Consider the following 72,089-nt stretch of genomic DNA (forward strand, 5'->3'; position numbering starts at 1 on the left):
AACGAAAACAATGACAATGCAGTGACATCACAACATCGCAAGTTTGATGAGAAAATTCACCCTCTACATGATGTTGATTCTTCCGAAGGTAAATTTTGACGTTTTATTACTTGATCTAGTCAAAGTCAATACAGCTTACATTCAATTGAAATCAAATATAAGTTTAAGCAATTTCATAGATCTTTCAGTTATAAGATAAACACAGGAGAAACAATTAATGGTTATACGCAATATCACAGTTGTAATTGCAATATCTTACAGCAATGAACAACAACGACTCGGTCAACGAAAACAATGACAATGCAGTGTCATCACAACATCGCAAGTTTGATGAGAAAATTCACCCTGCACAGGATGTTGATTCTTCCGAAGGTAAATTTTGATGTTTTATTACTTGATCTAGTCAAAGTCAATACAGCTTACATTCAATTGAAATCAAATATTAGTTGAAGCAATTTCATAGATCTTTCAGTTATAAGATAACACAGGTGAAACAAGTAATGGTTTTACTTAATATGACAGTTGTCATTGCAATATCTTACAGCAACGAACAGCAAAGACTCGGAAAACGAAAACAATGACAATGCAGTGTCATCACAACATCGCAAGTTTGATGAGAAAATTCACCCTCTACAGGATGTTGATTCTTCCGAAGGTAAATTTTGACGTCTTATTACTTGATCCAGTCAAAGTCAATACAGCTTACATTCAATTGAAATCAAATATAAGTTGAAGCAACATCATAGATCTTTCAGTTATAAGATAAACATGCGTGAAACAAGTAATGGTTTTACTTAATATGACCGTTGTCATTGCAATATCTTACAGCAATAAACAGCGACGACTCGGAAAACGAAAACAATGACAATGCAGTGTCATCACAACATCGCAAGTTTGATGAGAAAATTCACCCTCCACATTATGTTGATGCCTCCGAAGGTAAATGTTGACATTTTATTTCTTGATCCAGTCAAAGTCAATACAGCTTACATTCAATTGAAATCAAATAAAAATTCAAGCAATTTCATAGATTTGTCAGTTATAAGATAAAAACAGGTGAAACAAGTATTAGTTTACGTAATATGACAGTTGTCATTGCAATATCTTACAGCAATAAACAGCGAAGACTCGGAAAACGAAAGCAATGACAATGCAGGGTCATCACAACATCGTAGGTTTGATGAGCAAATTCATACTTCAAAGGACGTGGAGGCTTACGAACTTCAAGGTAAATCATTGCTGTTATTTCCTATTAAACTCAAACACAATCAATATTATTTGCAGTTGGAATAATATATACAGATGATCAATTTTATAGCTTCCTGATAGCAAAGACAATTCATTGTTGAAAAACGTAATGTTAATTTGTTTAAATGATATTTAATATTGAAATAAAAAAACAATTCCTGAATTAAATTTGCTCTGGGGCATTTTAAAGATCTGGAATTAGTGTGAGTTTTGCTTTATTTTGTACTTCTACTTTGTAATTACTAAAAAGACGCAATCTTTGGATGTTGAATCAAAGAATATATTATATTTTATACTTTCATATATGATACTTTTATTTAGAGTTTTGTAAGAAATGAGGATGAGGTTATGAAAAAGACGTAATCTTTGTTTGTTGAACCAAACAATGTTGAGACTTCCGAGGGTAAATCATTGACGTTATGACTTGTTCAAGGAATGAACAGCGACGACTTGGAAACCGAAATCAATGATACTGTAGGGTCATAACAACATAAGACATTTGATTTCATTCTTGACTAAAATTACAAATATACAGAACGTAAAATCATCTTAGTCATAACATTAAAGATATAAAAACAATTGTATAAGTGTATTGTTAACAGAGTGGGTTTTCTTTAATGACGGTTGTTTGCTATGAACAAATAATATCTGAAATTGATACATCAAACATGTAAAATGCAACATTTGATTGTCTATCTTAGAACTTACATCTGAGAGCAGCAATAACTTGCAAAACGACACGATGAATACGACAAAACACACCCAAGATGACAAATCTGATTTCCAAAGCCCACCAATAAGCCAGAGTGAGCTTAATAAAGTTAAATATTTCAGTATTGTGCTTCTGTTGATGTCACTAAATAAAACTTTCAATGGAGATATCGGGAAACAACGTAATTTATCAATGATTAAATATAGATCCTCGTTACTTAAAATTTCTCGTCAAGTCATGTTATGGAAGTTAACAAAACTTCACTTGACGTTCACAACCTGCAAAGTAGTTTTTTATGGAACGGTGCTTATTTGTTATAAACAAAAATATGTTAAGGTTTTAATAAGCAAATGAATTTTCATTATGAAAACCTTAAGGCGACAGTGGATTCTCATCTTATTTCAAGTTAAGTACAAAACGACAAAGTCAACATATTGTGTTATTTATTTACAGCCTGATGTTTCTATTTTTGTTTATATTAAATGTACAGCCTTTACATTACGTAGTTTAATTGTATTTATCCATTATTTGACTAAATGCTTCAGCAAAGAGAACAGACGCAGATGATAATGACAACTCTGATGCAAAAAGATGTCCAACAGGTCAAAGTGAGATCAAGAAAGGTAAATCAGATATATGTTTTTGTCCATTTTTTCTGAACTTAATAATCATATTCAAATTAGAAATCAAGACAATTAAATGATAATATAAAGTGTCACGTGGATTATAAACACTCGCTTACCAAGAACATAATAACAAGTAACACTTGTATATGAATATTTGATTCGGATAAAATACATGAAATAAGATGCCCCGTTTTGAAATGAAAGATGATCTGAAAAACAATATATATGCCTATCTGGTTATGTTTTGGCAGTCCTTTTGACAATGTTCATATAATGTCAATGCTGTTTTGAAATGATGGACACAGCTGTTGCATATATGGATTTCATTGTATGTGTCCAACATTTTTACTGAAGTTTCCTCTATTTTAATATTACTCATGTCATTGACAAGCTACTGACCGAAATAACTGAACACGTAATAAACTGTTGAATTAAAAATGATTACTTTCGTAGCACCGATAACGTGCTACGTGCAAATCGGGACTAATGCAAATGCTTTTAACAACGAAAAACTGACTTGGAAATAAGAAAGAAAGAAAGATAAAAAATTGACAAAGAAAACATTGTCTAGAATGGAATTTCAAACCGAGTTAACAGTATTACAAGTTTTGGTTAACCAAGTGAGTTATCTTATTCGTATTTGGATTGGATAACCCATATTGCCCCCTACTTTACCGCAATGTCACGCAAACATTGTTATAAGTGGGATTTCTGTGCAATATGCACGAACTGAAATTTTACTCGATTTTCCAGTCTTCAATTCTTAATTTTTGTTTTCATGTCTACACGCAAGTGGTTTGATCATTTCATTTTGATGAATGCTAACCTACTTTCTAGTCAAGATTTCAGATATACTTATGAAGGTCGCCCAGCCAGTCTTATTCTGTCTAACTATGTTATAATTTGGTATTGCTTTCATTAAAATATTAGCGTTCCTTGTCGGTAACATGCTTATTAAACATTTAATTATACATAAATATATATATATATATATATAAATATATATATATATATAGAGTAGGTCGGCGTCTATCTTGGCGCAGAGTGCTCTATGTCCATTGGACAGAGCGTAATATATGTTGATACTAGATGAGACTAGTGGAACACTAGTAGTTGTTACTCGGAGTTTCACGCGTTATAGCGATCTTCAGAGCGATCTTCAGCGATCTTCAGAGTTGTCTGAAGATCGCTATAACGCGTGAAACTCCGAGTAACAACTACTAGTGTTCCACTAGTCTCATCTAGTATCAACATATATATATATATATATATATAGTTTGTTTTAAATTTTAATTCTTATTTATATGGATAGACACAAATCGTATCGAGTGGGACGGGCATTTTTGGAACCTTAGTATCTCAGCAACAGCATTTTACAGATGTGAAGACGGTAAATATACTAATTTATTGTAATTTATATTCAAAGGTAGTTTCAAATTAACGTTAAAAAACAAAAGAAATATATTACGACGATTAAGGAAACAAAAGCATTACTCATAAATGTTAATAATGCTCGTTTGAATTTGGAATAGAATAATCTTTAGAATAGCTTCTTCTACAATGCTTACATTGGTTAGTTATATAATAAACAATGATTGGATCGTATAAGACTTTAAATAATTCACGGGGTCATGCTATATTTAGGCAATTACGATATGCATGTTTTAGCAAAATACTTTCAACACGGTTTTGTTGTCGCAGCGTTGACAAAGACGCGTTCCTTTGTTAATATAACCCATAATTGGAAGTTTTCAGCGGTATTCGTTCCTTCAGTTAATCGTGAAACTACATTTGCTAAGCACTGACATTATCAACTGATCTTCAGTATGGGATAAATTTACAGATTATACAAAACACACAGTGGAATCGATACAATGTAACACGAGGTAGTTGTCTACGACAGAGCGCCAAATTATATAAATGGTGATTCTCCTTACCGATACTAAAAGCCATTTAATTCTCCAAAATATCGGCCGCTACATGTGGTATCACAATCATCTTCAGTGCACGCATTACTTACCTTGCATATATCACATAGCAAACTATAAACGACCCTGATTTGCTGTAAAGATCAATAAACAGTGTGTACTTAGACTTGCAGTGTGAACACAGTTCGACCAGTTCAAGCACGAGTACGAGTATGAGGACATTATCTATTTTTGTAAGGAAGGGATGAACTCGCAAGTACCCGTACGTTTTCTACACCAAATATTGGGGTCAACCGTCGGGGTAACCAATTTAGCACTATTCGCCTACAACAGTTAATACACTATAAATAATATCCCTATGTACAGAACATATATATGGATGAGATAAAAATAAACTATATATACACAACTGATGTTAAGGTTATTATGTATATGATAAACTACAAAAAAGCGGAACGATTCATACAAGCTAGAGAAGAAATAAATTATGTTTAGAATCAAATGTGTGGATCACTGTTGAAAGGATTTGAGTAAACGTTAGGTCAAATTAATTAAAAACAAACAATATCGCCATCAAAACATTTATTGCTAAACCTCGCAAACAATACCATTGCTATGATTTTGTTTTGTTAACCAGAGGTTCACCCTGATGAGCAACCTGGATTCTCACGCTATCCGAAGTTGTGCTGTTTACGCGTTGCTGACACCAGTGAGAAAGTAAAGTGGCATAAAAACAACATCAACGTTGAAAGCGGTGACCATGTTGCTTGGCTCAACACCCTCGGCGGGTACTGGCATCATGCAATTGTAAAGGAGGTTTTAACTGGAGCCGAACCAAAAATAACTGTAATTGAGTGGTCTCGAAATGGTAGCACTTTTAAAATAAAAGAAGGGACTTTCAGTGAAGGTGACTGGCTTTCTCTTCGACGACCGATGTACAAAATTTTGTACCCAAGGACAGTTCTGAATGAAAATCCAAGTACCATTGTTTTGAGAAGGGCAGTATCTTGCATGTCAAAACAAGATAGTTATAACCTAGTGACCAATAATTGTGAACACTTTGCAAGGTACTGTAAGACTGGGACGGGCTACAGCCACCAGGTGTTGCAAGGCTATGGCACATTAACTGTTTGGGCCATCCGAATTTTCCTAGATTTATTGAAATTAATTGCATTTGTATTTTTCTCTGAAGTAGTAGAATCTTACACCAGTTGGTCATTTGAACAAGTTAGTATATTGATAATATTCGCTTTTGAATTTATTTACCTAATAGTGGCCGTGCATGTTATTGTTTTCAGAGATGAAAAATTGTCAACTTTACCGAAGGGTCAATACTGCTTTCCTATCGGTTGTGCAATTGGTAGATTAGCGGCCCGATCGGCAATTATATGGTTTTTCGCTAGCTTGTTTATGATTTATATTCCCCCATTGTTTGGTGAAATAGCAGATTGGGAGGAAATATTGGTGAGTACAGCTTTTGGTTTTTTAGGTGGTATAATAGGTGTTCTGGTATCTTACATTGCATTTTATTTAACACCATGTTGTATGTGTTATCATGAAAGAGGTATAATTCAGAAAAAAGATGAAATAAGTGTATAATTTCCGTAAAAGTAAAAATGGTTTTGATGTCACATGAACCGGATTCACGTAACTATTGTTGTAAGAAGTGCATGTTGCACGCCATAGGAAGTTTCAGCAAAAGGTTCTCTTCACATCTGTAATGGGATAAGTTTAACCTTGAAGCTCCATTAAAACAGTAATTGTTTAGTAATGGAAAATATAAAAATGCCGCAAATCCTGTAATCATACAATTGCATTTCACCCTTCAGTATATGACTCATAAAGGGCTTCTTGTCAGAAGGCGAGCGGTTTCTGATAAAAATGCATATTCCTCAAAGAAGTTACAGGTTTTGTATTCACCGCTTTAGAGATATTTATTCTAACGTGGTTAATAACTATAACTTTAACAAGCTTTGATTGCTTGAAGTTTTAATTTTACAACCTTAGAACTATAGACTAACGTTGTGCGTTCGTAGTTCTTTCTAAAGTAGGATCAGTTTACACATAACAATTTTCATAGCTCTGACCTTAGTTTTGAGATTACTTTATATAAAAATTCGTTTTATTGTCAAGTTGTGACTGGAAGCCTAGGATGATTAAAAATCCAACTAGTCATGTTGTTATGGTAACCACTTTGAACAGTCTCAGTTTTTTTCCAGTTGCACTAATTTTCCATTGAACTTAATAACAGACACCGTGTTATCAATAAACCATATTTGTCACAACAATTATAAACATCAACGTATTAGAATGAATTATTGTTCATTTTCTACCGTTTTCACATTTTTTTTCAAAGAGATAACATGTATCGTTCAAAACTTGTTAGCAACGTCATAAGTTCTAGTCTCAATTGAAGCTAACTCAAATGCCTTTTTGGATAAATACATAACAATGATATGAATAGCACTTGCATTTGATATTCTACATTTTCATTTTCTAAGTTTTGTCACTATCTCTTGTGAACCGATTAATTTGATGCCCAAGAAACAATTCCGTTAGCTCGTCTGCAGGATCTATCGCCCATACGCGGCGTCGCAACTCTAAATCTAAATGGTTTTGCAATAGAAATCGCCTAACATTTCTCAACGAGATGAACGTAACCGGTTGTGATTTATAATTCTTTGCTTTATAATCGTTTAATAATTAATTCAAATTATCCTTATACTTTTTTAACTGTTATACATCTAGTACTGTTCAAATTGGTACGTAAAGATGATTTTCGATGATTGTAAGAATAATTAGCCTTCATACTGGTTGTTGCTTTTCAAGGCAACGATCAAAATTTCCAGAAAACGCAACCCCTTGAAGGATGAAGAGGACCGTAGGGATGTCTATATGTTGGTATATACTAACAAAAATAAAGTTAACAAGAGTGTCAAATTGTATTTATCGAATTAAAAATTATGATAAAAATTTCGCCTTTTTGCTTAAAAAATGTTTAGAGTTATTGCTCTTATATTAAGAAGTAGAGAACACAGTTTACTGGTAAGTTAAGATCAGCTATATAATCAACAAAAATGTTTCTAGTTCTTTGCAGATGTTTCTAATGTTGATTTTAGCATGCAGACGCAGCTGATCTGTTTATTGAATTGTCTAAAAGATGTAATTGTCATTTTATCTAGTTAATATTTGTCAGTTTTTGGTAAAAATATGTATTTCTATTATCATTCCTTCTGTGTTCAAATATATTTCAATAAATTTGATGGTCTTGTAACGTTATTTGCCGCTAACGTGAAAGCACTTTATTTTACTTTGTATTCTCTTTGTATTCAAATCATTAACTTTAGAAGTACATTAATACAACTTTGTTTCGTATAGACGGACAGGACCTTCTTTCCTAACACCCCCCCCCCCCTAAACTCCTCAGTATCAAAATGTAGAAGGATACAGAATGTCATGCAATACACATTACACATTAATTTTGTGTTAATCCAAACATTAGGCTCAAAAAATATATCCCGCTTAACTTTTGACAAGCACCTATATAGGGCAAGAGAAGGGGAGGAAAGGGGGGGGTGTTGGAGTGGAGAGATCCAGGGGAGACATTTCCATTAATAGACATTTCCAACAGTAATATCAAATGTATTAAACTAGATATTTTTAGCATTCCTTTTTCGTACAATAAACACTTATAATTGAATACAGATGTAAGAGATTGTATAACAGTAATTTTAAGTCCTGTGTCGTTTACAGTCGTAATATAGGCCACAACCTCGTTTCCATTGTCTCTCATCCACTGCTATATACCACATCTAAACCATCGAAGCCGTGGTACCGATGTTCAAGTTGGAAATGTTGAGTATCAGAAATCTGGAATAGAAATAAGTTAACCACGCCACCAACACTGGTGTTCAAGGCGGTTTCGTCCCACGACCTGGTAAACGCATACAGGAATGTTATGGGAGATTGACATTTTGCGCAAGTCTAACACGTCAGGTCCTTTGAAAAAGACAAGTGAACGTCGATCGCCTCCTTCGTCATTATGCTAATAACTGAGTAAGCTAAGGGAGAGGCACAAATTAAACAGATTCCATGAACCAGGAAAACATTCAAGGGTATAAATAAAGTCATCGTCGTATTTATGCCGTAGAAAAAGAAAGCCAAAGGGGTTTTCGACACTGATTCACCGTTTTAAGAAGCTACCAATTTCACAATATCGGAAAATACCCACCGTTAGAATTTGTCCGCTGAATTTCATTTTTAAAGAGAGAACATAATGCTTAGTTTAATTTTCAAGGAGGCGAAAGTTCCCTTTCCTTGCAGCCACCCGCTCCCCTCATGTTCGCACAGAAGTACAACAGTATTCGCACATGGCAGCCAACAATGTACACATTATAACGTAGGGATACTGTAAAATATCGATGCCTACATACATACATACATCTCGTGAGAAATTATGCCCGGATGGAAGACATAACACTGCTTTGCCTGAATTCCGTCCTAATTCTAGACGCATTGCCTCCCTATTGGTGCACTGTATTGTTGTCTCGTTAAGTGATTTTTGTCTCCCATTTAGACCGCCACTTTGTGTTTAACAAAACAGTTTTAGCACACTTCGTGTAATTCTCACATTCCTATGTATGAAAGTATTTCGTATATTTAAATCATCAACTTAAAAAAAAAAGAATGCACATGCAGCAATTCAATAAAGAAGACGCATGGCAGAAATCATGTCGTGTATGGTCAATAAATATGATTAGATAGATAAGTCACTGTGGTACACCAAATGATATAACATGCTACTTTTCCACGGACAACAACACCATAACAATAACCTTTGTGACCCAGTGCCTTGTTGACTTTCGAATTACTTTGACAGTTCGTGACACACATCGATAGATTAATTAATTATACTATTATTATAAATAATAAAGTGATAAAATGGTTTATATCTACAAAGATAAAGCTGTGTTGTATATAGACAATCAGATTACCTGTTAATTGTAATAGGTCTTTTGCATATGTACTAGCCTTATTAATCTTCTATAGCCAACATCGCATCGACATAAGCATATTTTCAGCAAGTAATAAAGACAATATTTCAATTCAATTCATTTATTCATTCTATTAATGTATAAAGCTATTACACACCAAAGTCGTAAAGTTCTTGCTGCTTCGTCATAATATGAGTAGGAAAATATTTATAAACAAATGCAAACAGATGTAAGAACATTAAAAACAAATATTCATATAAAAAATGTCGAAAAAGGCTGGAGGCTGGAAGTTTTTTCACTTTTCTGGATTTTCCAACAAATCCAATTTTCCAACTAAACCTTACAATGACATATTCATTTGCCTTTGTCGTTATTTCCATTTCATTTAACATAGTCTGATCGAAGTATCTCTTTCGAGATCCGGCTTTAGGAATCACAAATGCTTTCTGAGTTGGCTAGCATCATGTTTGATCTATAGATTAACAAAACTAGCATTGTTCGATACAGGTGGTAGATGCCTTCAGTGTAATTACGTTCTTCCCTGCCGGTTTCCAACCTGTGGACTAACAATCAGTGTCCATAGCCTAGTGGTTGGGTGGTCCTATTATAACGCGTGAGGCCCGGGTACGAATCCCGGTGGAGGCTGGACGTTTGTTTACTATTCTGGATTTTCCACCTCAAAACCATTTCAATTTGTTATATAAATAAAATGTTATGAAGATTACAATACCGTTACAATAGCGTTTGCAGCTCTGTGACTTTTAAATGACTTTGACAGATGAAGGTATACATCATTGAATATATTATTACTAAAGTTAATCATTGTCTTACCATACAAGAATTGCACCTCTAATATCTCGTTAGCAGAATATTTCACTCACTGTTACCTTATCGTCATTCGTTTATCAGAATCTTTACTTAGTTATCGCGTGATTAACAGGGTCCGAATTGGGTACTTGAGAAGGACTTCAGTGACTTGTCAAACAATGGTTCTTAAATTTAACCTGTCCACCAAAAGCGGTGTTTTATAATAATAGGTATAGGTATACGCACTTTTATAGAAACATAGTTCTGTGGAGCATGTCGCCAACCTTGAGGAGTATTATATATATATATATATATATATATATATATATATATGTGTGTGTGTGTGGGTGTACGTGTGTGTATGTGTGTGTATGAAATGAATGAGTAGCAAGTGGTATGACATATAGTAAATAAATAAAGAATAACACACCAGAAAAAAATCCACTTCACGACCGGTTTCGTCCTTTTGGGACTCATTAAGCGAATGTAGGAATCGAACCCCGGATCTTGTGTCACGAACCGAAGTCCGTACCAATCGACCAAAGTGATTCTACTGGTGTGAATGGGTATACATTGGCTTTGAATAGCTGCTATTGAGGGCGTATCGCCTAAGTGTTATGATTGTACAAAGTGCACCCCTGGGTTTTGAAGCTGACAATTTTACACAGAACAATCACTCTTTATAGGCAAGCCAAGCCGTAAATAAGAAATGAATGTGTAGCACGTGGTATGACAGATATACAGTTAATAAATAAAGAATAACACACCAGAAAAATTCCACTTCACGACCGGTTTCGTCCTTTGGGACTCATCAGGCGAATGTAGGAATCGAACCCCGATCTTTTGTCACGAACCGAAGTCCGTACCGCTCGACCACAGTGATTCTACTGGTATGTGAATGCGTATACATTTGCTTTGAATAACTGTCATTAAGTGCGTATTGCCACGAAACCGGTCGTGAAGTGGAATTTTGTCTGGTGTGTTATTCTTTATTTCTTTACTATATATCTGTCATATCAACTGCTACAAATTCATTCCTTAGGTCCACCTTTGTCAAAAAGTTCTTTTTTTTCAGTGCAATTGTGCTTAGGAAGATATTCTCAATATTTCTAATGCGTTTGATAGTAGCAGATGCTTTACAGACATTTCCTTTTACAGTCCACTTGAAAAGTTTGGTAACCAAATCATCTTGAATAATTCCTTTATTGGAGAAGATAATGCGATCGTTATGTATAATCACTTGATTAATAAAAATGTAATATATGCCAGCGACTTGTTTGATCAGTATGGTAATCCAATTGCGTATGATAGGCTCAGGCGCCGATTTCAGATTAATATATATCAATTTTCTTTATGCTGTAGTTAAATTGACATTTGATTCCCCTGGATTGGAGAAGAGCTGGCCTGTATAAAACCTGATTCTATTTATAACAACTGTGATTGGTTTAACAAGGGCATTAATGCTATTTCAATTTCCTAATTTCTCGTATTACCAAGAAACCGACACCATAAATAAAGAGGAATAATGCGTTTAATGTATTTATCGGAACAGGACTAGCAAGGATTATTTTGTAAATGCCGAGTTATACTGTTTCAGATGTAAAACTGCGGGTATTTTCAATTCCGTTTGGATGTCATAAATTTATTGCGACTAATACACTTTTTTTAGTAAGGGGAAAACCAAGCCAATGTTCCTTCTATACATCACAGGTTGAAAGTCTGGAGCACTTGTTTTAGGAATGTCAGTTCACGTCAAACCTTACAAGTGGAACATGTTTTTTTTTTGTATTGGGGCGGTGTATGTTAACACAAATATATAAAAGTTAGAACACCCGGTAAATAGTTTCGCTACAGCGACGTGACCTTGTTTGCCGCTCTAAACGCACGTCACTTGGTAAACACTTGCTGGTAACTTATTAAGTTTACTTAACCAAAATAGACAACAAATGATTTGGTCTGTCGATATTTACCGCAGAGAAAGACTAGACTGCCATTCATTGAGTTTCAAGAGAAAAAGGTAAAGTATATTTGACTTATGGCCTAGAAATTCGTATGAACGTGTCGTCACAAACATTGCATTTGCTTTATGATACGCATGTGGCTGTTTTATTCATCTTATCAAAATATTGTGAAATTGTTAACACATGCTGTTTGTTATATCATATTTTAGATTGCACATAATTAAAACTTGATCAAAATTCACTAGTGTTACTGGATTCGGATGGCAGTCTAAATACTGGAACAGGTCAGGAGGGTGTACTTTAAGAACACGACACCACAAATCTTACTGGTTTTAACATTCTACTTGCATCTTGTGTGCCAGACATTTTATTGTAAATTGATCGATTTTCCAACAGTGTCATCGTTTTCCGGCTATTATTTGCAATCATGTCGGGGACAGTACCAGTGCCAGCTGAGACTTCATCTACAACTCATGGTGGACATCGTAAGTGACTTATTAGTTAGAAGATCTGTTTAATGAAGAATTCTTTATGTACCAATTATATATTAGAGCATAACTTTCTTTCTTTTTGCTAAATATTATGCAACGATATGATATTCTCCACTTCTTGCTTGTTAAGTTTAAACTGTACATTTTGAAAATAAAACAATGAATCTCTAAGAACACTGGTTAAAATCTATATTGTAATATATAATGGATAAGCTCAAAATTCATTTTCCAAGTTGGAATTCTATTGTGTTTTTGAAAATTGACAGTGTTTGAAATATTATTAATTTTGAAACATTTTATTTGTACATTAATGCTGTTACTTTTTAAGAAACGCACGAAGATGGAGACAAATCGCAACGGCATCCTTCTGAACAGTTAAGTCATGGTAAGCTAGATCCAAATTGTTTTGTTCTCAAGAATTTGACATGTTATCACTTGTCTCAAACCCCGAACAGCACTTATAACCTTCCTGTCTGTCATTGGAATGTAAACATATGAAAAGTTTAAAGGTATACAATTATACTAATGTACCACAAAATAAAAATTGATATCTATGTATGCCTATCTACAGCAGTAATAATGGATCCTACTTTACAACGGTGTTCAAAATATCGCGAAATCTCTCAAATCTTAAAACAAGATTGTTATCTGAACAACAACAAATATTTAGATTCTTATGCTCTGTAATACCGTAAATGAAAATAAAAGAACCACTGTTAAATGTCTTTGTAAGATTTTTTGATAGTCTGTTACAGTATAAACATATTTCAGAACTATGTTTAAATACAATTTGGATGCACAATTCCAAAGCTGAAGATTTTCTTGTTCGCCTTAAAATGATGGTTCTTTATTATTATTACAACTCTATAACAAAACAATTGGAAACTATTTTACAAATATTTTTAAATTCATGCAAATTATGAAGTGCCGAGATAACTTATTGATCCTCTGATTGTCAATTGCTCGTTACTCTCCATATACAGAAGGTTGGGCTGAATTCCTTGGTAAAATGGCGGACGAAATAGACCGTAAGACTGCGCAGTCACTTGCAACAATTTACCAGTTTTCAACAGCGGAAATTGAAGAAGAAATGCGTCCTGGTTACGTATTTACGAGAATGGTGGTTACGAAGGGTCATATCACTCCTAGTGACATTAGTTCTCTCTTGGAGAATCTAAGGAAAGTAGGTGGCAAAGGTCATGAGAGTAAAATAGAAGACCATTTTCAACGCGCTATGAAATCTTCCACAACCGTTGAAAGACGTGACGGTGAGTATTACATATACGATTCAAAGGAATGTGAACAATCTGAGTTATAAAATTTGTTATAAAAACGAGATACGATAGGAAACAATATGCTTCATAATCACGGTAAAGCAACATAACGATTGTTCGACAATAATAGAAAATGCGCTAACCTTTTTGGTTTCCATACCAAGCGTTCTTTAATTGCCTATTTGACAGATTACGGAGAATTAAAAGTGAATTTAATAAAAAGACTGGACCGTGCGACCCATACAACGCAAATTCTCGCAATATACTTTGACATCCCACCTTGGACGTTGGGCCAATTACAGAAGGATCCCTCTCCGGGTTGCGTATTGGTCACGTATCTTGAGGAGATCCGTGTAATGTCCAAAGAGAACTCCAAAGAAGTGATCACCGCTTTGGAAAACATTGGTGCGACAGACATACTCAAGGAAACATTTGAACAAGACCTGCGGAGTGAGGATGGTAACCTTCAAGGGGAAACTGACGGTACGTCACACAGTCACACAGTCACATAGTCACATATGATTTTCCAAGGGTATCATACCATCATGTTCATTTCTTTGTGTGCGCTTGTGTGTTTTTCATTAGTCACATGTTCTTTTCATCATTGCTGAAACTGCATTTAAGTTAATTATGCTGATACATACTGCACATTTGTTCTATGCAAATGTCTATTGGACTGAATCACTTCTCTGGTTAATATTAAGCATAAAATGATATTCCTATGTATTTATATTATCCTCTAAACTTCTCTGAGCATGTAAGCCGTTGTTACACCTATCATTCTTAATCATAGATCATTTATGCTTGTTCCAGTTATTCAATTTGTTACCAGTTTATATGAAATAAATAATTACCTTCAAGCGAGATACCTGCCTGAAACAGTAGAGTGAGTATAAAAATAGCTTTTCTATGTTTTTTGTTTAAAGTTTGCATCTAAGCCTCTCCTTTGTTAGATAAATATTCATTTTAGGATTAATCTTTCTTGTAAACCAAAAAAAGTTCCACATGTATCAGGAACGTACAACAATCGTATTTATCTCCTCGTGTTATTTCATGCAAGTAGTAAATTAACCACCGTAATTTATCTGAACGGTTGCTTATTCATTCTTGCAGAGAGAAATCCAAACGTTACTTCTACGGTGCAGATAGAGGACCCTCATAGCGTTGCGTCGACTCAAAAAACCATTATTAACAGTGTTAATAGCAGCATCAACTCTGGTATAACGATAGTGAGTATTTTATCAAAGGGAAGGGGGACACCCCCTCCCCACTGAAAATGTTTTGCATTTCCAGGTGGACTTGGATGCAATTTGGTGCTCCAAATGATGTTTTTGTTTCTCATTTGGAAATGAAAAAGGGGTTTTCTGACTTGCGAAGCGGTCGGGCGGAATGATACTTCCACCCCTCTTTATTTTTCACTGGGGAGCTGGCGCCCCCAGCCCCCGGTTCCTTCGTCCTTGGAATAAACAATACGAATAAACTGACCTTGCTCTAACCCAGTTTCTCTTCATTTTCATCATGTCATTATAATTGCGGTAAGCCTACATTACATAGATATGTGATGTACCGACTCAACTTACGCAAATGATAATCAACTTCAGTAATCATTCATACGTGATATATCGAGTTGAAGAGATTGTTTATTATGTACAATGAAAGTTTGACAGCCGCGTTGAATTAACTGACTAAGCGCATGGTGGACCGATTCACACAAAGATTACAGTAACTACTTTGAAACTTAAAGTATTGTAACACAGTAAAAACTGGATCTTGCTGATATATATGATAAATCGTTGGCATATGTCATTATGTTTACAATAAGAACTGAGAATATATGTAATTCCAGCAAACGCATCAAACTGCATTTGTTGGAATTACACATATTCCCATATTTACTGTTCTCTGTGTGCATCGGAAACCATCAATGATAAATTATACTTTAAGTGAGTACCTGTTAGTTTCACAATTCCGTTGGACTAAGCAGTACTTAGTGTGTAAGATTCACTAGTAATTTAAATTTAGTGAGCTTGAGTCATGTAAAACAAAATTGTTCTTCTAATCTTTTCTTTTTAAAAAAAAACAGTGGTTTAAGTTATTCCAGTAGTATTTCAGAAGCACATATAATGTACAACAATTTCAAAATATGTGTCACGGTATGATTTTTCTTTCCATTCATTAGTTAACTTAACTAAATTTGTTTCTTACTTTCTAGACGGAACAGTCTCCCAAGTTTGAAATCCTTCAAAGCAGGCCTAAAGAAGATACATGTGTTTGTAATACTGGCGACTCCCGCAGATTCAGAAAATATTACTTAAATAAAAGTGTTGTAGGAGCTATTTGTAAGACGTGCGGAAAGGAATGGTTACAGAAAATGTTCCTTAGAGACCTCGCCACTACGCGAGAGATATCTGTTGATGGTCAACCGCTTTGTCTTCGAAGATGTTCCATTAATATTTCAGAATCTTTGCCCAGCGAGAATGACGGAGATTGTTCAACATTCAAAGTAGGCGATCTCATTAAATGGAAATCAGATGAACACCATCAAAACTTAAATGCTATTATAGAATCTATTGACACGGACGAAAACGTGTCGCTTATTGTCATTGAAGCGTCCCACTTTGGTCAAATTAAGATTTATAGAGAAGACAATTGTCTATCAAAATTTAACGATTTACATGCCATTACTTATGAGAGAAATGGCGAAGTACCAGACTTACCAGATTTGGTAAGGGCACGGGCGCTTGCATGGTGCACTGGTGATTCATACATTTCCAACATATTCCTTACTGAAACCATGAGGTTTATAAAGTACTGTAAGTTTGGTTCAGATTTGCAATGGAGGGTGATGGGGCATGTAGGTGAGGTAGTTACAAATGCACTAAAGAACACGCTAGGTTCTACATGGGTTACTGGAAGAGAGGAAAAAGATCCTTTCTCATCGGATAGAAAGTATTTTGCACCAGATGTTCATTCTGGAATCTATATTATAATTGCCGATTCAGCATTCACATTTCAGCTCAACGAGCGTGACACACACACAACAACAGAACAAAACCTGTTTAGGTCATTTTGTACAAATTTCTCAAAATGTTTGTCTTACCACAACTTCCTGGTTTATGAGATGCTCTCTGAAAGACCATGGGCAGAGGAAAACTGGTATGTCAAACTGCGTCTAACGGATATGGTCGTCCCAATTCTGATCAAAAGTATTGAACAAGAAACCCAATCTCCTCGAACTTCTTTTAACCCTCTTGCATCAGTTGTCGGCCATGCTATTCATTTGACAATGAAAAAGACCGACGAAGAAGTCCAACTTAATGAATTACTACCCGGTGATCATATAGTCACCTCACATACTACTCTCCATCCTCGCTGTCACGCCATCGTTGCTTCCGTAAACCTACAAATGGGACAATTAGGATTAATTCGTAATGTTTTCCCTGGCCGTATCGTGGAAAGAGTAGAGAAAGTTTCACCTCCAATTTTACGTGTAGTTTACAACAAAAGTGACATCTGTTCTCCAGATGAAGTCATCCAAAAGGCTAGATCTGAACATGCTAGAAAAAAACATTTATACTACAATATTCTGACGAACAATTGTAAACATTTTGCTGTTTGGTGTAAACGCAAAACGGATGAAACTAGTAAATCGCGCTCTGAGAGTAATGAGTCTCCCTGAACATAGATAGTCCCCACACAGGGCTATAAACAACTACCCAAGGTTGAAAGAAACCAACATAATTTTAAAATGAAATACCTTAACACTTTTGCAGCGTTTAAATGCAATTACGTTTTTTAATTACTAATGCATATTTTCTTACTCAATGTGTATAACCACAAATTTAATTTACATTTTTCAATAGAATACATGTTGTATTATCGTATAAATAGAATGTAAATATTTAAATAGCGTTTATGACCTTTCTTTTTTACCGAAGTTAGGTATTAAAAAGCAAATGACTATGTTCAACAAGTAGATATATTATTATACGATGGTATAACAGTTTCCACCTTTTCGATATTCAATCTAGGCGACGTAATATTTAGTTAGCTTTTATTGTTATTTGAAATCATTCTACATTTTTTTTTAGTTAAAGGTCGTGTGTAATCAAAGATTATAAGCCTATATGTTAAATCATTTGATATAGTCAAATTAATTCCTTTGAAAAAGTCGGCAATGTGTTGAAAAGAAATCATTCATTACAGGTTCCTTTGACTAATATTAACTAATATCATAGAATATTGAACACATATCAATTGAAAGGCTCAAAGACTCAAAACAGATCTGTTTGCTCCCAGATGTCTTTTAAAGGTCAATCTTGGTGTGGCAGCGATGTATAAAGGTCCAATTAAATTGTGGTACTACGTTGTCACACCCAAGTAAGTATTAGTTTCATCACGTCAAAGTAGTACAGACGAAAAACCAAATAGTTATTACGTAGACTAACAACCTTAAACATATAAGTTCTTTCATTGTTGTTGTTCCTGTTGTAACTAGAGTAACTCATAAAGTATTGTAAGATGCATTGTATTCGGTTTGCTCAATACAGCGTTACGTAAGTTTGCCAGGTCAACCAAATCCATTGGAATATCTTTTCCGTCGTCTTTATTTGTGACTTTTGTAGTAAAACACCATTGGGCAGTACATTTACACAGCCGATACTCATAGCTCGTACAGCAACTACTGTCCATGTCTTACAACCGTGCGTCAGTAATAACTACTTTGTGTTCGTAACACGGTAACATGTGTTACAGGTGGCACTGTAACCACTTCAAAGTTGTTAACTTGTTCCCATGCAAGACAACGAACTGCGTGACTGGACAAGGAGTCTATAAAGATGAGCATGCCTACAAGATGAAGTAACGGAGGTACAGTAACGCTGATTCCATTTCAAACCTCTCTTTAAATTACGCCAATTCGTCATGTCGAGAACGAATAAATGACATGTTCGAATATATCCTTAGGCCTACCTATAGCATAAAACGACGAGATACGACTTCATTTAAGAATCGCGTATTGATGAACTCGCACTAAGGGTTAGTATAGCAAATACTGTCCATGTTCCACAACCGTGCATTAGTTATTACAATTAAGTGTTCGCAACACTGTTACATGGGTTACAGGACACTAACAATTGTTACTGTTTTGGAACATTTGGTGACGTGAGATGCGATGTAAGGTGGGAACATGTTAAATGTTTACAGTTGTTTCTTAGACCATTGTATTAGAGGTGTTACTGTATTACTGAGCACTATTGTATGACATTCAACTATATTTATCCTTTACAAATCTGCAATGCATTGTAAACACGTCCTTGAGATCTCGAAACTATTGGTTCTCTGTGAGTTTTGTGTTGCATCTTACTCTCAGTGTGTTAAACAAGGTAGTCCAGCTATTTTCAATGATGAGTCTCAGATATTTAGAGTAACTTCTCAAAATTCAAAGGGGTATAGTAATACGACTGCAGTGTCTTCACAAGGTCTTTTACAAATTAATGTTTTGCCGTAAGGTAAACCTTCAACACATTCAAGGAATTGATTGTAGGTGGTAATGCATCTGTGTACGGATAGAGAATAACATATGTGAAGTATATCTCTCTAATGATCATGTCAAGCTTTGACACAAACAAGAACAAGTAGCAGTTCGTAACAAAGTTGTTTCAGGTAACGATCATTTTATCATAAAGATTCCATAACGTTACAAGCAATACACTGGTGAACTATGGCACTATCAATAACGGTTATCGCGACTGCCAGGACAAGCTGAGGCATACCAGACTCGCACTCATATATAGAAGCACACGCACATTGACAATAAACTCGTTCCTAGCAGTTGGCACTGGGCTTAAATTCGAGACTCGTACGATTATATCCATTGAATATAGAACTGTTGGTGTTTTCAACTGTTACAGCCTTGTCACAGTCAGAAAAATTCAACTAATTTGATTTAGAATAAATCTTATCTTTTGTAAAGAAACGGACGGACTGCCAATTAAAGTCGTTTCTTGACCTTTATCTGTTAACCATTGTCATTTAAACCACTATTATCTTATCTAATTAATTATACTGGTTTAATGAACATTTGTACTTTGATCACTTCTTGGTAAGCGCAAATCAGCTATTATTCATTTATTTATTTAAACGTTTATGAAATTTAACAAAAGCCTTCGTTCTTTATTAACTATACCTTGAATGTGACCTTGATATTTGATTGTTATTTCATATCGTCATTTAAAATATAAAACGGCAGGAGTAAATATCAATACAAGAAAATACCAAACATTTCGCATTTCGTCCTATATCTCCCGAACGTTCTTCAACACAGATATGAGCGGAGCAGAAAATGTAAAAGTAGAAGAAAAATTATGCAATCAAACTTTCCAAAAAAAGCGATAGGAACCCTTGCTTTTGTTCAGACAAACATGACAGACGTTTCAGGAACGAAGGTTAATTGGTAGTAAATGAACCTGATGAAGGCTTTTACACTTCAACATGTAGCACTCAGACAGTTTAAGAAGGTATATTTATTTGTCATTATTAGTAAATGAAAAGTTGCAAGACACTGAAAGTCTTTGCAATTTGTCCTTTTACATAATCACTGTATAGTGTTATAAGTTCATTAATTTCATAGATTTCGTAGAGCAAAAACAACTGATCTTTAAACATTTCTGATATGATACTAAAACAGCTTGTTGTAAACACATTTTGACAAACTTAAGTATCTGGGCGGTATTTTAAGGTAAGTTATTATTTTACCGGTGATATATTTGTACTTCTCCCTTACATAACATCAGCAGAGACTTGCAGAAGGAGAACATCAATACATAAGTTTCTTTCCACGAAGAAAGAACAAACCAACCAGGCGACCGGGCTTTTCCTCAGTAGTAAACAATACTACCAGAGTTTTACTCAAAAACCGTCTGGCCACCTACATCTGCCAGAGCCGAATGCCCTTACTAAATTATGTGGTCTAGTTAAGTTATCAAGAGACGATTCTTATTTCATTTTAGTATTGCTTTAAACCACCAGATATCCAAGGAAGAGGTCGTTAATTACAAGTTCGAAGAGACGGGTGTATTTTACATTTATATTTATATAATTTAAAGGTGGGATCGCTCGTAATTTCCTCGTAAATTCTGTCCTTCACACCACCCGATTCAAAAATAACATCAATACTACCCTCTACCGGTTCGTCGCTGTTGTCTCGTAATTTCTCAGCAATCCCGTGTTTACGGCTAGTAAGCAATAAACGGGTTCGGTTACTTGAACGGTGGCCTTGGCGAAATTCCTCCATAGTTTCTTGTCTGTGGCAGTACAGGGAGTTGTTATGGAACAACTCCCTGGTCAGTAGCATGCGGTATCACGCCGCGTTTTCGTGTGTGTTGTGTGATACAAAACTCTGTGCTTTGTTTTACGTTCAGAACTTTTTCACAACTAATGGGCTGTACAGTATAGGTTACGGTCGAGCTTTGCATCAGGCGTAATAGTTTGACCAGTGAGCTGCTACTCTAGCAGTTCCCTGCTTTTACTCTTTTAGGCCTACATGGTGAGCAGTCGAAGTCAAGAAACAGCTCAAGAAACTAATAGTTATGAACTTTATGTCTGATTCACGCTGACTGGTGTCACAAAAAGACAAACGCGAATGAGTGAAAAAATTGACTGAAGTGATTACAAAATTGGGTATCAAACGTAAAGTCAAGTCCGTCATGTGTGAACAATTGGTATTTCAGCCAATTTAGGTATTAATTATACATAGACAGAGTCACAGCTTACATTGTATTTTATATATAAAGTTTAGTTATATATCAGGAGGGTAAGACAAAGCGTTTTATGTCATATACCATATATAGATAAATATGTATATTTAATTATTTTTGGACTCCTGGCAACGGGCTCTTTAGGCGATCACAGAGCACTTGCCCTAGCTCCACCCCGTCCTCCTAATCGGTGCACGTAAATCCTGTCCTTGCACCCCTTTGACCCGAATTAAAAAAATAACGAAACTTGAACGGAAAAGGGAAGGAAAATACGTTGCCATAAGGGGCGGCTCCACCCTCTTTAGAAAGGATTGGCAAAAAGGGAATAAGTTCATGAACAATAAACTAATAGTTATTTCCATTAAAAAGTGTCTCGCTGAGCATCGGCCGTCAAAGCAAAAAACTTTTTTTTCTAAATCACGTCAGTGTATTGCTTTCCAGCGTACTGTACTCCCAGAATTGACTGTCCTGCTTTCTTGTTCCGAACGGCTCCCAACGAAATGCCAAAAAGTCGGCAACGGGGTTGGGGTGGGTTACCCAGCTCCACCATGGGGCACCTCATCTCGACTGACTCGAATTACAACTCGAAACTTTAACTGAAATTGGATTGAATTTAAAAAAAAATATACTAGCTGTCTGCATGGATCATACTTATCTATACTATTGTGTGACCATATAGGCGTACAGGCTCTATATAGTCAACCAGGAGAGACTGGGGGAAGCTTTTTTTCTTGCAACAGAAAATTAAACATTGCTGGGAAGTTCCTAGCACGATTAATTCATTTCAAACTTCGACGGCAATGAAGGACAAAGAGAACCATATAGGCTGACTATAAGATCATTGAACCATCACGAACAACTCCGAATAATCTTCCATTTGCCGATTCATTACACTGGGAATAAGGGGTGGGGGTGGGGCTTTCCATTTGATCCGCAAGTATATTGAACGGTCACCACAACAAGGGTGTATAGCTTGGGACTAGCACGGGGAGACTTGTCAACCTTGTGAACTTTTTTGGGGGTTAGACGCAGGGGGGGGGGGAGTCGGCAAACTAAAAAGTACAGGGTAAACAGAGGGGAGGAAAGAGGTCAAAAAAGAAAGAGTGAAAAACAGATAAAGGGATGGAGGAAGAAAGTAAAGAAAATGTGGAGATGGAGGCTAGGGGTAGAGATAGATATGATATGAAAGTACAGAGAAAAAAAAACCAAGAGCAGAAAAATGGAGATCACTGGGATACTGTCAAATGCACAAGAAGAATATACAATCTAAATACTGGAATTAAATAATGCACAACATAAATACAGCTTTGTGACATCAACAAATCAAAGGGGAAGGATATAATGTTTCAAGGATGCTGGAAAATAAGACACAACTATGCCTAACTGTTATCTTGCCAGGAAATAAATACACCAGTGCATGAGAGGAGGTGAGAGACAGGACTGATCGTGTCGATAGGGGTACATGTGATTCAAGAAGATAGATGTAAAGATTAGCATCGTTTGGACACTTCAAATGGGACCCCCTCCCCACCCGCCCCCACGTTCAAATCATATCCCCTCCTGGCAACGGAAATGAACACCAGTATAAATAAACCGATACAGATATTTATACAAGCTGTGCGTGTAGGTCTATATACAATATAAAGCTGGCCATTCTCTGATTGTTACTCCTTGATTGAATTTCCCCAACCTTGCCCACCTTGACTTAGAGGGTGGCCAAGCTCCTGATTCACAGTCATAGCTACTATCGAACAAAATGGACGAAAGCAATTTATCTCAATCTGGTGATGCAGATGTATCATTAGCTGCTAATCCAACGTTTGTGAATGTCGCACAACCTGTCAACAAAAGTCTGGGAAAAGTGCTTGCCCCTGCCATATGTATGATCTCTTTTGTTCAGGATCATGTAAATGTGGCAATGTGTATTCGTATAGTCTGAGGTTTCTCTCCCATGCTGCTCCATATCTAATCCTACTGGTGACATTGGACAGAACATTGGCAGATGGCTTCTTGAGAGGTGTTGAAGTAACTGGATCAGGAGTATCTGGAGAGATTACATAAAACAAGAGTTACTAGATTGCAAGTATCCTGCTATAGCTTCTATGGCTGTGACTAAAAATATACCTTTTGTTTAGAACTTATCACACTTATGCAACACTGGAAACTGATATTTCAATTTAAATGGTGTCATTGAGTTTAGAGGACATTGAAGTTACAAGTATGTTGGTGAAACCAAGACCACCCTCAAGAAGCAGTTCTAGTCACAAGTCAATACCATGAAAATGGAGACTCCAGTAGGGGAACACTTTCAGCTCCCCAATCATACCATTAAAGACATGTCCCAACAGGTAACTAAATTCGTAGACTAACCATTTCAGACATAGTACACCACAGCAGAGATAGAGAGAGCGGACGGAATGCTCTAGCACCATTCAACTGAATGGGCTCAATATACAGGAAGGACATGACTAACTTTATCCTGCTCCATCTCTGTATTCTGCTATAGTTTATTCGCCCTCTCTCCTTACTTAATCCTCGCTCTGTACTCCACAATTTATCTAAATACCTCTGCTTTCACTGACTCCTTTTGTTCAATACACCATTAACTTCTTTCTTTGTGTTTACCATGTCCTCTCTGTTCCAGGCTCTATTGTGTCTCTTGAATTTACTGTTACTAGTCAGTTTGCCTCTAAAGAAGATCCTGATATTATCAGGCCCACTTACTTTTATAAATTCTCATACACATGTATGCATTTTAGTGGATGAGCAATATGCTACTATCTTTTTCTTTTCTTTTGGAATTTAATGAGAATGAAATTGTATTATTTTTCTGATCACATCAGATCAGATAAGATTAGCACTGCTCTTCCAGTCTGTAATTCATGCAAGGATAAACATATAAATTTACCTTCTCCTTTCTGAGTGTCAACTGATCTTTCTGTGGTGACAGCTGCTGAGAATGCCTCTGTTTGACTTTCAGCATCTTTCCGGAAAAGATGCATTTGAAACCTATACAATGAAACAAAAAAAATTGTCCGTAAATCATATAACTGAAATAGTAATTTTACTGTACACCCCAAGCTTAATTGTATGCATAATAAATCTGGTAATGACCAAATCATTACAAACATACATGTTTTTATCATACCTACCCAAGAAAAAATATGAAAGAGAAAAGTAACAAACAAACACTTAGGCAGATTTCAATAATCACATATTGTTAACCCACATTGATTTAAACCCAGATAAGGATGAGATATTCTTTCATACTCTTCTTCAACATATCCATAAACCGCAGTACCTTTCAAGAATTGTAAGGATAATTTTGTGTTGCCCAACTGCTTGCCCAACAACTTGAGCTCACATGTCAATGTAAAATTTACTATGTAAACTTCCTGTCTTAATGAACTGATTGGTTTCATATCGCTAAAAGATGTCCAGTCTTTTGATCAAAGTTTGATGTACACTCATTATTTACCTACTGTGTAAACTTCCTGTTTATGTGAGCAGTTGGTTTCATGAGTGACAATTGAGATGCTAGCTTACTCCATGACATAAGCCCACCACTGTGAAAAATTCCTGTTTACATGAATAGCTTGATTTCAGACTACCATTAATTTAACGCTAGATTACTCTCCACAAGAGATAGTTTCGGCCACCAAATTTAATAGATATTATAATTTTTGAACACTAAACATCAGATCATTCACAAGAAGCTGAACAAAAACAAGCATAGTACTGACTATATATAAAAAATATGATAACTTAGCACAGCATCATAAAGTATGAGCATCAGGCCTACACAAAAAAAACTGGTACTTTCTTACCTCCAGGCATGGCTATATAAAGGTTTATATAGGTAGGGCCTATAGCTATATGTACTAATATGGTCCCTCAATTTGTGAGGCTAATTTACCTAATTTCTTGCAAAGCAGTTGGGTTCCTTCAAAAATCCCAAACACAGAAATGTACACATGATTGCTGGAATATTGGACAGACAGTCAGTAGATAACAGTATAACACCATGTTGCCCAAATGAACCATTAAAACTTGATTGCATATATGCTGGCTGTGGCAGACCTTAGAAAAACCTAAGGTCTAGTTGCATACGCAGCGGTGTGAAAACATGTGAATCAGTTAGTAGTGATTCTAAATTATTTATGTAGATGCATTATTTTTATAGGAAAAATTGCAGGTCCATGTGGTTGTACTTGTACAGCACAGTAGGCCTTCCTCACTGGTGTATATTACAAAATTAGGGAATACAGTTACTATGAACACTAAATTCAGATACTTATTACTAATACTATGGGCCTTAGTCCTATGTTATATGCCTAGTTAATTATGACTGGGCATAGGTGAGGCTTTTCTTTCAAATGCTCATTCACAAGAATTATTCCTCAAACAAGGACAGCTGATAACAATTTAGAACCTGGAGGGGTGGGGGTGAACAGATCACCTAGGCCTAGTGGTTAGAAAATATATTTCCATCAATTTGTTGAGGCCAAAAAACAGTTTACTTTTTGGTGATGAGAAGGCCCAGCTTTCCATGGCATAAATATGAGGAGTGAAACTAAAGACCCCCAGTCCCTGTCAGTCTTCTTTAGGAAGGATATTTCAATTTTTAACTGTATACAGTACAAAGTGGCTATTCTTACGACTAGTTGTAAGAATAATTTCCGACTACGCATGGGCAGTTGCTATTTTTATGATTAGGAGTACTAATTTTACGACGAGGAGTAACAATAACTTCCGGTTAGGGTTAGGATTGAGGTTTAGGGTTATGTTTAGGGTTAGGGTTACCCCTACTACATGCGCAGTTGCTTTATTTACTTTACTTCACTTGAAGTTGCCTTTGTCGTAAGAATAGTTTATAAATAATTGTTACAACTAGTCGTATAAAGAATAGCCACGGCCTATACAGTATCCTCATGACAAGCATTCACAAACAGTGATGATGATGACTCAGTAATACAACTTACTGCTATTTTGTGCTAGGATAAGTATGATAAAGTTAGCATACGCTAGGTCCATTGGAAAAATAATGAATGATAGGCCTAGTTACAAAGCCTAGGCTCATCAAATCATGTATGTTACAAATACAATAGCATAGACACTGCGAAGTTCGAACACCTAAGCCTTAAAATACCCCAAAAACTATCTTCATTTTATTGACAGATATGTACGTACATACTTGCGCACGGGTCATTTTGGAGAGGAAATAACTGTAGCTTCCTAGTTTTTAGTTATATTGGCTTTCGCTCGTAGGTTATCATGGTGAAATCGTGTATTTCTTAGGGGTTTCCGAACTTTGCAGTTTGTCTGTACTTCGCAATACTGACAGTTACCTAGGACAATACCCAGTAGTACTACTATGTACTTGTATTACCCTATACAGTTTTAGCCTAGCTTAGCAAATCATTACCTTTTCGTGTGATCCTGAAGCAAATGTTCTGCGAAATCTGCGTTGCTAACAGAAGTCAAATCGTGGACATGTTTGTAGAGTTCTTTCTCCATTTGCCAGTTTACGTAGGAACGTAGAAGATAGATCTTCGTGGCATCTCTTCGTCGCTGTTGTTCCTTTGCACTGCTGTTTTTGTCAGGTCCATGCAACAATGGCTTTCCTCCACTTGAACCTAGGCTCGTTCCAGGATAAGGTCGTTTTCTTTCGCCCGATTCTCCTTGCCCATATCCCTTTTCCATGATTGTCACTATACTCTAGTCTAATCGAATGTATTTGTACGAAAATCGTACAGTATTCTTTACTCAAAAGGCACACAAACAACAAACTATCGCGTACGAAAATCCTTTGCGGTAAACAGTACAATAATCTGAAATGCTGTGTTATAACATTATGTGTGCATGGGTACGGGCTTGTTACGCATACGCTTGCCTGTGCTATTCCCTGATATAAATTTGCCACCGAGGTCACGTGAGTTTTCGGGGTCCCAGTAAACCTTGCTGAAACCTCGAAAATGCCAGCGCCCTCAAAAAAAGGTCTACGAGCGATATCGCCTTTAATGAACAATGGAATGGTATTAACAGCTTCAAGGAGGTTTTGTTAGTGGGAGCTACCTAGAGATATAACAATAAATTCTTCTGGCAATGACGTTAGTAATATCTAATTGAGATGTTTGTTATTTAATACAACTTAAAATTCAAATACTGGTGGAAGTATTGAGGGGCTTATATGTGTTGTTAATTTAGATCAGGATATAGGGACATTTATAATCAATAACTCTATAGGGTATTCATATTCCTCCAGGTTCCAAGTAGATATGTTAACATCCTTCTTAAAAATGATATCCTTTCTAGGGTTTTTCCAAAGGCAACAGCTTCAATATGGGGAAGAAATTGCCATTTGAAATTTACATAAGATAGTCGTTAATTATTTCGTTGGCGCCATGGTAATTCAAACTTACAATTTAATTTGGGGGATTTATTTTGACTCTCAATTGTTACGTCATAAGCCAGTAACATTTGTAAACTTTGAATGGCTGTGATATATAAGTTGACCTTCTTACTGTACTGCCACTGTACTCCTCGGCAAAGTAGCTTAAATAAGCTAAAGTTGACGTTTTCATTAACAAATATGGTTTACTTAGTAAACGTAACTTTAAAAAGGTCACATATATACAGTTGCATCATTCATATCATCTATAAGTGAAATAGTCGGTAGTTTGGTTGCACTGCATTGTTGCTACAGGGCATATCGAGCTCCCAGTTTTCTCCTGTTTTGTATTTTTTACATAATTTTAACTTACATAATTTTTAATGTTTCTACCATGAAATTGGGTGGATTTTTATGTTTATTATGTATTTTCTCATCTTAAAGTTTTGTTTTATTAAACATGGGCTGCCCTTACAAATACCCCAGCTACGACCTACGAAATCGATAGCATCATTCACATTGTACAGATTAGGATTTCTGCTGGCGTGTGGTCAACTTTACGTGGCTTAAATTTATGTTCTTGTCAAAGTGTTTAAAAAACGGTCCACCAAAGCGTAACTATCTGCACTAGATCTGCCAGCAAAGATTATATCTTTGTGCAATGGCATTTCTGTGCATGCGCCACACAAACATTGTGGCTTATCTATATACAGTGACCAGTACGTCGCAAACAGCAGTGAAAGTGGTTGACAACGGTCAGCTTGCGGCTTTGATAAGTCAATGAGGATTCTTCGCAAGTTCCTACTTGCAGGAGGATCTAAAATACATACACACAATTTATTCCTCTTGGTATGTGGATCTAAGGACCTGTACATCTCAACGTCAAATGCTTCACGTTTGTTTGCCCTTTTTTTCAAATGTATGTTTTTTATAACAACAATCAAGAGAGCATCGTCCTAACTTGTCTTACTTTGAAAAGCTGGGCTAAAGACTTCCGGCATAGTTTACCTATGTGCAGATCTAACTTTAAGTTGTTATCACACCATACTCCAAGATTTCGCACTTCTGTGATAGCTTTAATAGAAACATCATCAACTACAATAGAACCAATTCAAATCTTGGAGAGAATACTCTTAGATCCCATAACTAAAAGTTCAGTCTTTTGTGTAATTTATCTTAAGTTTTCTTCCAACCATTCAAAAATGCAATTTTACATCTATTATACGCATGTTTAATATGTTGTGTAACGGTGTGTTTGTTTCCTTCAAAGGCTTGTATCCAAAGTGAGCGATTTGTGTTAATTTTATCAAGAAGTGATCGATTTTATAAGTCAGGTGCAGAGCTGGAGGGGAAGGAGAGAGAAGGTTAGGGTAGCTCAACTGAAATAAACTTAGTCGTATTTTTTAGACAAAGCGTGCCACTTTGATGGCAAAACAAGCCCATAATGTAAAATACATGGAAATATAACTACCCAAATTTAGGTCATGAGTATAATTAATCTATATTCTTTAAATGTTTTGTATACGACAGGGATATCCCGGATAACTAAACACTCAGGGCGAAAACTTCGTTGCTGTGCAAAGCTAATTTTAAGTGTTAACGATATAGGCGTGTGCATGGAATGAGGAGCGTAGACAGGGGCATCCGCTTGACGCAATTCCATTCAAAATCAGTACAAGGAAAATGTATCATACTTTCAAAAGAACTAAGATAAACATGACAAAGAGATCATGTAAACTATTCAACTGTTCTAAATTTTAAATTGTAAATGTTAAAGTAGAACGATAGTGACAGAAAAAAAAATCTCATTTTCATATATAATATAGTTTATATGTTACCAAGCAACATATTTTTTTAATTTTCCAAATAGCACACCGGAAAGTTATAAAAAAGGGAATTAAAACATCGTTTTTTCGCCTCCGTAATTTAGGAATTTGCAAACACTGCAACGACCTTGAACAGCCCTCAGGCCAGTGAATGACGTCACTGTGATGATCTTTTCTGTTGTGAACTGTTCAGTACGGAGCTGTGCGTGCATTTCGTGTCAGCATAACTGTTATTTCCGGCGTAATGTTCAAGATATAAATAGATAATGAATATCATGGTGTTTCTTGATTTCTTCACCACGTGTTTACCAGTTTTTTTTTTAACGAAATTTGCGGCGATTTCGCAACGATTTCCCAATATCTGAAGAGGTAACTCGCAAGCTGACCCAAAGTAACGTAAATCTCAAGATCACGTTTTTGGTGGGTTTTATACAGAGTGATGTATGAATGTGCTCACTTACCAGTCAAACTGGCACAATAACAATAGTGATGATAGTCTCAAACGTAGTTTAGTATAACATCCGAAAGAAAATCGAAAGTTCTAAACAAAGTAGATTCGCTTGTATGCACTAGGCCTACTGTAAAACATAAACGTTCCTTGTTCCTTGCATCATTAAATCCAACAGAAAGGTTTCATTGAGCTTGAAATACAACCGCAATTGTACTCAATCGAGTAGTTAGTCTAGCTCGAACAATTTTCTGACTACATGCAATGCCTATTGCGTTCATTCACATGCATGTCTCGTGGTTTGGGCTTCAGGAGGAATCGTATTCTAGCCCAACTTCACGTAGGTCCGCAAACGGTACTTTCACACTGTGCAAACATAAGTGACAGTGTGCGCTACCTTAAGTAATACTTACACGATGTTTTGTTTCGCTCGAGCATACACACATTTCCTATTCGTATTACATTTAAAGTGGTTTGGAGGGTATAAACACATCTCTGCCCAAAAAAACTCTGCCTAAGCGACGTCCATGCCCCAATTGAAATTTGATCGTGGATTCTCTCCTCACATAGTCATTAGGCTGTTCACGTCTGACATGTCTTCCAGTTCCAACACTTACTGTTGCATTTATCGGGATATATATATATATATATATATATATATATAAATAATACGGCATAAAAAACATCAATCTTTCAATTTTTTTTTTACTTTAGTGACCTTGCCACACGCAAATTTCAATTGGGCCCGAGATGGCTCTATGACCAATTATTCCGTAATTTACATTGGGCAGTCGGCTTCACTAAATCGACAAGAAAAAGTAGAAACAATAACACCTTATTAAAATTAGACCGTTAAATGTCTCACGCAGTGTATCAAATCTCCTCTCTGGTTTAGGTTGTTTGTCGAGTCCAATATAGAGTAAGTTGCAACTAAACTTACACACTAAGTGCACACTGCTGAAGTACACTACGCCGAGCTCACTTTGTTATCATCATAATGACGTCACATGTCACTGCAGATCACGTGATCATCATATCGCTGTTCGCGAAAAGCCCAAATTTTTTTAAAAAATCAACGAGTTTAGGATTTTCTTAAGCCTTTCCCAACATCGGATTGACTTGAATTTTCACATGTGTAATTTGGAAACCAAGGAGAATACTCTTGAATAAAATCGTATTTTTTCGTCGATGCTGAAAAATCACTATCGTTCATCTTTAAACTAAGAATATGATCACAACTTGTTGTTGTTTCAAGTTGTTTCATGCTGATTTCATGTTGGAAATACTAACTTTGTGCAATTGATATCACTCTTATTTTTCAAAGAATGGTTTACCTTCCCTCCTCCGCGGTAGCCCGTATCCCCATTTCTAAAAAAAAAAAAAAAAAAAAAAAACTTAAAACGAAAGCGTCTGGACCCTTACAGTTATTAGTTTTAAAAAGCTTTGCGCAGACAAAGATGGATCCACGTCACAACAAAGTAAAAATAAATTATGTTATATGTGCTGTTATCTTATAATTTATACGCTTTACCATGATCCCACAGGGGATTGGGAGTGATCATAAGTCATACCACATTTACAGATATACATCATATAGTACTGTTAATTCGCATTAGTATTAGATTATTTCGAGGGACACAAAAATCAGATAGGTAAAAGCTAATTAAGTCCCCATTATGCATTGAATCTCGACGATCAATCGTTTTCAGTGCAACTGTGGAGCACATTATCACATATTCACGATGATTTAGCTTTTTTGTTGAAATTAAGGTCTATTCGCGGCATGGACAGAATGTTTCATTGGATCAATCTCTGGGAATAGGCCAAAATGCTTGGGGAAAAGTACATCCGCATGACTGCGTCATTATTTACTGTAGAATAGTACGTAACAAGATTGTAGAGGTATGGATCGGTTAGTTTATGTTTATAAAGGAATTAATCAATTGGGATTTAAGATCTGTTAAGTTATTTGTATTATTAGTGAGAGTTACCTTTCTACTAGTTTTTGTTTACTTTTTAAAGGGCAGTATAATAGTCTAACTCATAAGATGTGCGTGGAACGCTTTCTGGTCACCGCGCCTAACAACCATTTCTCCCAACTGCCATTTTGACCAACCAGCCTGGAAGTGACCAGCTTCCCGGGGAACTAATGTGAATGTGCTTCAATACAGCAAGTATGCAAATAAAACCTATACTATACGGGTCTTCAATTAATTGCATATATTACATTGGTCTGTGGTCGGAACAAACTGCCACGAAGTAAACAAATCTCATTTAACCGAAATTGAACTATGTGCTGGAACAGTCGGTGAGGTGCTCAAGGCGAATGCCCAAAGGGCCAAAGTAACCGGCTGGTGCTAGATTGTGGGACGACTGTTTTGGCAGGCAGGACTGAACAATTTTTGCTGGCCGATTTAGTCCTGGGTCACATTGAAAACCCCTGATGTATGTAAGACCTGAATATAGAAGTACGAATTAAGCTATGACAGTGATGAAATCATCTAACAAGTTTAACGAGTTTTTTTTTCGTTATATGGAACCGACGATGACAATGACGACCAGTGGTAATGATGACAACTAAGACGAAGACGATATTAATGACGATGATGATAATGATGATATTTATGACCATGACGATGACATGGGCGATATATCTACTTCCATCACTGTTGAAAATATTCCATCGTGACTCCATGCTATCGACTCTCTTTTTGTGCAGCTATCATCTGACACCAGAACATGTTTTTCTGAGTTCCATTCAAAGGTTCCTTTTAGGCAACATAATTATCTCTTCTCACCACGCATGCAGTGGATAAAAACGTGGATGCAGAACAAGTCACATACTTTGTACTTGCACAGGCCATCATATCAAAAAATATCAACAAGATTCAACAAGTTTCGGAGGGCATCATCCATCTTGAAGAAGTTGCTTTGTTAGTCGCTTACATATACTACACATTAATGAGACAGTTTCCAAAGCTATTATCAGAAATATCACACATCGGGAGAGTTCAAACAAAGTTATCTTTACAAGGAGAGATAATTGCATTCTCTTTGCCATCAACAATTATTATTCTCTTATTATTATTAAAACCGCCAACTAAAACGTTCCTTCAATCTGATGACTATTTATGGTAAACTACATGAAGAAGCAGGTGCTGACGTCACATGGCGTCAATATGACAACGTTTCTATTGAATAATTTGCGTTGCACCTGGTATCATATGTGAGGATGGAAGTAACAATATGGAGGAATACTATATATTTATTAAATCAAACGTATGATATGAAAATTTATAAGCAGCTTTTTATCAATGTCGTATTTGCTTAAATTGTTGTTACTGGTCAAGTTTCATGTTAAATGATGAAGCAATTTTCTTGTTATGTTGGTTACTCCTTCTTCGAGCTTGGGATCATATTCGTCCCCTTTCTACTTTATGTTGCATAATCCATGTACACAAATGGTAAATAAAATCCTCATTCAATCACAAATCCTGAAATGAAAACCAGAGCGATAAATGAGAAAATAAAGTGAGCGTACTATAATGCTATAAATTACTGTTAATTGATGAGAGTACGCTCATCCCAAAAATCTTTAGCTGTAAACCAATAAATATTGCTGTGCAAATAACCAATCACAAGTGCAGCCAATAGTTTTCCAAGTTAGCTCCGGCTACATGAGTTCCAAACACCTGCGTTGGATTTTTTTTTTTTTTTTGGGGGGGGGGGGGACTATAAGGGTTAATTTTACAGTTAATACAATTTCTAAAGTTTAGAGTGAGTCAATTAGTCAATTGGCGTGTCAGGAATACATAAACCATCTGGGGACATTTTCCAGGATGGTTATCAGATACTTCACCGAAATGTCATAGTAAATGAAGAACATTCCATAAGCTATCACGTGACCAAAAACATAGTAATGCGCTATATATATATAGACTGTTGATTAAAAAAAAGAACCACTTTGGGGCTCCTCAGACTCGGTCTCTAGAAGGTGACGTTCATCTCAAGGGGTGGGCCATCGCAGGGCTTCACTTTCGGTGCCAAACACGGACGTAGAATGAAAAGGTAATGTATAGTTCCATTACAACAGAAAATTAACACAACGGGCGGTTATGCAAATAATGTGGTTGCAAGATATCAGTACATGATCAGATATATGTCTGCCTCCATGGATACAGCTTCTGATCATCAGTAAACTGTTAATAACGATAACATCTCCATGTGTAAACAGCTCCAGGTGTTCACTAAAATAAAATATACAGCTTTAGTATATTCCCTTAACTCTGTCCCCTACCGTCATACTTTGTTCATGACATAATAATAATAATAAGAATACTACCACATGTTTAGGACATGCCACCCCAACATGATGTCCTTGAACCAATCAAAAACAATGGTTGATTCATTGAATATTCATATAATTGTTTTTGTTTAGAAATTACCACTGAATATCATAATTAGCCGTTGTCTCAACCTCCCCCATCCAACCCTGACCAACATGCTGTCCTGGTATATGGAGTTCATTGACCTACAAGCTGTCAATTAACACTAACTAAATACATTACCAGGCACATTAATTAACCACGAATTATAAACTTATTAATACGTCTCATCAGTGTCCTTAAATAAATTTGAAATTTAAATTTCATCACCAAGAATGTTCCTACCAAACCAAAAAAAAGAAGCTTTTAAACTATATATTTCATCCACAGTTCTCAAAAGTGATAGACGCTTGGAGCCAGTACATGTATTCCTAAAATCAAGGATCACACAAAATAATTACTTAGCCGAAAAAAAGAAGACATTTCAAACAGGGCCACATGAACACAAACTGTGACCCTCTGTTAGCAATAAAGTAATACATATAGGGAGATCCTCAAACTACCAAAGTAAATGTAATTCATAATCAAATGAATGAAAACAAACTAAGAAACATGAAAGGAAATGATAAACATAAACGACAACAAAATATTAACCAGGTTATGCTCTGGTTGCATATACAAAATGTATTAACTTCTATCACCGGAATATTCATCTAGTACGATAGGCATTTTGAAGCAGGTCATGGGCTACAGTTTGTTGATATAGTGCACTCTTCTTGAAAGACGGTCCAACGTGACTGTTTGTCATCATTCTATAGAAAAGTTCCAGTCGTGCACTTCCCCACGCATGAAGCGCGCAAAACGTTACACTTCGTTCTCGACAAACGACTCTTTCTCCCACTTTAAATTCTTTGGTGTATTTTTGATAAGATGGAAAATGAAAGACATTGTTTCCATGGATATATCACAATTTGTAGTTTGAACCCGGGTAAAGTGGAATCGTCGTGTACAAGATGTGAGACAGTTGCCGAACGCCTGCCTCCTGCGCTGTCTCCACCAACGGCAATACGACGAGGAAGCCACTAAATACTAACCCCTACAGCGGGTCGGACCATTTCGAGTGCCCTCGGAACTCGGTTTCGGGTGCAACTGTGCTCGGTGCTCTCGATTCCCGAATTACGTTATTTTGCATGTTTTTAAGAACCAGGTCTCGGAAGTTAGTTGACTCTATGTAATAACTTGTGAGGCCTGCTACTCGAGATAAAGATAGACATAATAGCGGTTCGAAACGGTACTTGAAGTTTTTAAAATGATATATGTATACAACCAGGTCTTGGAGGTTAGTTGACTCTATGTAACAACTTGTGAGGCCTGCTACGAGATAAAGATAGATACAATAGCGGTTTGAAACGGTACTTGAAGTTTTTAATATGATATATGTACACAACCAGGTCTTGGAGGTTAGTTGACTCTATGTAACAACTTGTGAGGCCTGCTACGAGATAAAGATAGATATAATAGCGGTTTTAAACGGTACTTGAAGTTTTTAAAATGATATATGTACACAACCAGGTCTTGGAGGTTAGTTGACTCTATGTAATAACTTGTGAGACCTGTTACTTGAGATGAAGATAGATCTAAACGTTTGAAGTGAATTTTGCAGCTTTTAAATTTGATATTTGTACACAACCAGGTCTAGGAGGTTAGTTGACTCTATACAAGGGCGTAGGAACCGGGGGGCTGGGGGGCGCCAGCCCTCCCCCAGTGAAAAATGTGGAGGGGCGGAAGTATCATTCCGCCCCCCCGGTTCGCAAGTCAGAAAACCCCTTTTTCATTTCCAAATGAGAAAAAAAAATCTCATTTGGAGCACCAAATTGCATCTAAGGCCAGGTGAAAATACAAAATTAAGTTTACAAAATGGAGTGGGTGTTGAAGTGTGCTATATTGCACCAAATTGCATCTGAGGCCACCTGGAAATGCAAAAAAATCCAAAGGGGAGGCGGACACCCCCTCCCCTTAGACCCCTCCCCCAGGCTGACCATCAGTCTTCAGCCCCCCCACTCAAAAGTACCTTCCTACGCCACTGACTCTATATGTAATAACTTGTGAGACCTGTTACTTGAGATGAAGATAGATATATGGGTTTTAAACGGTACTCACAGTTTTTAAAATGATATATGTACACAACCAGGTCTTGGAGGTTAGTTAACTTTGTGTAATAACTTGTGAGACCTGCTATACTTGAGATATAAAGATAAATACAACAGTTCTTTATTGCAGCTTTCTTATATACATTTGTTAACTTAAAATGTCAAGAATAAACCGTGAAACGTTTGGATATTTGTGTATTTGTCTCCTATTTCCCCTCTTTTACTTAATCGCGAGCGGGACTTGGTCCGGCAATTCGTACGTTTTACACGAGCTCGTACCCGCACTATACACGTGAAATGTACAACATGTGCATCTACGTAGTTATGCAAGACTGTGACGTCAGGTGAGATCATTCTCGCTCGGGATCTTTACCGATGAACCGAACCGCTACGCGGGTTAGTATTTAGTGGCTTCCCATACGACGAGAATCCACACCGTACTCCTTGGCACACAGTGGGAACCATTAAACTGCAGCGAAGGCTTGTGTGATAGGCCCGGGGAACTTGTCCTTGGGCGTATTTTCATGGCTGTAAATGAAAGATACGTACGAAATTACAAGCATAAAACTATTATTTTAAAGAGTATACCTGGGAAATAGAGAGAGAGAGTAGAATCATTCAAAGAAAGGGCCTTGTAATGTGATCAATTGCTAAGAGTTTTCATTTCTCCTCTTTCTGCACATCTGAAAATATGTGACTGATATGTCAGTATCGAATATCGCATGAGTCGACCAGATCTGTACTTACTCCACGTTAATCACCACTGCATTAAGACGGGATGATATTTTCCTGGCTTAGCCGTCGGAAGAAACTGAAAGTAAAAAAAAGAGCAAAATCTTCCACTGTTTGCTCTCGCACACATCAAGAGCATGCACGTTATACCATTATGTTTTCATACAGTATACATTTCCATGTCATGTAGGAACTGACCGACGGCGATAATGAGGGTACAAGCATGGGCGTCCGCAGGGGGACGGGCGGGATAGCATTGAAAATAAGACAATTTCAAACTGCTATAGCCTTTTGGGGCTCTGCCCCCTGGATCCCACTGAGGCTTTCAAATACATTCCAATGAAATGAAATTATTCTCTCAATTGTATGTTTGTGCTCTACTACATCTCAAAAAGTTAAATGTTACAGTTGAAACCCAAGTCCAGAGATTCCTTGCTGCTTTCTCTGACATGTATTTTCGTAGTTAGTTGAGCTTGAGTGATCACGGACCTTCCTTTGGGCTTTGGGGTCCATTTACATTAGTGTACCACTAATTACTATGCCACATTTCTCAGCTCCAAACAACCAACGAAAATAGTTTAAGACAGGGGCGTATCCAGGATTTTCCAATAGGGGGGGCGCCAGGCATGAATGATCGCCGTCCTGGGGGATGGGTCTAAGGGGAGGGGTGGACAATTTTTGCTTCCGAAGAAGGGCTGAAATGCCAAATGGTGCCATATGCATCGGCGGCGATCCGTACTTCCGAGTGGGGGGGGGGGACATGACCTTGTTGACTATCTAAGCGTAGCGCCACCATGAGTTGGCGCGAAGCGCACCAGAAAATTTTGGGATTAACAAACCCTCTAGATGGCCGGAAACGGCACTTCCCGAGGTTTCCAAGCGGCATATACCCAACTTTAAAATAGGGATGTCATGTCCAAAATATATCATAATCAGGATCCAAAATCCTTTTTTTTTAATTTCGGGTGTTATTTTGGGAAAATTGCCCCTGTCAATCTTGTTTCAGGCGCAACGTTAGAATGTTCGAGAGCTCTGTTATATTATTCGATGAAGAAAATGGCCTCATGCAGGCTATTATAGGCCTATACACATGCAATACACAATTACACATAGTTACATTCCTAGGTACCGATTGCTAGGGCATCCAGGTGAAACGTGTATTTAGCATTACCCTGGTTACATGAGATTCTCAGCTGTTCGAGGGAACATGTACGTGTGTAGGCCTACTATAGGGCCTATATGAATACTATGAGGGTGCATATATGTACTATATCAATACCGTGGGCGCAATAATACACGTTGTTGTTATAGGGCCAATGAAGCCTACAGTCAACTATTTTTGCTTTATAAAGACGCTTTATTTGAAAAGATCGCACTGCGTTTATGGTAGGCGAGAAATGAAGCTAAAAAAGAGCCGTACATTAACGAAGATGCATAAATGTAGGCATGAAAATATTCTTATCCCTGGCATTTGGTGGGGGGGGGGTATGGTGCATTACATCCCCTCCACCTATTTTCATGGGGGGATATATCCCCCCTCCACCCAGGATCGCCGCCCATGGCCATATGTGATCCATTTTTCGACCTTAATAATAAGCAACATTTCCAGTAAATATGGACACAAAATGCACAATTTAGTATGGCTGGCATGTCATTTAGTGTTTATAGTGATAATGCAAACACAATTACCATCTATGTTTCTAAAACTATTATGTCGCCGAACTTCGCCAGAACCTTTTTTTGGCAAACAAAAAATAAAGCATACGGGAGGGGGGGGGGGGGGGTTGAGCGATCACCGACATCTCACATAAAGGTCGTCATCAATTTTTTTTTTTTTTTTGCTAAACTTTTTTTTTGCGCCCCCCCTGGATACGCCCGTGTACTATGAGGGTGCATATATGTTCTATATCAATACCGTGATAAAGATAAAGACGGTTTATTTGAAAAGATCGCACTGCGTTTATGGTAGGCGAGAAATGAAGCTAAAAAAGAGCCGTACATTAACGATGATGCATAAATGTAGGCATGAAAATATTCTTATCCCTGGCATTTGGTGGGGGGGGGGGATATGGTGTATTACATCCCCTCCACCCATTTTCATAGGGGGATATATTCCCCTTCCCCCCCCCCCCCCCAGGATCGCCGCCCATGGCCATATGTGATCCATTTTTCGACCTTAATAATAAGCAACATTTCCAGTAAATATGGACACAAAATGCACAATTTAGTATGGCTGGCATGTCACTTAGTGTTTATAGTGATAATACAAACACAATTACCATCTATGTTTCTAAAACTATTATGCCGCCTAACTTCGCCAGAACCTTTTTTGGCAAACAAAAATTAAAGCATACGGGAGGGGGGGGGTTGAGCGATCACCGACATCTCACTTAAAGGTCGTCATCAATTTTTTTATTTTTTTTTGCTAAACTTTTTTTTTTTTTGGTGACGGCCAATAGGGGGGGGCGCGCGCCTGTTGCGCCCCCCTGGATACGCCCCTGTTAAGATGACATTCAACACCATTTGTGTTTGATGCACTGTTTTTCAATGGAGTTTTGTGTTGCATCGGGAGGAACTGACATAATTGCCTGTGTGTTAGTCTCAGTAGTCCAGTCATTTTAAATATAGCCTCTGATGTTTAAAGTGGTCATCTCTTTAAAGATTATAAAGTCTCACCCCCATTTTAAATGAGATTTACTTGGGCTGCAAACAGTTTCAACCAAATTGGTGTGAACTGATTTACATGTCAAATAACAATCAGTCAGTAACATATTATAAAAACTATTATTGGGATTATACAAACATTAATCAGTTTTAATGAATCACCTTATTCTAAGTAGATTTCAGAAATGAGTGGCTAACGACAAATTCTCAATAAACTGATCAAATAAGTAAAAAGGCACCATCCTTGTCAGACAAGTCATTGATAGAATAAATTCCGTAACTTATCCAATGCATGATAAGCAATTATTGGTTTGTTATCAAATCGTGCTATTGTTCCAGATTAGTTGACAAAGAAATAGAGAGAATTCTTGTAACTAAGATTACAATTGAAATTTAACAGATAGTAGTATACGTTGCTCGAAAAACACGATCCCGCCAGAAAAAGAAATGTAACTTTTAAGCTAGAAAGCTTGATAAAAAACATAGAGATATATGTATATACGGTCACTCGGATGCTCCCAGTCATATCAGATTGCGACAAAATGCTAGCAAAGTTGATTTTACAGCAAATGATAATAATGGATTCAAATGATTCTCAAATACGTACCTCAAGTAAGAGGATATTAATGTCCATGTGCTTAATGTCTTTCGTCGTTATATAGTCATCAATTGAATGCCTGATACGTGTTACCGGAAGCCGATTAAAACGCTAAACGTTCACTGTGAATTATGGACTGCTCACATGGCGTAAACATATTGTCGTATAGGTTTCAGTAATATGAAAGCAAATGCACCAATTGAATGATATTAATCTATCTGTATTGTTATAAACTTGTATAGAATAAAGAAGATGTGGTTCGTCAATGAGTATCGATAAAGTCCATTAGTGTGTTACGTATTGGACATAACGTGGACTACTTGGTATTCCAGTAATGGCGGTTTTCTTCATTTCTTCATTGTTCATCAGAATGTAGTCCATTGACTTGTAAAACAAATAGAATAAAAAAAACAAGGAATTGGATAACATTCTTCTGAGATCAAACTAGTTTTATCCCGATATACCGAAGAATTGAAGTCATCCCCGAAGATCATGTGTAGTATCTGTATTTTAGTCTTGATATGTTATAATACTAAGAATACAGACAACTTTGAGTCCAATAAGGATTCTGTAGCTATTCCAGTATTTTTCAAGCTATGTATTGTTCAATATACTTAATTTCTCGAATATTCGTTTAGGCTAACTTGATGGTGACGTCGGCTCCTCACTGCGGTTCTTATAGTTAATGTTAATCCGTTGTTTTTGAGGTCAACCAGATTACCAGAATATGTTCGTTGATGTTCATATAAGCAACAGAGCACCCTTGGATGGCCTTCAACATCATTTATCCATAACAAATTTGTAATTAATTATAAACATGTCATTTGAGACCATATCATTTTAATTTCTCCCATTGAGTTTTGTAGTGCAACTGAGGAACTACTCTGATAGGCTGTGTAGTAAACTGAAGGTGCAGTCACTTTAACTATGTGCTACACAACCCTAGCTAGACCAAGAGCAGTTGTTTTTAACGGTCCACGGCATATCAAAGTTCATTTTTGTTCCTGAAGTTATCAAAACCCAATATACGGTATATTTTTTTGTGAATCTCAAACAAAGTTCTTTAGAATCACTCTGTTTCCTAAACTACCTACTATCCGGTATGAGAATTTGCTACAACACTGTTGCTTATAATGGGACCTATTTGACACTGGTCTACTTCGGTTTTCTTGAAAAAGTGATATAGATTGATTTGTATGTATATTTAAGTTTTATCTCATGGTCTCACTGGCTTGTATGTCTCTGGCATTGCAACAAATATAATGATTGTTTTATAGTGTAGGTTGTGTACATCCTTGCCAACACATTTATGTCAAACAATGAGTTTAATTAAGTTCCTGCAAACCCTTGTGAGCCGCATGACTGTTTGGATGTGTTACTTGGCCTACCACAAATAACCCATTACAATAAAATCCGTTCCACCTTCAGAGTGACAAGAAAAAAAACGGCTTTTAAGGTATTCGATGGCGCTAGTTTGAAACAGGGTGTCCTTAGTATAAAATAATTATATAGCTCTTAAAGGCATCCGTAGATTCACTTTTAGGAGAATAGCGCCTCATCAGGCCACGTATTCAGTGGACGGTGGCAGCAAGCATGCCGGTCGCAGAGAGTGTCCCCACCTCTGGCCAAAGGCAAGGATTCGCGCACGCCACCTAGTACGCTTCTGGTCGATTTGACCGACCTTCTGCGCATTCTCCCGGGTTCTTTTGCGACAACACGGGAGCCATGGTACGGGATCATAGGCCACAAAAAAGCACCATGCCACAGCCAGAGGTATTATCGCCAGAGGCCTGTCTTGAACCCTAGCCACGATTTACACGACCGACGAGGAATGAGTCTTTCGTCACCCTCTTAACAGCATCGGCCATCACATCAGCTAGTAAATTATATGGTTGAATTAATATATCAAGACTTCAGCGTCGACTACTGAAAGAGAAAAAGAAATCTTAAGCGTGTATAAGCAACCATTGATGGCGTCGAACTCAGTTTCTTCAAGTTACCAGTCCACTGCTCTACCCTCTGAGCCATTTGACAAATTAACTTTTAACGAGCTTAAATTGGTATTATTGGTTGGATACAATCTATTGGTAACATTAAATGACACTGCCTTCAACGAAATCTCTATTCATCCTATTTCACTATCATTAGAACAACGGATATATCTTTATTAACAAGAAGCTCACGCTTCAATGTCTTTGTTTACATTGTCGCAAGAAGTTAGAATGTCGTTTCCTTTCAAGACGTAAATGTACAATAGGCTTATGCCCGATACTATCGATGACTTCGAAGCAAGCAGTAAAGAAAAACGGATTCCGTGAAATCTTCTTATTCACAAAAGGTTGCTTACGATTATACTCGCAAGAGATTTCTTGCTGAAAGTTGTCTCCCTTTACAACTATATTCGATGCAGACGATCGTGAACTGCGATTAAGCCTGAAATTTCAACAAACAATACCTATACACATTTCAAGACCTTTTTGAATGAGGAAGGGACAACACTTATTAAGTCAAACACGTTAACTACATGTGACTTTTCTTTTATAGGCATCTGAATGGCTGGAAATCGCACAGTAATTCTAAACCCGAAACAGAATTCATAGGGTTTTGAGTTTATGCAAGTAGATTTGGGAACTTACCAGGGATCGGGAATTCGTCAACTACAAGACTTTGTTTAGTCCGCAGTGACTTGTTGTGTTTATTGATCCTCTGAAACTACGGTATTTGCGTGTGTACCCCTCCGCCCCCCCCCCCCCACCCCTCACCGCATGATTGTGTTTCACACATATACAGAAGTGTGTATTTAGTTTATTAAAAATATTATAATTATCTTTATGAATATCAAATTTTGATCTATATCAGCCAACGTTGTTTACCATTGTTTCATTTTGGAAGGCTGAATGGTAATGAGGAAGGGAATGTGACGAGGACGGGCTTTGCATGTTTATAGCTTTGATATGTGCAATACATTTTGTCAACACTTTGACATGGTCGACTCTATCAGCAGCTAAAATCTCTATAAAACATAAGTTATAGGAGGCAATAACATCCATTCAAGGTCGTAGCTACTCTCCTTTCACCGCCCCCTCCTTCTCATTTCATTTGCCAATAGGTTACCGAACCATGAAAATTGAATCTTAGATCTCTATAAAAAAGATATAAACTGACGGAATAAAAATTAAGTATCTCCCTCCTTTTGATTTGAAAAGAGGTATTTGCGTCACCTCTCATAGAGTGTGGGTTTGAAATTATTGAAAATAGAACAACAAAATACTAGTCTTTCATCAGAACTCTGCTTTAATTTATGATGTGTCTTTCATCCAGAACTCTGTTTAACTCTGTTTAACACAAGATGTTGTGTCATTGAAATATGCGTGACATGACAATCATGTTCCAGCATGAATGGTATAAACGTAGCTCAGTCATTTGGGTAACCTTATGTACGTAACCAAGGTATCGTCTTGTATTCAGATCTGATTTTGCCATTGGGTAACAAGCAAATGTGTCCCGCTCACTTCATACAGTTTGGCGCAAATATATCTTATTATCAAGAACATGCAAAATTGAGTGGGACCATATTCAATTAGACTATGGGCCAATGGAGACACCCCCTAACTAACTTTAACTTCATCACCTCACCCAAATTTATTCATGGAACAAATTTAATCTTCAACAAAAGAACATCATGTTACAAAGTATTGAAGTGTTTAAAGTGTCAAAAGGAAGGAAGAACCAATGAGAACATGAGAACTATAGAAACATTCTTTGTAACACAACAGTCACTAAAGTTTTATTTTTAGATTTTTCAAGTGCTTTTAATATGGTTTTACCAAATCGGTTAATCCAAGGTTTGTGTAGTTTTATCGATGAGCCAGGGCTTATACACTGGTTGGCTAATTTTTTACAAGGATGGTCCCGACAAGTCAAGCTACAGAAAGGTTACTCAGAGGAATCAAATATTACAGTGGGAGTCCCCCAGGGAGGTCCTCTTTCTGCGTTACTTTTGACAATATACACAGATGATATACGTTCTTCTCTGGGGTGTAATGTAATTAAGTACGCTGATGATACAGCTATATCCCGTAACATTTCAAAACGGAAACACCTTGAAAATCAAAATGACTATAAATCATGTATTGATAAAATGGTCAATTTGTGTGAGCAGAAGGACCTCTTACTTAATCCTAAGAAATCTAAAGAAATAATTTTTGAAAACATTAACATTAAACATCAAGGTCTCATTCAGACCAGGGATCAGGAAACTTATGTTCAAGGCTCCATCGTGGAGCGGGTAACTTATACTATATACTTAGGAGTTGATATTGACTGCCAAACTTATCTTCAAGCAAACTAAGGTTACACATGTTACCCCTCTCCTTAAAGCATTACACTGGCTTCCAATTGAAACGCGTATACATTACAAAGTCCTTATTATAATCCACAATTGTATTTATAATCATTTATCTCCAAACTACCTTTCAGAACTTCTAAAAGTAAAGCAATACAAGCGTGCCACCCGTCAGTCAAAATGTATTACCCTTCCTAAACCTAGGACCAATGGGGTTACTTATGCCAACCGTGCTTTTTCAGTTTCCTGGTCCCAAATTGTGGAATTCCCTCCCAAACCATTTAAAATGTGTACCTAATTAATCACTTTTCAAATCAAAACTAAAAACCTTCCTCTATGCTAAACATTTTTCAATTTGATTTGTAACTATATTTCATTGTTGCATTATTATTTTTGCTTTTCGTTCTATTCATATTTATATGTATGGCGCTTTTGATAACTATTTTGTTTATAATTAGCGCATGATAAATCTTAGTTATTATTATTATTATATTGACGCCAAGTTAACCTTTACTAAACATATATCTAAAACGATGTCTAAGGTGTATTATATTGTATCAACGTTGGCATACATTACTCCTTATTTTCATTCTAATGTAAGAGATGAGGTTTTTAACTCATCAATTCTGCCAGTTGTCGTGTATGCAGTTCCTGTCTGGTATCACCTTCTACTTGAAAAGGACAAGACAAGAATCAGAAGTTTCTTGAAGTACTGCTCAAATATATTTAATCTCGACTATGAAAGCCTTGTTGGTAAAGTAAACACTTCTGCTAAAAATGAATTCATAAGACTAGCTAAGAATATACATAGTTCTAAAGATCACCCACTTCACTCCGAGTTGATCTCTCTGTGCAATAAAACCAACAAGTACAATCTAAGTAATCCTACTATCTTGCCATCTTTTAGAATTATGCTTTTTAAGAACTCATTTATCTACAGAGCAGCCATTTATATTCGAAATGGGTTCTTAGAATCTCTGTTATAATCCTTTTAATCTTTAAAACTTCTAATCCTCCATCTTATTTCTCTTTTTTTTGTTAATGCTTTCATGTTTGTACATGTTTACGTCTATTATGTATCATTCTTATGTGTCCTATTTATAAATTTTATAGTTTATACTGGAATAAAGAAAAATGGAATGGTTCATACGCAAAATAACTTTATCCGATCACTGTTTACCATAGGATGTGGTCTTAGCTGAGTACCGAGGTATATACGTTGTGAAACAGACTCTCCATTTCAAACGTGCAACATATAACCTACTAATGAGTGAATCAAGGATCAGCTATTCCGAAGAAAAGAAAACACTTCCTTCTCGTAAAACCTTCAGCTTGCAAGTATGTGGTGGGTGGATTAAATTTTACAGTGCCTTTTACACACCATGCGTTGCTACATATTATTAAGTCATCCATGCATTGTAAGAAACGGTTGTTTGCATTCCGAGTGAGTAATTAAGAACCACATATGGCAAGATTTTTGTGGTACATATAGGGATTAAATAACTGATGTTCCCCTTGATGTTTCCCTGAAGTCCTAAGAACGAAGATGTCAAATATTCTTTATGATAGTTAGTACAAGCATTCTTATAAAACTGTAATTTCGTCATCTTCAAGATCGTCTTGCTTTTCTACAGACTTTTTCTGGTTCGAGGTTTCAGAAAAGGCCAAATAGAGCGGGTTATCTTGCATTTCTGTGTCTTTCGAAATAACTTCAGTTTTCACATCATCCTGGTTTGAAATGGGAATATCCTGCACATTTTGGTAAAGACGCAATTTAACTATGATAACGACTAAGACGAAAGTAATTACTCCCAACACTGTAGTACATGTTATCAACACAACACTAACTGACTTAAAATCAGACGGAGATGGCACTGTTTCCTGTTGGCCAACATCACGACGCGCAACAGCAACCACGTGGGCCCGAGTGTCGTAAGATGAACATTTAACTGTATGAATACCATTACCACCTATTACTGCTTCAGCTAATCTGAGGCTACTTTCACCAGCAGTTTGTTTAATGGTTACGTTCAAGCTCGCCTTCATCGTGTGGGTTAGCTCGTTGAAGTTCATTATGTTACCATTGGCTCCAATGATTGTCCAGTACGTCAATCGAGGAGGCAGACTTTTACAGACAAAAGTCAAGTCCTCCAAATCTTCGTCAGTGAAGTTATCGGGTGAAATAGCAACTTCCAGCTCTCTTAAAATCTGCATAGGCGACGTGTGTTCATTTGAACAACCTAATTGAGTAAAGTTATAGGGAAGTGTAACCTCGTGGAATGAAAAAAATATCCCCTTTTTGTTTTGCACGTTTCTAACGCAAGTGATTAGAACATTTTCTCCGTAATATCCCAATTCACCAACACTAGACATTACAGGATCGTAGCGAGTGTCTATTTTAGTTATATTTACAGTAGTTTCTGATTCGAACAAAATCATCACGACTCCTGTAGAACTGGATGTTTTCCTTGACTCGAATCTTTGACGACAAGTGAACATTCCAAGGGGATCAATCTTTGTAGCAGTCTTGCTTATCCTGTTTTCTAAAATTTCCTCAGCTTCAATCTCGTCCGAATGGTTACGAAAGAGTGTCAGATTGGAAGGAAATGGTAAAAGAGAAACGCAAGTAATCCTTACCTCGGGGTTATTCCGTTGCTTCGAACCACGCAAGACGTAATTCCTGACCCCGTTTACTATGCGCTTGATACCAACGTTGACGTCCAGTGTTATTTGGCCATGGGATGGCACAGTGACTACAGTTAACAGGTTAAGCAAGAGCAGAGTGCAGATAATGCGATTGTTAGCTGATCTATCCATCATAGGTCTGTATGAAGCGAACATATTACTCTATCTTTACACAGTGTCAATGGTTCACTAACGATGATATCAAGGAACTGTAACAACGTATGACATATCCTGTCCTCAATAGTTAAAGTTCAAACTTGTTTATTAAAGCATCATAAGTATAAAGACGTTTCCGTAGACTCACCTATATTTTCATAATTCAAACGATTGTTTATAATCAGTTTAACCGTGTTCATGTGGTGCTCATGAGTACGCATACACTTAGTGAACCACTCTTTTAATCCTCCAACAAATTTTCGTCTAATCAATGTAAATTTTGAAGTAAACGGATATGAGAACAAATCCAACTTTTTCGACTGTCAATAAATCATAAAGTCCGAGGTATTAATGTCTTCTTATCAGAATGCATGTGCTTACGGAATGTTACAACTGATGCAGAATTTGAGAAATCATTATCCATAATACATGTGTATAATTCCAAACAAGATTTCTATGAACGAGTTTGGGTTGATAAAGAACATGCAGCCAATAGTAGGCCTATGTTGATATCAGTATATTGAAAACGGTCAACAATCATGCACATATGCCGAAATTTTATCGAAGTTGATTTTGATTGTAGCTCGCTTTAACTCTGTATGTATTGCAATACTATTTGTATAAATTAACAGTGGTGCATGTTGGTACATGTTGAAACCAACAACATTACATCTAATTGTTTATCATGTTTGTAGTCTTAGGGTTCCATTTGCAGCAGAACATCCTACCTTATCCCAAACATCACCCCTTTCTCACCACCGTATCACAGTGGCACGAGATCGATAGCGGCAAACCCAACCTTTCCCAAGTAACCTTAGTAAATGAAATCTTCTTTTCCTAGCATCTTAAGACAAATACAAATAAGACGATTAGTGAGAAAGAGACCGTGAACAACCAGTTTAAATCTACATAGCGCTTTAAAGATGTTGAAACACAAACACCGGCATCATAATGCACATATCACATGTTAAAAACCCGGTTCAGCCATTATGGAGATGGATGTGTATACAACTACTAATAGGCTAACAATGTCTTCATTGATGTTAATTGGCCAAGCAATACACAAACGTGATACTTGTAACTGTCGATCAAAGTGAGAGTAAAACCTGACACGTATGATTTTTGGGGGGAGCATTACTTTTTTTTCGGAAATTAGGAATTGCTATAATTTAGATTTCCCCCTCCCTGTGATAGGATCCCCATACAAATTCGTGATGCTCATTGAGTTCAATGACCTGTCAATTCCTTGCAGGAAGTTGATATATGACTATGCCTTTATTCTTGGGATCACATTGCTTTTTCCTCCATGTGTACCAAGAAGAGTAAACCACTGCTTACCCCATACGTCAACAGATACAGTACCAAAGCTCTCCCAGACGATGGGGGTCTTCCAAAAACAGGTGCCCTTTGTGTTCACCTCTCTGTCTATGAGACCCTTTTTCAAGGACTTTGTCCCAAAGTTGTTTCTTAGTGATTGTTTAATAATGTTGATGTTTCCAGATAATGAGTTAACAGATCAGCTATCAGCTATGGGGTTCATTTATTTTCCTCATTTGGGCTGGGCAGGAAGTTGTATTAGGATAATTTCACCTGGCTCTATACAAGAAGGCGACAAAATTGTGAGACATTTAAAAACTAGAATTTGGGATCACAAAAAACTATAAGATGTATGCTCAAAATTACACGTGGAAGCTACTTTTCAAATAATTTCAAACTAAGTTCTGCTTAAATGATATGCGATAGCAGCTATAATACATGTTAAATAGTATAATCATAATTTTGCATTTCAGCGTCAGGTCATAGTGTCCAGCACATGAATTCGAAGGTAGTTGGTGGTGGGGTCGAGGGGGGGGGGGTGGAGAGAGCCGAGCAGTGGGAGTATATTCAAAATTTCCAATTTCGAATGAATTTATATAGGAGAGGAGCTGACCTGGGGTTATTGAAGCCGAATTCTATGAGCACTTTATTGGCAGCTGTAAGTGCGAGATTGTGCTGACTGAAAATTCCCCGGCTAAGTTAGTCAATAAGCTGAATCTTTATGGGAGTTCCAGCTGCGAATGAAGTAATTTGCAAAGGAGGGGGTGCTGCTCTAGGGTCATTGAAGCCATTTCTGTAATATGCTGAAAATTCACACACACAGTGGATTTGTTTTGCTTTATATATTTGTTTGTTTTCGAAAAGGATTTATGATAACAGGAAAACTGTCTGAGTGACATTTCTTGAGAAATCGAGTTTAATCATTAACTTGCTATGCAACGCCAAAAGCCCGATCTACAAATTTTGAGTAGGAAACTCCAATCAAAGCTAGGAAACCTATGCAAGTATTTAGCTACTGATTCAACAACGAGATGAGATTTATAACAACTAACACGTAAAGCAAGTATATAACATAATATACTCCACACAATTCTGCCACTTCCACTGTGGTTATCACATTGTATCTTTGTACTGTCTAACGTGGAGTATATACTGTGCAATTCTGACAAAATTTTGCTTGTATGGTTAAGTACGGCTATCCTTGTTGTTTGTCTCCGAATACGGAATTAAGTTAACCACGTTGTTTTTAACGTTCGATCCTTCAGGTAGGTTTATCGCCAATATCGTTAATTATGAGTATGACGAAATGGTACTCGCCTTTGTATTACTATGTACAAATTTATGAGTTTATGATCGAGTAAACAACAAGTACCACTAACATGTAATATTTGAGGGTCAGTTCCCTTAGCTTCAGGAGTAACACCCAGAAACTCGATCGTTCTTGTCATCTTGATGTGGTTCTTGTGAATCCTTGGTATCTACGTACGTAACGTCGTTGATTCGAACTCCTTTTACCGAACTGCTTAGAATGGCAGTGCTCTAATGTTGTTGACCTAATGTGTGCGTGCGTTGTTTGTATATCCATCGTTTTTGCAAATTTGTGTTTTTGCGTAACTGGGTGTGCGTAGTTTAAGCCAGAAAACACTGTCAATTATATATGATAAAATAAGATTCCCTTCCATTGATGTTTTACGCATTTAACGTTAGTGGAACTAATTAAACGAAAAGCGTAAATACCTAAGTATATGTGTCGGTCGAAAAAAGTTTTTCCTCAAATTGTATAATCCAACTGATCATTGTATTATTCTTAATGTCTGTCTCAGTTGGACAAGTTAAGTTTCGTTATATTTGAAAATCAACAGTTGCACATTCGGTATAATAGGGTGTCCAGGAAGACACTACATTTAATGTAAGACAGGTAACTTTCGAAACCGTATATGAGGTGTAAAGTCGCACTCCTGACTCAGCAATGTGATTACCTGTCACCTCCACATCTGTATTTGTCATAAAACCAGCGTTGATTACTAAAAGATCAATTGCAGAAATCAACAAAAGTATTAAAACACGAATATTCATATTTCTCGTTATTCTCGCCGACAATGCTAACTTGAAAACTTACATCCTGGATATTATCATTTCTTTGTACCCTAATTCCGTTCCATCAAACTTCCCTGTTATGACAATTTGTCAAAACATATCGTTCGTAATTAATGACATCCGTCTTTTGTTATTGGGTTAGAGAACGCACGACCATTGTCATAATTTGTTTATTCATTTACAGCATTACTTTACATTGTCTATGACTGTCCATGGCAGTGGCGGCACCAGAAATTCCATAGTGGGCAGGAAGAGGAGTGGGTGACAAGCAAGATAAACTAAGGAGGGACTATGAAACGCGTTTTTCCCTCCCCCTCATGAAATTCTAAACTGCCAAAAGTTGTCTAATAACCAGGGTCGTACATTCACATTTTGCAAAGACGAATGTTGACACATCTCAAGACAGACGTGGCTGTTGGACCGCACAGACTGACTGAGCAACTTGCTTTATATCGTGAAATGTATGGTACACCCAAACCGATTCCTTCGATCCTGTTGCTCAAATTGTTTATTGCCAAAATTTGGAGGTTGAGATGTTAATATCATGAACTGCGCGAGCTGTTAATATCATTAACTGCTTGCGGATTTCCTTGTTGTAATCAAAACATTCAACTAAGTCGAATAAATCTATGAAATAGATTCATTTGATAAAAGTCTCTTGGATTTATAGAAGTATATTGAACAAGGAAACTGTTAGCACCAATCGATAATGTTTTTAATATAAATGTTAAAGGTACATTTTGAACAATTGCAAAAGGAATGGGAAAATTATGTAGCAATTTTGAAAGAAATCATTCTTTTTGGTTGCTAAAACGGGATGATAAGTTATTTAAATTTTACAAGTTCTGCTCACTTATCCAGTCTCTTGGTTGGTTTTGATCTCTACAATAAATTTCTTTGCTGAGGTGCGATATAGCCATATATATATATAGTATACAGCGTAACAAGTAACCACATCCAAATTCCATACGAGACAACCCAGACAGAGAAGGAGATTAAAGACAAAAAAATCAACTTTTGCAAATTTCTTTGTTCTTTTCAACTTAATAAAAATGTTTCACAGTGTTTCATTAACAATGTCGCCAGTAAGGATCCAGTGTCATAAAACTTGTTTAGTCCTGATAAATTGGTTGCAGAGTTCGAAACACTTATAACACGGTTACTTATGATTTAGTGATGTAACTTATGTTCATTTTATGAACTAATTAAAGCATGCACGGAGCGAGACAATATCGCAAAATCTTTTACATTCAGAACCGGTGGCTTCACTCAACAAAGACCTTATAGCAGCTCAGTACGAAGTAGGTGCAGCTATTAACATGTAATGAAGACACCAATCACTTTGCCACCATTACTTATATTATTATTCATCATCTTTATTTTCACATGAAGTGAATTCATTTTACTTGCCCATCCCATCATACCTTAATCATAGGAAACAAGTTGTTTACTATTCTGATTTTGTTTTAACCTTTTACTAATTCAACTATCACTGATTAACGCTATGGACACAATTGTTTATTCGCCAGTTGCTTTTTTGTTTTTTTGTATTGTAGTATAAACAGAAAAGACAAAAAATGAACCTAATAACATCACAGAAAATTTTCCAGAACGTTACAGAAGTATAAAAAACATCACAGTTACATACACGTATACTACATGTGATAGCACCAATCCCTTATATGTAATATAAATTTTTGAAAAAGTTTCCTTTTTCAAACAAACCTATTAAAAACAAGACAGCCAAACCTTGCACATCCTACTTTCACACATTTTTTGTTTTTGTTTTTACGAACATATAAGTAATAGAAGAAACAGGAAATTGTCCAGAATGTTACAGAAGTATAAAAAACATCACAGTTATATACACGTACACTACATTTGACAACACCAATCCCTTATTAATAATAGAAAATTTTGAAAAACTTTAAATTTTCAAACAAACATTCTATTAAAGACAAGACAGCCAAACCTTGCACATCCAACTTTCTCTCTTACACATATTTTTTTCGTTTTTACGAACATATAAGTAATAATGGAGAGACAGGAAATTGTCCAGAACGTTACAGAAGTATAAACAACATCACAGTTATATACACGTATACTACATGTGATAGCACCAATCCCTTATTAGTAATAGAAAATTTTGAACAAGTTTCATATTTCAAACAAACCTTCTATTACAGACAAAACAGTCAAACCTTGCACATCCTACTTTCACTCTTACACATATTAGTTTTGTTTTTACGAACCTATAACTAATAGAGAAACAGGAAATTGTCCAGAACGTTACAGAAGTATAAACAACATCACAGTTATATACACGTATACTACATGTGACAACACTTATTAGTTATAGAAAATTTTGAAAAAGTTTCATTTTTCAAACAAACCTTCTATTAAAGACAAAACAGCCAAACCTTTCACATCCTACTGTCACTCTTACAAATAATTTTTGTTTTTACGAACATAAAAGTAAAAGAGAAACAGGAAATTGTCCAGAATGTTACAGACGTGTATAAAAAGTATAAACAACTCCCTGCTCGCTGCTCTTTGCTGTATTATTATCAATAAAAGAGAAAGTATAATGACAGCAATTCAGTACAATCTTTAATTGTAAAAATAAAAGTCTTCCTAACTGCTATAGTATTAATCTTTTTCAATTTTTAAATATTTTTCATGAAGAATATTATGCTACAAGTTTCATGTTGAAATATTTCCGTAAAGGTTCATTTTATAAACAGGCTTATTTTTTTTCTTAAACTTACCACGTCCATCTACAGATCTAAAAAATATCGTGTCTGTACGTCAAAGAACATAGCAGTACTTATATACAGAAAAGTGTCATCTTTCGAAAAGTGTTTCGTATAACAGTGAACATGGTATTGAATGCCTCCAAAGGCCCTCATCGTTGTTAATATTTTGATAGAATTATTAGAATTTGTAACAGATTGTTAACTGTATTATTACACAGTATAGATTATTCATACAGAAAGCTGGTATAGTCTGTGAGTATAGCATGGCGATATCTTGTGTACTAAATAACTATAACAAGACATGTATTGTAGAGACAAATGACGTCATTGGACTTAATGATAGCCCTCAAACCTCATCTTTCAATGTTAATTTGCATACAACAGATATTATTACACAGTGGGCTAAGCATATTGGCTATTTCGTAAGAGGCATGTATATGGGCCTATATGAGGGTAAATCCTGACTTCTCTCCCTCTCTACATATCTCTCTAACTTCTCCCAGTGTTGGTCTGTATCCATGTATGACTGTTTTCCGTCCTGATGGGAGGCCTCATCATATGTCTCTGTGCGTTGAAACGCAGAATGGAATATGATGTCATTCATGTACCACCTTCAATGTTCCAATATGCATAAACATCGGTTTGAAGCCCTTGACGTTGGGTTATTCATTTGTGAAATTTGACGTCATCTGCTTTATATTATAATACCATTACATGTTGATCTATGTTAACATGCATCTCTCTTCCTCTTTTTCTGCTGTTCCTTTATCCAATGAAGAACGATCTACCACATTTAAATATTGTGTAAGTCTATGTCACGTGATGTCTGTGACGCATGATTGTTGGTGGCTCGCTTTAACTTTCCACATAAGAGGATTAGAACGATGATTATAATACAGACAATATACGTCAAAGTAACAATGAATGCTATTAAGATAGCGTAGGTTGTTTCCGTAGTTGCCTCCGTTGAATCATTTAGCGTAACAGTTGTTTTCACATCATTGTCTTCTGTGACTACTCTGTGTGACGTAACATTCACCTGTGCCAATGTATCATAGGAAGAGCACCTCACTTCCTGTATATCATTACCACCAGGAGATGCTTCTATAATGTTTAGTATAGTCTCTCCTGGTCTCTGAGTTATGGTGGTATTTATGCTTACCTTGATGACATCATTGGAACTATAGTCGAGAATGTCACCATTGGCTGTTATAATAGTCCAGCGCATCAAACGAGGTGGATCACTGGTGCAACGAAACTCCATTGATGCAGCGTTACTTGTAAAATTGGAGGGTGTCAATGAAAGTTGCAGTTGATTAGTTATGTTTAAGTTGAGAGATAGTGATACACAGTCCTGATAGATGTTTCTTAAATTGATGAAAGGATTTTCTATACTTAAATAATATCCCCATTTGCACCTGACGATCCTCTGACTATTGCTAGGAACATGGGTCATTGATGTTGATGACAGCTTTGGTTGAAATTTGCATTTCGAGTAAAATATATCTACCTCGGTACAGGTTATTGATATCTGTTCACCAGCATAAACCCTCGAACCAACGCTCGTAGAGATGAACTGCTCTTCTGGAACAAATTCAACTTCAACTTCACTGTTAATGGTGGTGCGAATTCGTATTTTGTCTAGGAGATAACTTTTGTCAAATAAAGCACGAAAAGTATATTTCTCTGTTCCGGCACTCACTGTGGATAATCTGTTTGACCACATAATGTTATACATATTACTGTCATCTACATTAATCGCGTGGAGTATTTGACGATTTTTCAAGATAAATACCTCTTCAGGACGAACGAAAGCATAATTCAGTGCACATTTGATCAATCTGTTCCGTGAATCAGATCCAACAGCAGTTTATTGCCATACCCCTGATTTGACAACGTTACTCCCTTGTACCTGTACGTCTATGGTAGCCACTATTCCTTCCGCAAAGGGACAAATGAGACAAAAAGTCAAACTGAAAAGAATCCCAACATTAGTAAGAAAGCCGGCCGTGGTTAGGTATGAATTTCAAGTATCAGTCGTTTGAAAATATCAAAATACATTGTACTCACGAGCATAAAATGTAAAGTGAACTTACAAGGAAGTAGTTGCGTGTTTTCTTACGTGTTTATTTATTTTTAGGAGATTGTTTCCTGTTACGTAGTTTTCTGCCGAACTTTTGTATGTTTTGTATGTTTTGTGTTTTTATTTTAGATGCTGATCATGGCAAGGCACTGTATTATAATTGGCTATTCTCGCAAAAACGAGAAAGCAGCTTTATAGCTATGCGATGGAAGTTATTGCTTTGTAAAGTTGTTGTTCATAATTTATATTCTAATTGCTAGGCAAAAACGAATATAATCAACTTTATACGTATTTCACAATTATCCGAAATTAGTAAAAATGTTTTGACTTTTACAATATGAAAGACGACTTTTTTTGAAGATGTTTACCACGGTACGTCGCAGTATCAGGAAAATTAAGCTAAAATAAAAGTCCCTTGCAAGGAGAGAGGATAAAACTTCACTTTTGTGGCATAGTTTGTCATGAAACAATCCTTTCAAAGTTTGGTTAGGATGAAAGACATCCTACTAGCTTCCAACTCTAGTCAAAACAAAGAAGTTAATGTTTTAAAATAATTTTTGATTGGTTTTAACAACCCACGTATTTCCAGTTTAACGTATATCTCGGTTTATCTCGGCAAAATGTTAAGATTCAGATATTTGTTACTTTGATGAGTTATTGTATCTCGGTAAAACGTCAATTTTCAGATTTTTGTCAGTTTGACGACTTGTTGTATCTCGGCAAAACGTTAATTTTCAAAATTTTGTCATTTTGACGACTTGTTTTATCTTGGCAAAACCATAATTTTCAAATTTTTGTCATTTTGACGACTTGTTGTATCTTAACAAAACGTCAATTTTCAGAGTTTTGTTATTGTGACGACTTGTTGTATCTTAACAAAACGTCAATTTTCAGAGTTTTGTTATTTTGAAGAGTTATTGTATCTCGGCAAAACGTCAATTTTCAGGTTTTTGTCAGTTTGACGACTTGTTGTATCTCGGCAAAACGTTAAGATTCAGATTTTTGTCATATTGACGACTTGTTGTATTACGGCAAAACGTCAAATTTCAGATTCTTGTCAATTTGATGAGTTATTGTATCTCGGCAAAACGTCAATTTTCAAATTTTGTTATTTTGATGAGATATTGTATCTCGGCAAAACGTCAATTTTCAGATTTTTGTCATTTTGACGACTTGTTGCATCTCGGCAAATTTAATAATTTTGTCGTTTTGACGAGTTGTTAAACTCGGCAAAACTTCATTTTTCTGAATTTTGTCATTTTGACGAGTTTGTTTCTCTTTCATCACCATGTTCCTTCTACGCTTCCGTAGTTGTGTTAGAATAACAATAAACTTTTAGAGCTCCTAAGATTAAACCTGCGTGAACAGTGTACCAGTCCAGGCTTATGTGAAACTACGGTTCATAAATAAATTGATTACGTCTTTGTGTTTTATGTAGGCCTATCAGTTTCATTGTCAGCCCCTATATCCAGGGGCGTCAATCACAGTATATTATTTTTCTTATTTTACAGTATGTTGTATTAGTACGTATAAGCAACATAACACTACATGTAAATGATATTGTCCATTCATTTTGGTAAGCAATGTCACTCATGACAGTTGCAAGTATAACATTTTTGAGACTGGTGCTAAGCTGCTAGTCATGTGTAGAATAGCAATAAACGTAGAGAGTTTCTCAGATTTAACCTGCGTGAACAGTATAGCAGTCTAATGTGAACTACGATTCATAAATATGTTAATTATGTCTATGTGTTTTAAAGGCCTATCAGTTTTATTTTAAGCCACTTTATCAGTGCCACTAAGTTTTAGTTAAGAATATTGAGACACAGTCCACGACAGTCCCACCCCACCATCCCACTCAGCTCACCCCCCCCCCCATAGTCATAGTCATGATCATACGGTTGCAGTTTCTAGGGAAGGGGACTTGGGTTGGGATTGGATCAGGAAGGGGGGAGTTTTACGCGCGACCAGTTCTATCCTTGTAGGTACCTTTGCAATATGACCATTCCCAAACACATTTAAAACCATGGTAACGGTACTACGAATGTCTCTTTACCCAAATTGAACAGTTTTTGCCTGAGTTCCCTCCGCTAAATTCTCAAAGGGACAGTCCAACTAAACATATGAACTTGATATACTGTAGAGAAAGTCCAGCGCGAAGCCAGGATTCCTTAATGGGGGAGGGGTTGTGGGGGAGTTGGATTCCGTTTATTGACCTGTGAACGAAAGAATATTGCACTACCTGCGTGGTGTCCAGGGCGCGCCATAGAGACCCTGGTTGGGTCCAGGAGCGAAACCCATGGAAGCTATACGATATGGTGGCAACTTTTATCCAATCGGCCGAGATTTTAGCCATGTAAGATATCTTTAAATGTTCAGAATATTGCATATGATTAGCCAAATATTTCATTCGTTGGTTAGAAATTATTCAAGAAGGAAATACCTCACTTAAACTAGAAGTTAATGCTAGGTTGGCCAAGTAAAATCCGTGATATATTCCAATGTTCGCCTTTCTGAAACAATGTGCTTGTTCTCTCTACTTTGTCCTCCAAATTCTCCCCACCATGGTCCCACTCTTCCTTCTCTCTTTCCACCTCTCTCCACCCCCCCCCCCCCCCCTCCTCTCTCTCTCTCCGTCTTATGCTACACCCACCCCCCTCACTTTTACACTCACCATTTCTTTTCTCATTTTATATGGGGCGCAACCTGCCGTGGTTACGCTTGGAGAAAGTCACTATACTCTTAGCTGATAACCCTGTGTCCTCTGTTATCGTGCTGTTCACAGTACATATATGCATCGTTTACACTTTTTCTACAAAAGCCTAATGTATTTCTTTATAATAAGCTGATTCATATTTTCGGTTAAAATCTGTTATTTGCCGAAACTTAAAAAATCAAACATGATATAGCGGTGGGATTTTTACAATTGAGTTAAATTTGTCATCCTTTCAATTGTTTTGCCTAAAGTTCTTTTTTTGGTCGGACTAGTTTTTCAACAGTACATTTTAAGTTTATTGTCTATGATTAACTATAATTATGATTACAATCAATTTGTATATGAACCTCAGTTTCATCGACTTAGGGTTCATTCATACAGCCACTACAAAACTGCCTATAGTCCATCGGCTTTATTACATTAATCGGCTTTTAAATATTGTGATGCCGTTTGTCATCATATCTGTCGCCCTCTATTTATTCAGGCTACATGTCACCGTTTATAGCAACATGTGCATTCCATTTGGACAATGACGTACTACAGGTCACGTGACGTCTGTCCATCAGCTCAGGTGGATCAGATATCGAGACTTGTAAGTCATTATTCGCTCCCGTTCTGAATCGTTCGGTTCGGTAGTAGCACTGGCTCCTACCATTGTGGTCGTATTTGTATCTGTTTCTTATTCGTCTTTAAACACGTTTGTGTGTATCGTTATAGGTCTCTACTTCGGTAATGAGACCTCGTTTGTAACCATTTTCGTTTTAGGACATGTTTTTCTATTTTAATTTTGAGGGCTTCGTGCCGATGTATTGTGGCTAAATGTAGTAATAGATTACGAAATCTCAGAGTTCGTTCTTTACTCGTTTATCCATGTGTTATATTCTCTGCATGTAATAGCTAGGTTCAAGGCTCGTCGCTACTAACACACAACCATCCAAGCAGCATTGTTTTTCATACCACCACCAGTTCTCAGTAGGGAATATTTAGGCGCCCCCGGAATCTTAGTCTGAGGAAACGTTGCAATTTGTTTAGTCGTTGGAAATAATATTTTGGTTATGCCTATTCTAACGACTGGTCAGCATATGTGAGTTCACACATGCGATGTTGAAATCACGTAATATATCATGCTGCAGCTTCCAAGTAACAATATCGGAATAAAGTTGCGCGGACGGTCGATATAACAATGGTATAAAGTTATAACCATACATACGATGTAACAAGCATGGTAGGGGATTATCTCGTTGGGAAGCGAGTGTGACGAAATGAGTGGTGAGGAGAGGGTCTCTTAGCGATGACAGAAAGCAACTGGTTTGATAATATTCAATTTGAGACGCAATTGGCTGGTTTAACTATGATAATACCCCGTCAATTTACCTATTAACGTCAACTACGAACTGGTTCAATTGAGCCTTTAAATGCACGTTGTAATTTACGTTCAATATTTCGTTTAGCCCACCAATATCTTTTGGGGGGCAAGTGAGGGTCAAGTAAGGGGAAAGTGGGGCATGTGGGGCAGGGGCAAGTGGGGGAAGGCAGGGGCCAGACAATTGACTGGGGCCTGCTATCCTCTGTCCCCTTGTCCCCGCTGGATACGACACTGGAATTGAACAATCCATGTTCTCCACGAGTAAAGTTTTCAGGAATTTGACGAATGACTACTGCTTCCTTTTATTTCTCTTACTGGTAAATACAACAAACTTCAAATATGAAATGTTTGCTCAGAGGGGAAGTCTATGCTGTGTGTCTTAAACGACGGAGCATGCTAGCGGTCAGTTGATACGAAATGTTTATAAGTGACACCGAAAGGACTCTGCATTTGTCCTGTAATAGTAGGTCTGATAGATGAAAGTAAATTGTCTAAATTTGATGCCTGATATTACATCATATATAGACAGATATTCCTGATTCTTTCATTTATCTTTCATTGCAAATAAACGGTTAGCGTTCGTCAACGAAGTGTTTGTTTGTTTTAACATGTATATGATCATTAAACACGCTAAACGTATTCTTTTTCATTCTCTTTCTTTGAGATGAAAACTCTTTTAATATAAGCTACCGTGTAGCAGAGAGTAGGGAGACTTTGATTCATTAAATCAGTTTTTTTCCACAATTTGTTTGCTAAAAAACATTACGATTAGAGGGATATAAAGAAACCAGACAACGCAGTATACTAACAATCTTCTATACTTGTATTCTATACACATGCAAGATATCTTCATTGGTCATACTCAGGTAATAGAGAAACAGAAAAATGAGCCACGACATTAACAGGTACATTGAAAAGTAACGATCTTTCTTGCCTCAGTACTGGAAACGATTAAAACGTATTTGACATGAGCATTTAGATACAGTTATTTACAATCTTTAATAAGAGAAATTAGCATCTTCAATGCTAAAGTGCAGGTTTAATCCTTTACCAATTTGATGTTTTGAGATATCCTTTGTTAACATCTGATGCTCATTAGCTTTCAGTGACTGTGCTACTTAGTCTTATACACAGACCATTAGGTGAGTTTCTCAGATGCAAAACAAAACTAAATGGACAACCAAATGATTTTAATGGCCTCAAAAAATCAAAAAACATGTTTATACTTTATGTATGTATGTATTTTAGATCCTCGCGAAGAAGCCATACTCGGTTTATCAAAGCCGCAAGATGACCGAAGCCAGTCTCTTAGATCCATGATTATGAATTGTCAATTGTCAACAACTCTGTAACTGGACGACATACATTAATCTTGGAGTGACTCGAACTCGGGAACTTATGATTGGAAGGCACCGGCGTTAACCACTGAGCTAACACTCCCTAAATAGTGTTGAATGTCATGGGCGCTCCGTTGTGCATTTTCAAGTATTAAAAAACATATTTTGGTAGAGTTATTAGAATTAATAAAACAACGAATAAACATTAACATTCAGGTCTATGTCACTTTTCAATATGGCTGTTAACTTTATTTTAATAACAACGTACAATCATATGCATAATTCATTTTGTTTACGATATAACTACACAGTATATGTAAAATTATATTTAGTACAGAAAGCTGGTTTAGTCTGTGAGTGAAGCATCGTTATAATCTTGTGTATTAAATAAAGATAACCCTAATAAGATATGTATTGTACAGACAAATGACGTCATTGGACTTAACGATATCTCCAAATTTCTTTAAATTCTCTCAATGTTAATTTGTATACAGCAGATTTTTAATGGTACAATACTACACAGAAGGTTAAACATATAGTCTCTTCATAAAGCGCGTATAGTATCTATGCATAACATTCTCATTTCATAGAACAAAATGAATGTAATACACTAACAAGTCATGTGTTGTGCAAAAAGTAACGCTATTGGATACAACTATTTCTATAATTCTCTTCAACGACTCTCAATGTTAATTAATATCCATGTATAACTGTGCTCGCTGTCTTTATGGGAGACTACATTAGTTGTAGTCTCTGTGAGTTGACATGCATGATGGAAATATGACGTCATTCATATACCATCGTTCATGTTCTAATGTGCACATATACCGTTTTGATGCCCTTGATATAGTGTTATCAGTTGTGATCTCTGACGTCATTCCGTGTCATAATATAACACCATTTCATGTTGATATATATTAACATACATCTCTCTTCCTCTTTTCCGCTGTTCTTTTATCCAATGAAGAACGATCTACCACATTTAAATCTTCATAGAGATGACTTCAAGAAGAATATGACGTCATTCTGTCTAAAGACTTTAAATGTTGATATATGTACATGTATCAGTTTGCTCTTCGTCGTTGGGGTTGTAAACATCATTTGTTTCCGAGTAGGACATATAAACCGGATTGTGGTGTAACTCTGTTGCTGAGGGTGCTTCCATACTGCAATCGTTGTCATGTGATGTCGGCGGCGCATGATGGATGGTGGCTCGCTCTAACTTTCTACATAAGATGATTAGAACGACAATTAAAATAGAGACAATAGATGTCAAGGTAACAGTAATTGCTATAAAGATAGCGTACGTTGTTCCCGTAGTTGACTGAAAGTTTAGACGTTGTGCTTCGGAGCTCTTTGACTCGTTACAATCATTAGGGGAACCAGTCACCATTTTGACAGACTGAATTTCGGTTGTTTGATACGCGTCCTTTTCAGCCGTAGTCTTAGGTTTATAAGTAACAGTTGTTTTCACATCATTGTCTTCTGTAATTACTCTGTGTGACGTAACAGCCACCTCTGCCAATGTATCATAAGAAGAGCACCTCACTGCCTGTATATCATTACCACCAGGGGATGCTTCCATAATGTTTAGTATAGTCTCTCCTGGTCTCTGAGTTATGGTGGTATTTATGCTTACCTTGGTGACATCATAGGAACTAAAGTCGAGAATGTCACCATTGGCTGTTATAATAGTCCAGCGCATCAAACGAGGTGGAAAACTGGTGCAATTGAACTCTAATGTTGTAACATCAGTCGAAAAGTTGAACGGTGTCAATGAAAGCTGCAGTTGATTAATAATTTCTAAGTTGAGTTGGCGCCTTGCACATTGTTGGTAGCTCGAATACGTATGCCAATAATCATGATAATAAGTAATACCCCAAATGCACGTGAAGGTTCTCTGACCATTGCTAGAAACATGGGTTATGGGTCTTGATGATCGATCTGGTCGATATGAGCATGTCGAATCCGCCGTTTTACAGGCAATTTTTATTTGTTCACCTGTATAAACAGTCGAACCAACGCTTGAAGAGATGACTTGCCTTTCTCGCACATATTTAACTTCAACTTCACTGTCAATGGTGGTGCGAATTCGTGTTGCGTTTACATCTAATGCATGGCTTTCATTAAAAAAAGCACGACAAGTATATTTCTCTGGAACATTATTTGTTCCCGCACTCATGGTGGGTAATCTTTTTGACCACATTGTTGTAAAAATATTACTGTTTATTAAAGTTAAGTCCCGGAGTATCTGACGATTTTTCAAGATAAATACCTCTTCAGGTTGCACGAGTCCACTAATCAGTGTACAGTTGATCCATCTGTTCCATGAATCAGATCCGTAAGCAGTATATTGCCTTACCCCTGATTTGACAACGTTACTCCCTTGCACATGTACGTCTATGGTAGCCACTATTCCTTCCGTAAAGGGACAGATGAATCCAACAGTCAAACTGAAAAGAATCACAACACTAGTAAGAAACCCCGCCATGTTTTGATATGAATTTCAAAGTATCAGTCGTTGAGAATATCAAAATACACAGTATTGTCCTCACGAGCATAATTATAAATTGAATGACAAACTTACAAGGAAATAACTGCGTGTTTTCTTACGCGTCTACTTATTTTTAGGAGATTTGCTTCCTTTGACGTAGTATCCTGCTGAACTTTTTTCTTTCTTTTAAGTTTAGATGCTGATCATGTCAAAGCACTGCTTAATAATTGGCTATGATCCTAACATTTATGAATTGCGTAAACTGTTGTATTTTGTGTTGTGTTTGTAACCTGTGTTTTTTTAATATACCGGATATCTGGATATAAACAAACTAAAAAAAACCAATCTGAATCTTCAATTGAATAATCAAGGCTGCCTATATTAGCGAGTTATTGATGTTGTTAATAACCAGCAGCTTATTTGCTCATCTTAAGAAATGCTTGACCTTCAGTATTAGACTATTAAACTATGTTTTCCAATATCTAATATTCACATTAACGGTGTAGTATGTGATAATGCGATTTTGATAAACTCGGTGCAATAACGCAAAGGCAGCTTCATAGCTTAGCGATGGAGGTTATTGCTCTATACACTTGTTGCCCATAATTATATTCTAGTTGCTAGGTAAAACGAAAAAAATTAACGTTATACGAATTTCACAATTAGCCGAGACTTTCCGTTTCATCTTCGGTAAGTCAAACTGTTGACTTTTACAATTTGAAAGACGACTTTTTTAAAGATGTTATTTTAATTTTACCATATCCCTACTTAACCTCGGTACGTCGCAGTATCATGAAAAATTAAGCTTACATACAAGTCCCTTGCAATGAATGGCGTATTGCTTCACTTCTTGTGTCATAGTTTGTCATGAAGCAAACCTTTCAAAGTTTGGTAAAGATGAAAGACATCCTACTACCTTCCAACTCTTGTCAAAACAAAGAAGTTAAACGTTTTAAATTCAGTTTCGTTTTGTCTTAACAACCCACGTATTTCCAGTACAGCTGGACTGGCTCTTGTACTCAGATAGCTAAACTTCTCAGCAGTAGTGAGGCTGTCAAAAATGTATAAAAGTTGATATTTGGGGACCTGTTTGGTCCTTTTTGTAGCGTCTGGTTTATGAAAATAATAACAGAGTTTCAAGGAATGAAGTAACATGTGCACATAACATATTTACGTTTTTTCACATTATGTTAATTTCCACGAACTAACAATGAAATTCATTTGAGTATATACGTTTGGTTTAGTAATACGGAAAAGTAGAAGAGGTATGTAGTTAGTGACTTTAGCTATACTTGATGAATATGATACTGATGGAACACTGTTTGATAGGATTACATACATAGCAACATCTCGTTTAATAGTTAAATATAAGACAAAGTATAAAGTTTATATAAGAAATAAAACTAAAACTGTTAGCAAACTGCCTATCTTCTAAAAACCTGTGTAATATAATGTGTAAAAGTAAGTGGGTCTGAGGTCTCGAGGCTGAATGACAAGTAACAGTAACTACAAGGTACAAAATACAAGCACAGAATACAGATAAGTTAATTAATGAGCAGGGTGAACACAAAAGATATTGATGTATAGGATTAGTTGGCAAAGGGTGGACAGAAGATTGAAACGAAAAGGGGAAGATCGGAGGTGGGAGATAACACTGTAGAGGGATAAAGAGAAGATTATGGGAACCGGTTAGGGAATAAACTGCAGTAGTACTAGATCAGCAGAGAGAAATTGTGGATGCAACGCCTTCGCACCATTCAACCTCATGGGCTCAACATTCAGGAAGGACATGACTACCCTTTCTTCTGCCCCCCTCCCCTCCATCTCTCCTTGTTCCCCTTCTGTCACCCCTCCCCTAGCTCTCTTCTACCCTCTTTTCTCTACACTTTCCTGTATATGTCCCTCTGTATATAAAGTTAGGTTCGGTGGAATAGGCATACGATAATGTGAACGCCTAGAGAGTATGTGCTATTTCAGTTTAGCGAAATGTTCATATCATTTCTTCTGATTTCATTAGTCAGTACGTTAACCGTTCATGGTCGCTCTGTCGTCTTCGACTCAGAAGAGTCTGCCGGAGAGAATGGCTCCATGTGATAATAGGTCTATGGACTCTTTAAAGATCCCACATTCTAACAGCCTGTACTTAAATATGTTGAGTGTCGGGGCTGTATCTACATTCTCTGTTTAGCTGTTCGATGTTTTCTAAATTCTATTGAAATATGAGTTCCTCCACTCGAATATTACTGGTGCTGGTCTTATCTTTCTTTTAATTTCCTCAGGATTAGCTATCACTTATAATCTCAACGAAGTCATCAATTATGATAGATATTTCCTTCTTCGTGCTATATTATAAAAAGTAATAAGGTCCTGGCGCATAATGTGTTGCTCTTTTGTCAGCAATCTTAGTTCTTTGGTCATATGATTTTCTTCCTATTCCTAGTATTATCGCCATTCTTCGTTGTAGTGTGTAAGCTCTAGATTTTTGGCACGTATTGTAGGAATGGCGTTAAAAAGAACAAAACGTTTACTTCAACCGCTCACCACGTGTATGCACCGTCGCAGATACGATGACTGTGTGTTTGTTTTGGTTTCAACCAGTATTGTTAGAATAACAATAAACGTAGAGAGCTCCTAAGATTTAACCTGCGTGAACAGTGTAGCAGTCCAGGCTAATGTGAAAATACGGTTCGTAAATATATTGATTACTTCTTTGTGTTTTATGTTGGCCTATCAGTTTCATTATTAGACCCTATATCCAGGGGCGTCAATCATGGGGGACAGGGGACACACTCCCGCCCACTTTCGGGAGGGTGGGGGACAAAATATCAAATATCCCCCAGATGTAGTGTTTGGATCGTGCAGGCGCTACGCCTATTAGGCCATAATGAATCGTGTATCTCATAAAAGGTGTTTAAACATTGTACTATGAGATTAGTACTGGTTATTAAAGTTTCATGTCTTATCTGTTTAACCCCCTACGAAAATTATAACTTTTCAACGGGTTGAAATCAACAAAAGCCCTCAGAATTCGCTACCCTCCTTTCCAGTATATTATTTTTCATATTTTACAGTATGTTGCATTATGACGTATAAGCAACATAACACTACATGTAAAGGATATTGTGCATTCATTTTGGTAAGCAATGTCACTCATTACAGTTGCAAGTGTACTTGAGATAGTTATATATTTCATAAAATGTTGGAGCCTGGTGCTAAGCTGCTAGTCATGTTGTTGTAAAAACCATGTGACTCATCACGAGCCCATACCTCAAGTTCTGGTTTAGCAGTAACATATATGTTCACAAAATATCTTATTTGTGATTAAGTTAACTGATGCCAAGTTAAGGGCCGTTGCCTGCGGAGGGAAGGGAGGGGGTGGGAGAGGAGACACGATTCTTGATACGTATTTTTAGGAATGGCGTTCAAAAAGAACACAAAATCTGTGTAATGTATATACGTCCCAAACCTATAGTCTGATCTGAAGATGTTGCTACAGCTTTTGAAAATAGAATGGGCTTTGGGTCGAAAGATAGTATGGAATGCACGACTTAATAGTTATTGTTACAATTTTGTGTTAAATATAGATTTTGTTGATTTAATAATAGCGTTACACCGTATGAACTGATTGAGATTTGACGATACAGTTAGTTGTTGTGTGATCGTTAGGTCCAAGAATGATAATACATGCTGTTCAAACAATTAGTTTACCACTAGAAAATAACATAAGAAGGGCTTCACTACTTCAAAATACTACAATTTAACAAAGTTCTGCAGCATACCCTGCTGGTTTCATACACATACATCCATACAGACCTAACGAGATGGGAGGGGGGGGGGTGGTGGTAAAGGTCTACAACCCAGTGACCACGTGTCACTGAGGGCTCGAGGAGGGAAAAGAAATGAAAACTTGAAGGAAAGTGTCCGGTAACATATATCTTCTCCTGACTTGACCATCGAATTCCTTGCATCCGGATAACCCAAATCCCATATACCAGTTTCGCGAAAAATATGATTCTGTCGTTTAGGCCTATTCAAATTACGTATCGTGTGAGATACTGGTGGCATGAAGAATATAAATCACGTGACCTGGTGTATTTTAGGACTCGTGTCAGAACTGAATAAAGCGTCTCTTTATGTATTGCATACGCTTTGATCAACAACAGAATATAATTAGGTTATGCGCATCTAAGATACCCATTGATTGTAATATAAGCCTGTGAAGCTTTGTTGAATGAACATCAACAATTGGCCTGAATTGGGTTCATATATTTACAATTCGCATTATTGTTACTTTTATTATCAATGTGTGGTTGGGGGGGGGGGGGTTAATTACTAAAAAGTGCATTCGACAAAAACTAATGGTATCATATGGAAAAGTTTAGGCTATAAAAGAGCATTTGCTCTACAAAGCCACACAGACTAAAATCCGCCGATGTTATGAGTCACCTGTATGAATATGCATATTGACAGGCGGACTGTTTCATTACCGACATGGGGATTGTATTTGTTTCTAAATGAATTGATGCTAAAATAATTATAGCAGTGAATGTAAACGAACACTGAGACATGACGTTGTGTTTTTACATTTATTTGTCTGCACACCTTTTAATCGAACTTGAGAAAATAACATGTATTAGGCAAACTCATGTATTTGACTTAATTAACTGGGGTACATGGAGTTACCCACTTACAGTGGTATCTTCCAAACAAACAACCAGTGATAGTCCTAGCGATAGCTTTAGCCTACGTACATACGAGTGTTAACCTAACTGTACGAAACCATATGCATTAATACATAAAGCACGGTAGGCCTGTACGTTCGCTACAAACGTTTACGTGGGCAATTTATATCACTATATTCATCCTATTTCAAAGGAAACTATGAAATAGGATTCTCAACTTGTTAATTTATGTTTATTGCAATGTCGTCATCTTATTTCATTGCATATTACCACCCAAATCTCGAAATTCACCTCAGAAATCACAATACGATTGTCGGACGAAGCATCAGTGAGAATGTTGTTGATACACAAGCTGATTCGTGACGTAGCTCATGAATAAATAATGAGGCGTTATAATGAGGTTTTCGAAGAAAAATTTCTAACGGAAACTTTCATTCGATGGAAAAAAGACATACAGTGAACATTAACCAATCAGAAATAGCCTTATATAATATGAAAGAACAGAATTTGAAGTTAGTTGCGCAAGTTTAGCCATGCAGTTTGATCAAACGGTCTGAGAATTCGAGTAGTTTGAAGTTAGCGTCCTTGTAGAATAAACGAATATGCAAGCACATAAATCCGACTGGACTAAAAATTTAAACTTTTTTAATCGGAAAACGACATACAGTAAAGTTCAGATTAATGATGATTCGTTAAAAGATTATGAAAGAGAAATGTTTAAACTACTGTAATTTGCTTTAGCCGATATCAGTAAATGATATCGGTACATTGATTTTTTTCAAAAGATCGCGATACGGTCGTTTTGGAAGGTATAAAACACACACTTAAGGCCTGAGGTCGACTATGCACGGATCAAATGATCGCCACCTTTCCATATGATAATATTATAATATATATAATATTGTATTGTGTGACTTGCAGAGATAATATTGTATGTGTGACTTGGTTAATAAAATGGTGGTCATTTTCGGCATCTGAATAGGTTCAACTTACCCCATCCTCGTACTATTGTAAGGCGAAGATATTCATTTTTCCAAATTGGGTGGTATTTTAATAATGTGTTTGACAACAACTGCAGCGTTAATGATGTCATCAGGGCAAATTAAGATGAAAATGTGTTTGTCTTTCCTGATATTATATTTTTCACTTATTCACGGAGGAAACCTAATATTTCTACAAAGCAATTGTACTTTAATGAAATTCTGAATACAAATAACCGGGGGAATTTCACGAGACCGAATTTCCGCGAATCGATGGTCCGCTAGAAAGATGGTCCGCGAGACCGATGGTCCGCGAGATCGATAGTCAATGGATGGTCCATCGATAGCCTGGCCAGACTGAAGGTCCGAGCCAAGTGACCGTAGCCTAAATGACACCATTTTATGATTCCGTGCATCTACTAGAACAACAACAAGAAAGCAAAAAAGAAAGAAATAACTGTTTGAACGAAACATTTTTTCGGAAAAATTGTATTTGTATTTTTCACTGAACTAAAAAGTTTCAAAATGTGTGATTTTGATAAAAGAGAAGCAGGTAATTAGAAGACATAAACCTTAACAACCACAGCGACGTAGCCAGGAATTTGAAAGGGGGGGAGCACTTTTTGCGATTGATATCGATTTTCAAAAATTTAGGCACGACTATCTGAGCGGAGCGCCACCATCGGTTGGCGCGGAGCGTACAATAAAATTTTTGGTTTTACAAACCCCCCAGATGGCCGGAAACGGCCCTTCCCGGGTGTTCATGCTGGTTCCATGGCCTCTTGCTAACTTGAGACACCTCATTCAATATCACTTTTCAACCAGAAAAACAAACGAGTTAAGATAATTCAATAATACATAATGTATTTAAAATTAGCAAGGTACATGTACAGAGTAGTCTTACTTTTCAACTGCTGATACTTGTAGTTACATATATAGATAGGCCAGAAATGTCTTAGATACAACTATAGCCAGTAATTGTCTTTGATACAACTGTAAATGTTTAAGTTAGCCTAATAAGAGAAGGCGAGAGCTATCCGACGATTGCCATCTGATTAAAATTTCTCAACTGTTTTCTCAACTGAAATATTATCTGCGTAAACAGGTTCTTAACTAGATGTTACAACACTGACAAAATCGGACCCTATAGTCTTTTTCGGCGGGTAGAGTGTTGAATGAAACGGCACGCGATAGAAATGACAGCCTAAATTAGAAGACTAGGTCACCTAATTAAGACATATTCTTGCTACGTTCATTTCAATAGTTATTCCTGTCTAGACTCTTAAACTCGCCCAGCAAGCTTATGGATTTGAAATATGGGTGTTTTTAAAAAAAGATAACTTGGCCAAAAAAAGTGTAGGCCCGGGCCCACAGTGCTACATACTGGCTACGCCCCTGATCATATGATATCATATTATCAGCAGAGTTTGTTTCCTGTTTGAATTCTTTTACATGTTCTTTTACATAATATATCAGAAAGACAAACATAGTGCTCTTTTACAATTTTTCAAGTAGGATGATTCTTGTTTATTGTTCAATGTCTGGACTTTAATACATTTGACCAACTTAACTGATGGACAATATAAACTTTCATATTTTGGAATATAGCCAGATATGCAGTGGCCTAAAAACAAATATCGTTATCGCAGTGTATTAGCAGTGTAATAATTATTTATAGGAAGTGCGTATCACGTACGATTGCTAGCTTAGCTTCATAACATGCTGTTCGTGCAGCAACTTAGGACGAATCATAGAAAGGATGAGAACGAACGTTGTCAACGTTGTTGTGCATACGGTTCGTGACATTCCATAGAGTGCGGTTAGGTAGGCAATATGTATTTTATTACGCAGTGGCCAACTGCAGGCTTGTAATAGGCTATAGGCTAAATTTAGCTAATTGCATCTGCCAAACTAAGTAAGTAGTTGAATCAGTAGGCGTGAATGTTACTACGATTATAATTGAGTTAACGGAGCTGACGAGTATTCAAGATCAAAAGAGCACTGACAAAATACCATGCTAAAAAACAACAGTTTTTAAACATTTTTTTCGACACTGAAAGGGGGGGGAGCGGTCGCTCCCCCTGCTCCCCCCTGGCTACGTCCCTGAACAACCATAGGCGACGAAAGCAGGGGGCAAGACTTT

The 72,089-nt window shown here is 36.6% G+C and overlaps 3 protein-coding genes across 4 annotated transcripts; 2 read left to right on the top strand and 1 right to left on the bottom strand.

The window, feature by feature from the left end:
* Positions 1–1,953: 1,953 nt before the first annotated feature.
* On the top strand, positions 1,954–7,702 carry LOC139970175 (uncharacterized). The gene is made up of 4 exons (XM_071975814.1): positions 1,954–2,054; positions 2,506–2,583; positions 3,899–3,976; positions 5,152–7,702. The coding sequence occupies exons 1-4, from the start codon at positions 1,991–1,993 to the stop codon at positions 6,111–6,113; spliced, it is 1,182 nt and encodes a 393-aa protein (XP_071831915.1). The 5' UTR covers positions 1,954–1,990; the 3' UTR covers positions 6,114–7,702.
* A 4,559-nt stretch (positions 7,703–12,261) lies between these two features.
* On the top strand, positions 12,262–18,610 carry LOC139970011 (uncharacterized). Its single transcript, XM_071975522.1, has 7 exons — positions 12,262–12,332; positions 12,673–12,761; positions 13,096–13,152; positions 13,751–14,035; positions 14,231–14,524; positions 15,155–15,270; positions 16,254–18,610. Exons 1-7 carry the CDS (start codon positions 12,262–12,264, stop codon positions 17,718–17,720), a joined length of 2,379 nt encoding a protein of 792 aa, XP_071831623.1. The 3' UTR covers positions 17,721–18,610.
* A 4,729-nt stretch (positions 18,611–23,339) lies between these two features.
* Positions 23,340–27,702, bottom strand: LOC139970012 (uncharacterized). Of its 2 annotated transcripts, XM_071975525.1 has the most exons (4): positions 27,413–27,441; positions 27,224–27,378; positions 24,707–24,807; positions 23,341–23,842 (listed from the first exon to the last, which is right to left on the bottom strand). In XM_071975525.1, exons 2-4 carry the CDS (start codon positions 27,313–27,315, stop codon positions 23,640–23,642), a joined length of 396 nt encoding a protein of 131 aa, XP_071831626.1. In that variant the 5' UTR covers positions 27,316–27,378; positions 27,413–27,441; the 3' UTR covers positions 23,341–23,639. The 2 variants fall into 2 exon arrangements, with proteins under 2 accessions (XP_071831624.1, XP_071831626.1); XM_071975523.1 differs by having other exon boundaries at positions 23,340–23,842; positions 27,224–27,702.
* Positions 27,703–72,089: the final 44,387 nt, after the last annotated feature.

Source organism: Apostichopus japonicus, chromosome 7 (assembly GCF_037975245.1).
Source record: "Apostichopus japonicus isolate 1M-3 chromosome 7, ASM3797524v1, whole genome shotgun sequence".
NCBI lineage: Eukaryota > Metazoa > Echinodermata > Holothuroidea > Aspidochirotida > Stichopodidae > Apostichopus > Apostichopus japonicus.

Bases quoted from the DNA above. Each gene is read 5' to 3' on its own strand.
- LOC139970011 (XM_071975522.1), top strand. From the start codon at position 12,262: ATGATTTGGTCTGTCGATATTTACCGCAGAGAAAGACTAGACTGCCAT. The intron at 12,333-12,672 runs GTAAAGTATATT...ATTTTCCAACAG, and splicing joins TTGAGTTTCAAGAGAAAAAG to TGTCATCGTTTTCCGGCTAT. The intron at 14,525-15,154 runs GTACGTCACACA...TCATTCTTGCAG, and splicing joins CCTTCAAGGGGAAACTGACG to AGAGAAATCCAAACGTTACT.
- LOC139970175 (XM_071975814.1), top strand. From the start codon at position 1,991: ATGAATACGACAAAACACACCCAAGATGACAAATCTGATTTCCAAAGC. The intron at 2,584-3,898 runs GTAAATCAGATA...TTATATGGATAG, and splicing joins TCAAAGTGAGATCAAGAAAG to ACACAAATCGTATCGAGTGG. The intron at 3,977-5,151 runs GTAAATATACTA...TTTGTTAACCAG, and splicing joins ATTTTACAGATGTGAAGACG to AGGTTCACCCTGATGAGCAA.
- LOC139970012 (XM_071975523.1), bottom strand. From the start codon at position 27,501: ATGGAAAAGGGATATGGGCAAGGAGAATCGGGCGAAAGAAAACGACCT. The intron at 24,808-27,223 runs GTAATGATTTGC...TTCATTGTATAG, and splicing joins CTTCAGGATCACACGAAAAG to GTTTCAAATGCATCTTTTCC. The intron at 23,843-24,706 runs GTAAATTTATAT...TAATCTCTCCAG, and splicing joins TGACACTCAGAAAGGAGAAG to ATACTCCTGATCCAGTTACT.